At 35.5% G+C, this 72089-nt stretch overlaps 4 protein-coding genes across 5 annotated transcripts; 1 reads left to right on the plus strand and 3 right to left on the minus strand.

Annotated features, from left to right (window-relative positions):
* Window positions 1-338: 338 nt before the first annotated feature.
* Window positions 339-9165, minus strand: LOC145641947 (ABC transporter D family member 2, chloroplastic-like). 2 transcript variants are annotated; one of them, XM_081692979.1, is made up of 10 exons: window positions 8767-9165; window positions 8419-8605; window positions 6066-6133; window positions 4953-5279; window positions 4686-4850; window positions 2845-3073; window positions 2046-2293; window positions 1666-1951; window positions 1036-1304; window positions 339-809 (listed from the first exon to the last, which is right to left on the minus strand). In XM_081692979.1, exons 1-10 carry the CDS (start codon window positions 9022-9024, stop codon window positions 618-620), a joined length of 2229 nt encoding a protein of 742 aa, XP_081549105.1. In that variant the 5' UTR covers window positions 9025-9165; the 3' UTR covers window positions 339-617. The 2 variants fall into 2 exon arrangements, with proteins under 2 accessions (XP_081549105.1, XP_081549106.1); XM_081692980.1 differs by having other exon boundaries at window positions 8419-8573; window positions 8767-8898.
* Window positions 9166-11046: 1881 nt separating this feature from the next.
* LOC145641948 (glucan endo-1,3-beta-glucosidase 6-like) lies at window positions 11047-15354 on the minus strand. The gene is made up of 2 exons (XM_081692981.1): window positions 14554-15354; window positions 11047-12537 (listed from the first exon to the last, which is right to left on the minus strand). The coding sequence occupies exons 1-2, from the start codon at window positions 14904-14906 to the stop codon at window positions 11418-11420; spliced, it is 1473 nt and encodes a 490-aa protein (XP_081549107.1). The 5' UTR covers window positions 14907-15354; the 3' UTR covers window positions 11047-11417.
* An 8520-nt stretch (window positions 15355-23874) lies between these two features.
* On the minus strand, window positions 23875-34570 carry LOC145641949 (ABC transporter G family member 24-like). The gene is made up of 14 exons (XM_081692983.1): window positions 34026-34570; window positions 32098-32171; window positions 30964-31224; window positions 30182-30245; window positions 29936-30079; window positions 29763-29797; window positions 29553-29626; window positions 28312-29213; window positions 27191-27487; window positions 26342-26821; window positions 25379-25527; window positions 24740-25029; window positions 24504-24637; window positions 23875-24353 (listed from the first exon to the last, which is right to left on the minus strand). Exons 1-14 carry the CDS (start codon window positions 34244-34246, stop codon window positions 24197-24199), a joined length of 3282 nt encoding a protein of 1093 aa, XP_081549109.1. The 5' UTR covers window positions 34247-34570; the 3' UTR covers window positions 23875-24196.
* Window positions 34571-41669: 7099 nt separating this feature from the next.
* LOC145643135 (uncharacterized) lies at window positions 41670-42302 on the plus strand. Its single transcript, XM_081694294.1, has one exon. The coding sequence runs from the start codon at window positions 41670-41672 to the stop codon at window positions 42300-42302; it is 633 nt and encodes a 210-aa protein (XP_081550420.1).
* Window positions 42303-72089: the final 29787 nt, after the last annotated feature.

The raw sequence follows: 72089 nt of genomic DNA on the forward strand, positions 1-72089 counted from the left end.
GGAGGTACCAATTTAAAATAAAAGTTTAGATGGGTACTAAAATTCAATTACCCCAATATTTGAGGTACCAAAATACAAATTTTCCTAATAATAATAATAAGTAGTTGTAGTAGTAATAATAATAATAAAATTTGTTCTGCTTTGCTCGGCTCTGCTTCAATATGCTCTGCCCTGCCCTTCCCAAAAGCTCAAAAGCACAGGGCCTAAAGCTTTTAGTATATAATCTTTCCCCAACTAGGCCACATATCACGATCGATCGAGACCAAATCAAAACGACTTAACTTTTCCAAGTCCAACTAACAATTAGATCATGTATGTCAAAAGAATTTAGGAAAAAATAGGGAAAAAAAACACATATATGGAATTACCATGATTGTACTATTTACATTAAGAGACTCAAGTTTCTTTCAATTTGACTATATATGGAAAAGCAATCTGTTAGCCTTAGACAATCTAATTCAAGCATACCCAGGCGCCAATTTTTTTACGGTCCCAACTTCAAAGAGGCACCCCGCTTGCCTGTAAATCTTCCATCATGGTTTCGAGTAAAGTGGCATGGCAATATTACAAAGTCGTGTCATGTTGTCATCCAAGGAAAACCCTGAACTTCAAATCAGCTACAATCCTATTTCTGACAATCTAATCCTTGCTTCTTGATTTATAGGCTTGATGGTCCAGTTGCGTTCAGTAGATTGTGGATCCATCTTTTTTATATTCAAAACCTTGCCGTGATAGTTTATCAATGATCTTCGGTGGCCAATACTAACATAGGTTACATCAGCAGCTTCAATCAAGCGGTATAGATGATCCTGAGTAGAGACAATAACAGCATTAAGCTTAAATTTAGCAAGATATAAATATACATCAAGTTTTAAACATGATCATTGGGCAGCATTCCGCTTTCTTATCAACACTAGGTGTTGCGATGGAGAGAAAAGCAGTGATCATTGGATTCATAGAGTTTAATATTGGATAAAACTGCACATTCAGATGATAATAACTTTATGACAGAGAAGATTTGTTCCCAATGAATACCTCATTATCCTCATCCAAAGCACTGGTAGATTCATCCAGGAGGATCAGATATGGCTTAGCAAGCAGAAGACGTGCAAATGCAAGGCGCTGTTGCTCACCCAAGGAAAGAATACTCGACCATTCATAAGTTGAATCAAGACCAAACCGAGGCACTAAATAGCCAAGCCGAACATCCTCCAATACTTTTATTAAATCCTCGGTAGTAGGCTTAAGTGACCTTGTAAAAACACAGCCTGACCCCTCAGTCTGCAGCAAGAAAGGTGGGCAACCTACAGCATCATGAACAACAACTTCAATCTTATTTCTAGAGAGATATCAATACTAAGAAAGCAACCCATAATAAAACAAGAAAGTTAGCAGGAATTGTGGTCAATTTGTGCCGCAGCCAGTGCTCAAAACATTTCTTTGACAGAACAGTTTCACTGGAAATTTGACGTGGAACAGGATATGCAATCAAATTTTCATGACTACTGAAATTAAACTTGTGATCAGCATCACCATGTTCCTTCAGCCTAATATTCAGTTCAGCCGACAGATCCTATTTCTTTATATTTTTAGTAAAGGAGGAGGAGGAAGAGGAAGGGGGGGGGGGTGGGGATTTCTTCAGTTATAACACTTCTAAGTGCTTACCAGTTTGCTCAACCCCATCTAAAGTTGGAATTTCAGCCCATGTTGGATAAAGCAACTGCTGGCGCAGGGAGCCCAAAACCATATAAGGTTTCTGGGGAAGGAAAAATATACCCCTAGAAGTTCTACTCTTAAATGGATCACTTTCTTCAGCATTTTCATGTGTAGAGACAGATTGGTGATCATCCGTTTCTTTCACATAAAATGTGATTTTTCCGCTTCCAGAAGTCCAAAGACCAGCCATAGCTCTTAACAGAGAAGTCTTACCACTTCCGCTAGGCCCAGTTATCTGTAAACATAAGAATGAGCCTGTAATTAGCATATTCAAAGCTGACTACTTACAATAACAACAGAATCAAAGTAATGCCAGATTTGTTATTTACCAACAGATTATCCTTTTCGTTAATTGACAATGTTAAATCCATGAGAATTGTAGACTTTTCTGGAGTCACCAGAGTCAAATGCTCCAAATCAACCAACTTTTTACTACTTCCTTCTGTCAATGATCCATTAGAATCCAATAAAGTCTGATTTGTTGGACTCGTCACATTCTGATAGACAACATACACATTACTTGTTGAATCAGTGAGGTTTTCTGAGATGTTACTATCAAGAAGATCATCGAATTCACCTGCGCAAGTCAACAAGCCAAAATAAACCATCGCAACCACAAAGCTCATTATTTTTAGAGCAGAATTAATGTTAAAAATGACTTTAGGAATTAATGATTCAACATATCACGGGATCACTCTCTTAAAAGAATAATCAGCACGCACAGAGCTGCTGTTTGAGCTCTCCAAATACCATATCAGTGTTCACATAGTTTAAAACTTATGAGACTTTAATACAAACAGCACTAAGAAAAACGTGGTTTATACAGACTAGGAATATATGATTACAATGGTTATTTCATTTGTTGGAACATATAATGTTGCCGTCGGACATAGTATGCTGGGTAGGCAGCCAGGAGTAGAGCTGCATGGGCACTTCCCTCCCAACTCAACCATACTCTAAACTGGGTCTTGTTAATGCTGTTGTATTAAATTATTCAAGGATCATAAGATATATGAGAAGCAAATGCTAGCAACATGTGTTTATATATACAAATAAAGGCAGCTCAGTCATGAGGCTATCTGCATGCAAGTTAGCTAAGTACAGATATACATGGGAAAAAGTTGATACCTAGACGGTCAATCACAGCAGAGAAGGCACTGATGGCTTGAAATTGATAGACGATGAGGGAAACATCTCCAAGGATGTGGTTAAAAGCTGATACGGACTGATTAATGACACCAAATTCAATCTTTCCAGAAAAATACAAGGGTGCAACAACTGCTGCAGGAAGGATTTGAATGAAATACCGGTAACCACTGGTGAAGAAATCCAGGTTTCTGGAAGCTACCAACAGGCGCTGCACAGCCAAAAAAACATGAGATTAATGATGACAACAGGAGTTTTAGCTCCTAGTAAATCTACATATAGCCTTTTTACCATATGGAAGACATTTTTAAGCAATTGAAGAGAGTGTCCAATTTAGTGGAGAAGACAGCTCATCTATATGGTTCAGAAGACATTTTCTCCAGCATGAAACACATCATAATTTTAGTAGCAGAACTCCACATTGACAGCAGTGGTATCCAGACAGGCTGGTCAGTTTCATATTGATAATATAGGCAAAGTAACACAGCAAGCAGGACATGTGACAGAACTAACCACATTATCTTTTTTTTATTAGAACTTTAACCACATTATCTTTTTTTATTAGAACTTTAACCACATTATCTTGCAAAATGGAGATCTTTGCAAAATAGGGCCTCTACATGTAGAAACACAACACTTGGTAAACATAATGAAGAATGGTGAGCTAATTAGAACTTAGTATATGCAATTCCACTTTTAAGTCTTTTATAAAATTATAAAGGGATATTGTCTCGTGTAAGAGTATGCAAAAATCTTCAAGAATCTCATGTTTGAGAGATTCGCGTAAAAACTTTGAGGTCAATGTTCAATACTTAATTCCCATTCCCTTTTGGTGGTCTTCTCACCCTCACCCATTTGCTGCCTCCCATCAAAATCCAACTACAGCACAATCATCATCATCACTCTTATTCAATCTTCTCACCCTTTAATCCTCCATCTCCTTCTCAACCACAGCTATAAACCACCTCAAACACTCAGTGGACATCACTTTCTACCCCAATAACCCCATGGCAAGTTTAAAGACGATTAGATGAAAGAGAGAAATAGTCATCACGAGAGAGAGAGAGAGAGAGAGCATAAATGAATCAACGCCAAGAAAAAAGAAGCATAAATGAATCAACAACAAGAAAAAAGAACAAAGCTTTACTCTGAATTAATGACTGACTGAAAAAAGGCATAACAGAGGAGGCAAGAAGTAAAGTAAATAAAAAGCAATAGTAGCATAGCCTGACAAAACTCAAAAAAGGAAAGCAGAACTCTAATGCTAGACAATGCAAAGAAGAAATTGTGAATCTTTTCAAATGTATTATGATTTAATGCACTCTGGCCTATTATCTTACAAATTAGAAGTAATTGTCAATCTCAACCAACTTTCAATATGCATTTATGACTTATGCTAGTTATATACCAAAAAATTATTGGCATAACATATTAAATGACTGATTACTCATATTTCACTACACTATGAATAGCAAACTGAAGACCCTTCTCGACAGCTAGCTTTAACATATCTTATATTTAGGGAGCAAATGAGTTGACCAAAGTAAGGACAAGGGAAACAAATTAAAGAAAGGGCTTCTAAGACTCTAGGCGCATGTGCATCCAATCAATTCATCAGACACTAATCCTGAACTCCCTGCATATTGGTTCTGCGAGATAAAAAATTTCAGTGGTACTTCATCAAGACAAAAACTAGACACTGCAAGGTGGCAACTCACTTAAGTTTTTCTTTGAAGAGCAGAGAAGAGTAGAATTGCCATCAGAAAATACATTGCACACAAAGACCATAGACAAAAAAGATGATAAAAGATGAGAATCCTTACAGTTAAATTTTGAAAAGCACTGCTGAACCTTTGGACTAGCATTTGCAATTCATTTTCCTCACCACTATAGAAAGCAATTGATTCTGCATTTTCCCTGACACGAACAAGTCCATAACGAAAGTCTGCTTCCTTTTTCTCTTGCAAAAAGTTCAAATTCACCAGTCCCTGAAATCAAACATAATGGATCAATTAGCAATCAGAGATGAGAATTAAGCAGCAAAATAAAAGTTACAAAAATAAAAACAATTATTGAAACAGCCACATTACCTTTCCCAGAAAAATACTTATAGCTGTTCCCCCAATTGAGTATATCAGAAGAACAATAAATAGCGGAGGATAGATGCCAAATAGTATGTTACTAAATGATATTAAATCAATTGCAGCATTAAACAGTGTCAAAGAGAAGGCAAGTGCTGTTCCTGTGAATGTACTCAGATCATCAACAATCCGTTGATCTGGATTGTCAATTGTTGACTGTGACTGAATTTTGTAAAAGCTCTGGTTTTGCAAATAACGCTTCATGTAAAAGGTTGTCATCCAAGATCTCCATCTCAAAGAAAGAGTTTCTTTTGCATAATCTCTCAATACAAAAACCTGCGAAAATGAATCCTTTTATTATCAACAAAATGACATGCGACAGCTGGTAGAATTACTTAAATACAAACACAAATCATAGTTTATCTGTTCTCAGCTCAGTATAAATTGAAACTCAAAGCCCCATAAGGGGGAAAAAATCAAGAGTACAAAATGAGCCACCAACCATTAAATAAAAACTTCATTTTCCCACTGAATATGTAAGATATAACACTCTGATTTATCTTTGATATAAAGGAAGGATACTAAATAAATTTAAAAGCCCTATAGAAAGTTGAGAGTGTTCACACATACTTATTTCTCAAGGAAAAATCCATATTACCTCCATTCATATAATGCTGGAAAATTCTCTTCAACATTACAATGAAAATTTGCTTGTGTAAATAAATTACTAAGGTAGTGTCATCTTCGCTTGAATTTCACATATTTTATCTTATCCTATTAGCCCTAAACCTATCTTATCTGAACCACCGTATCTAAACTTATTAGCCCTTACATTATCTTATCTAAACTTAACAATCCTTGTTTAGGTGAGTTCATTAGCCCTTATATTACCTTATGTGAACTTATTGGCCCTTATATTATCTAAACTTGTTAGATTTAATATAAGTGAAAATATGGTGGGCAGATCAGACCTTGAATAACTTTCTTCCCTGAAAACTTCAACACTATTTCCCCCATCCCTTATACAAGCATCAGTACATTACAGCTACACACTAAACAACCAGTATAAAGAAGAAAAGACTGGCTAGACAGTACCTAAAAAAAGTTGAGCGATGTGCTCACCGGAATGCCAACAGAAAACCCGCCAAGGTAATATAATAGTTGCTTCATGAATTGGTCTTGATCTTTGTCTGGAGAATAAAATACCAAAAGATGCATCAGTAAGCCATTCAATTGTAATATAACCCGACAATCCTAAGAAAATGAAGCCGATAAAACCAATAAAAAAATTGACTTTCCCTCCGTTCTTTTTTATTCTTTACTTTTTGACTTTTATGGTCAACTTTAAGAAACTTTGACCTTAAAAACGCACTATTATAAACACCAAAACCATAACATGTGGGATCTTGTTAGCTTTGGCTTAAAATATACTTCATAATACGTATTTTAAAATTTTTATTCAAGACTGCTTAATATGTTCGTGGTCAAAGATGCGCATTGGATATTATACAATTCAAAGCATGATGAGTAAAAAGGAACTGAGGATGTAAAATAAAAATAATAATAATCATAAAAAATTGTTGCACATATTTGCATAAATATAATTTCCAAACTGTTCTACTCTAGGATTTTACGATTGATAATTCACCATCCAATCATATTTTGAATTGTCGAATCTACAACAGCTATGGTTGAACTTCTAGTTAGGCATCAAATGACTCCAACTAGAAGATCACTGCATGCTTCAAAGGAGACAATAAGGGACTCCAGTATTGAGAGATAATGCAACAATGTATACAACTCTTTATGTAGTTCGTCGAAGAGTTTGGAAGTATCTGAGCAAGCACATAAAGTTTCCTAATAGAGAAAGAGTATGGAAAATGAATTTCAGAATAAATCACTTTAGGGATTACTACAGGAGTTTATTGTACTCTCTCAAAATATAGACATAGACCTCTCCAGAGAGTGCCAGCCTCCTGCTCACCAGACAGCAAGATCATTGTTCGATCATTAATGATCTCAACTGGCAGGCTAGAAATTGATATATTCCAGCAACAAAAAACAAAGTAACCATGTACAAAGCATCTTATGGAGTAATTCATTAGAAATCAGGTGAAACCTCCTGAGTGGACGCTGGAGAATACACTCTTCAGCATGGGTATTTATTCTAAAGCTTTATCAATCTGTGAATCAATGATGTAATCAAAGTGACAGAACATCATAAAGTGCACTATAACTTAATTTATATTTGAAGGCTGTGGCCGAGATATACATTTCAACTAAAACAACTGTCAAGTCTAGTTGAAAATACTGGACTCAGTGGTAGTACAACAGGTTATGTTGACCTAAGATTTCAATGTCCTTCAATTAACTCACAACTCAATGTATTAATGCTATCTTTTTACACCGTTCTATTGATCTTACATGTGTTGACTTACATTCCCATGATGCTACCAAAGATAAATTAAGATGCTCATGAACATTCTCGATTTTCCATTAATTTACTTTTCTTGTGCCAAGAAGGCACACAAAAGATGCAATCCTTGTGATAGGCTACAAAAATATAAGTCATGAATATCCTAAATTATTAACGCGGTTGGGGGGGGGGGGGGGGGGGGGGGGGGTTGTGAAGTGAAAGAGCAATGCATGAATCCTAACAGCCCATTTGATACACAATAATTTATGGAAAGTCTCATGTCAATTTCTACAATAATGCTTTCCTATCCCCAAACATCTCTCGTCCTTCATAAATATATACTGTATTCCCTACATTCTCAAAGATGAAGACATGGACTCTCATTATCATGACACTGGTTTAGGACTTTCCCTACAATATTATACCCCTTAGAGTACATGCACTATTGCACGGTGAGGGTATTTTTTTTTTTTTTTTTTTTTTTTTTTTGGAGAAAATGGCTTACCCCTTGCATTGATTATAACAACAATATATATACACAATACAATAGGAAACCCGACTTGCTTACAACTCCTAAAAGATATACATGCCAAATATACGATATTAACATAATTAACCAAACGAAACTCTAATAGGCATTACTCCTAGGCTCCTAACACTCTTGTCACTATACATAACTTCTCCAATTTCACAATTCTTGAACACCAAGAATATATCATCTTAACCTGACTTTGAATATCCCAATGTATATGAACACAATTGTACCCATTATATTGAACATTCAGCTCTACTTGTATTTCACATTTATTAGCTATGTCCACATAAACAAATTAATTTACTAATCCACAATATTTTAGTCACCACACAAAGGCAGTGATGTATAGATGATTTTATATTATGTCTTGGGTAGCACCCCGAGACTTTAACCAACTAGGCTAGATCACATCTACATAGTTTGTTCATTAGTTGAGAGCACTACTCCACTGTTAAGAACACATCCAAATAATAGCTAAAATTAAAGAAAAATTGAAAGATAGTAGAAGAAAGTGTAATACTCACTAGCAAGAGCATTGTAGAAATCACGGCCAAGAAAACTGAAAGCAACGCTAATACCAGTAGTCCCCAAAGTCAAAGCAAAAACAGCAGCCAATTGCAATCTAGCCTGAACTTTATCTTCAGATGACCAATATGGTTTTGCCACTTTCAAAAACCTCCTATATAGTGTACCAACATCAGGCAATTTCCTCTGCAATTTCATAAAAAAAAAAAAAAAAAAAAAAAAAAAAAAAAAAAAAAAAAAACACCATTTTCACAAATAATCTCAAAACCCCACAAAAATTAAACAAAAACCCATCAATAATATGTCATAAAACAAATCCAAACAAACAACAAAAAAGAGGAACTAACAGCATCAGAAACAGGCGGAATCGAAGAAGAAGAGCACTTAATACTAGAATTCCTTTTCTGGGGTTTCAATTTAAGGAAATGGGTACAAGTAAATGGGATAAAGTAAGAAGATTTGATTGAATTTGAATTGCATGAAGAAGAAGATGATGAAGAAAGCGATGATTTTCTTCTAAAAAGCGGCATTGCAGGAGAAGTGTAAAAGTTGGAAATTGTAGTACAAGGAAAAGAGGTGAATGAAGAAGAATGAAGAGGCAACATAATGTATACAAGTATTTGGCGGTTTATGAAGAAGGGCAGTTACGCAGAGTAGAAGGTGTAACTGTGTAAGTGTGTGAGTGAAGGAGAGGAGAGAGAATGAAGATTTGTTAAGAGGTGGGATTTTGTGACTGTGCTGTGTTACGTGTGTGGCTCTTGTGCTTTACTAACACTTCACTTCTTTCTCCAATTTTCTTGTACATGAGACTTGTTTTTTTTGGCAACTCATGTAATTGTATGAATGAGATGTAATGGGGAATTTGTAGCTCTTGATAATAATCTAAATGTGATCCTGATACAAATATACTGCGCGATTGTGATGTAATGAAGTCGGTAATGGATTAGCTAATTTGTATAAAAGGCGGATTACCTTTCTTAATTTTACCATACAATTCTTATATACTCCTTAATTTCATCCAAAACCACAAATTATTTTCTCCCCGTTTTTCCAAATTGCAAATTGCAATGTTTCACACCGCCAACCCAAATCCTGCTCGATCCTTTCATTTGTACCTTTGAGGAAGATATATGAAAATTCAAAGTATATTTAGTTTTTATAATCACATTAGTAATTATGCTCATGACAAGTGATGATTATATTATTATACACAAGTGAAGGTCGGATTTTTCCAACAAAGGAAATAGAAGGACTCGATCTCTTAGTACATTAGATTTTGTTTGTCATTTTTGTATATTGCAAGTGCATTTTGTTTATTGAATGTGTGTTTTAGTTTACCATAAAACTCCTTATTTTCTCAATTAACGTTATTAACTTATTACAATGACTTAATTATATGCTTACTTATTATGTGAAAGCGCCGCCCGCCTGCTGGTCGGGCAATCCAAGTTCATAATGATAAGCAAGGCAGAAAAGAAATTCTTGAACTCCATTAAGATCTTATGAATTTATCATGGGTTACAACTAAAGGTGGGCACGGGCCGTGCCGGCACGGGCCCGGCACGACGCCAGCACGGCCCGGCACGGCACGACCACCGGCACGGCACGGCACGACGGTCCACCTGTGGGCCGTGGGCCGTGCCGTGAACAAAAAAAAATAGTTTTGGCACGGGCACGGCACGCGGCACGATGGGCGGCACGTGGGCCGGCACGCCGGCACGGCACGAGCCCGCCATATAATAAAATAATTTAATTATTTTGTATTATTAAATTATCATACCGGCTACCGTCATATAATAAAATAAGTTATTCTTCAATTTTTTGTGTTTTCGAATTATCGCACTCGTATTTTTTTTTTTTATTATATGCATTGTTGTTTTTTGCTAAATTAATAAAATTGTTTTTATTTGTTTATATAAACTTAAACATAATTATTAATTAGATAAATAATTTATATAACCTAAATTAAAATAAAGTTGTTCAAAAAATGTAAACAAATTATATTAACATTAACATAAACATAAATTAATCACATATATTAAGTTGTACTAAAAAAAATATATATATCGTTTAATTCTTTTTTTTCATTTATTAAAAAAATAAAAAATAAAAAGGGTGGCACGATTTGGCCCACGGCACGGCCCGCAAGGCACGTGGGCCATGCTGTGGGCTGGGGTGTGCCACGGCACGGCACGGCCCGCCGCGGAGCCGGCACGGCACGGCCCCCACCACGGCACGGCGAGGCACGGCCCACGGCGGCACGGCACGGTCCGTTGCCCATGTTTAGTTACAACAGTCAAGATATGGTATAATCCTCTTAATGAATACTTTACCAAAGAAGAGCTCAAAATTACTCAAACCAAAAAGATAAGAATGAATCTTATTAAGATAAAAGACAAAATGAGTTTTCAAATTGAATCTAGTGTGTTCTAGGGAAATTGGGTTGAAGTTTTATTAAGCTAATCTAATTATTTGGGATAATAAGTTGACTTGACACTGAGGTTAAGCTGCTGGCAAAATACAACCTATTGTATGCTAACATTTTATTTTATTATTCTTGTTATTACTTTGGTCTATTGTTTGTGTTTTCACCTTTGCTAATCTAACATTTAGGACTACATTTAGCATATTCCACAGCACAACCATTAAAATAAAAACAATAATGGGCAGTATTTTGAATCTCAGACTTTACAGTTTACACTTTGCACTTGCCTAAAAAAGAATGGGAGTCAAGAAATGGGGTGGTAAATACAGACATAAGAAAAAAGACTGCACTCAGGAAAAATTTTGGCAAATGTGAGAAAAAATTATGCAGCCTAGATTTCAACAAAGATGTTCATCAAACCAATGGAATATGGAAACCTACCCTGCTTTTCCCCCCAATATTACATAATTGACAGCCTACCTTAACTGTATTACATAATGAAACATCAGGAAATATTCTGATTTTTTTTTTTTTTTCAGATTTTCCGCTTCAAAAGCACCCGCAACTGAAGTCTCAGAGCCAAAACATTGTCAGAAAGAGAATGCTGATACTGAAAAAACATGATCGTATTCCGGAAACAGGAAACATTAGCTCTGACCCATTATCTGAGGGCTCAATCATGACTGGAAATCTGCAAGTATCTCGGGATGGATCTGATTTAGTGATAGCTCCTAGGCCCTCAAACTTGCATGCTTCATCATCCTGATCATTAATCTGGTAGTAACTATTGTAAGCATAAGAAATGTTCCCTCGAGCATCCAAGTCGCCACAAGTGCTTCCATATCCAAGGCTAGTACAATCAGCTCGTGCACAAGCGTAACTTACACTAGGAGCAAGCCTAGAGTCATCAAGCTTTACAGATGGTTTCAACACACACCACTGACGTTCTTCATATGTTAGACCTTTTGCCCTAACCAATGATCCCAAATTTGTAGTACCTAGGTTGAGTTGGTACTTAGGCTGCCCATCAAAAGTGAATATTCCCCAATGGCGTTCAAAGTTTCCCGGCTGAATGCTCTTCTGGTCCTCGTCTATCAAACTAAACAAGTATGCATCGATGGGTCCAGGCCTCATTGGTGACCCTTTTCCATTTGCAGTGCGAGTCATGAAGCCTTGGTTGAACCTTTGGGCATATTTGACATTAGCATTAATGTCTCCATCGGTTGGCCAACCTATTTCTCCGACTATAATGGGCATGTTACCAAACCCATTCTTTTGCAAAGCCCAGACAAGGGTGTCATAGTTAGCATCAAACATGTTGTAATAGCTTGTACCACCATCATTAAGTGGAGTTGCATTACCATCGAAGAAGGCATACTCCACAGGGAAGTTGGCGTCGGTGTAAAGACTTATGAAAGGGTAAATGTTCACAGTGAATGGTGCACCATTGTCACTTAAGAACTTGACAATTTGAACCATGTAACCATGAATATCATCTCGAAAATCACCACCAGAGGGCATGCTGCTAGGACTTGCATACACATCGGCGTTGCTGGGAACGGTAACCTTCACTTGGTTATTAAGGCCTGCCTTTACTAAGGCATTCTGAATGTTTTGAAGGGCAGGAAAGGTAGTTTTTAAAAAACTTCCATTGTAAGTTGCTAAAAAAGGCTCATTGCCAACCGCAACATACCTGCATTTAGTGAAGATAGATATAAATTAGATTAACTGATAAAGAGTAAGCTAAATAAGCCACACGCATAAACCCGTCTTCATAGTATTTTTTTCTTCAGCTAATTGAGACTCTGACACACTAACACTAATAAGTGCTCCTAAAAATGACAGTTTTTAACTGATTACTTGATTTCTATAAAGTTTTACATTACAGGGAAAAAAGAACAACATCAGAAAACCCAGCTTATAAAAATCTTGTTTGATACAGACTATATATGTATATAAACTTAAAACTACCTATAATGGTTGATAAAACGTTATAAAGTATCCTAACTCCTGTCACTGAAAGCCAATGATACAAGTTTGAAAAAGTGCTCAAAACAAAGACTAAGCACAAAAGGTTCAAACTCAATTCTTTGTCTCTATGCCTACACAATGAGCTACAATCAAGGGTTGTGCCAAAAATGACACCATCCTAAACAGCTACCTGGAAATGTCAATGTTAATATGTTTACCTGAACTTTAGCATTAACTTTTACAGAATTAACATTTGTCAACAATGAGAATTTTTTTCTTCTAAAAATTAATTATACAGTATGCAAAACACAAAAAAAAAAAAAAAAAAAAAAAAAAAAAAAAAAAAAAAAAAAAAAAAAAAAGCATAAGTGGCTTTTTCACCCGTTATTTATACTAATACAAGTTTCCATGTAAGGTTTAATTGTCAAAGATTAATTACATTTCACTAATTATAGATTTATGGATACTAATACAAGTCTCCGTCAAGCTAAAGAAGTCCAAAGAGTGTTACAGACTTAGAGCAAGATACATATAGCAAATTATGCAACAACCCAATAAACTTGCAGTGACAGGAAATCTTCAGAAATTATGAGGCGAATACACATTGGGTAACTATAGTCCAGCAACACATGCTTTGATAAAGAACAATGGTTATATTTGGACAAAACTATACAATTAACCCCAATTACAACTTCTGCTTTTACATCCCCTCCTCCCTAATATGCAATGATTACCATTTTAGGAAGTTTCACACATATTGCAACATTACCATATTTGCACTTTTTTTCCCTATCTCTCTACTCATCTTAAAATCCTTATCTCTCTCTCTCTCCCTCCCCCCCCCCCCCCCCCTTCCCTTTGTTGCAATATTAGGGCCATAGGTAAACAAAGGAAGTATTTCACAAAGCCATGAACTGATTTCCTAAAGCAAAACTCATCAAATGTTTCACCATGATAAAAGTACTATCACAAAGAGTCCTCGTCTAATGTTCTAGCTTCAAAGAGAAGGGCAAAGGTAATTTGAGCACATACAACTAAGAACTCCCAGAGGTGAAATTTACATTAACATAGGATAAAAGACATAGTTTGCATTTACTCGGTACTATACAGATATGCACAATATCATCTGCACTTGAATGTCTACCCATATATTTTACATATGCAATTCCAGTATCCTCAGGAAAAGGTCATCCTGGTTTGGAAAATTCTCGAAAATTAATCACACTTGTATGCATTCAGCATCAATACCACCAGTCAAATGAACAACAAATGGGCAAAAGAGAAGCAACTATCATGTACTCTAGTTACACAGACATGTAAGAACCAAATTTCACAATAATAAAGACTTTGATTTTTAAAAGTTCAGATAATGGCCAACCAAACGAAGTCGAAATTTTTTACTTTTTTGGACTAATAATGAGTTTAAATGTCTGGTACTACCATGTGCATGGTACATCCAGGTGTATGGCAGACATGCAATTGATGCAAGGTTCAAATAAAAGTTACTCGAGTTCAATTTACAATTAAAATAAGCTCATATAAGTGTCAATAAGTCATTATAACTTCAAATAAGATAAGTTCGGGTAAAAAGAACAAACCATTCACACTAAACCTTTTAAGCAACTAGCTTCTTCTACCAAGCCAAAACAGAACTAAAATCAAAACATATGCAAACAGAACAACATAGGATTATACATGAAGAGAGAGAAAGAGAAAGAGAAAGAGAATGAAAGTAAACCTAATATTGACTTTGTTTTTCTTGACATGTTCAGTCACATTCTCTGACACCCATTTATCAGCAGCTTTACCACTTGAAGCAAGAGTTGAAAGCATGTCATTAGGAATTCCAACCATAACTTCAATCCCAGTTTTACCAAGAGCATTTAGTGTGCTATAATCTGCATCAAAAAGCTTCACTTTTTGAATTCCATTTTCTCTCAACATTCTCACCACTACATCTGGTGGTAAAGGGTGTGAACATTGTGTGCCCCAATTAGCACCTATTCCATTCACTGTTATTACCATTGAAATCAACCAAAACAACCCAAAAATAACAGAAAAACACCCTGTATTTTGCTTGAAATATGCCATTTTGTCTTTAATTAGGAGTTTAAACAATCAATTACATAAAACCCTGAAAACAAAAGATCTAAAGATGAAAGTAAGGTGTTTTTTTGGGGTTAATTTAGTTCAAAAAACCCTAAAATGGAGATGGGTATTTCAAAAAACAGCTTGAAAACTCAAATTGAAGAATACCCATTTCATTATTTGCAAAATTTTGGGGAATATTTGTTGAATGTAAAGTGGGGTAAGAAGAAAAGATAAGAACTTGAGCTAAAAAGCAGCTTAGAAAGGCTGAAAATGTTGGTTACACAGAGAAAGCAATCAGATTGAAAAAAGTATTTGGCTTTTCAATAAATAGATAGACATGAATAAGGGGAGAAATAGAGGAGGTGAATATGAGAGGGAAAACAAGTAAAGAGAGCTAAACAAGTTAAACTGAAGCAGAATTGTCTGGAGTAGAATAGAGTAGAGTAGGAAATTTGAAGTTCATTCGAGTAAAATTTTAGGTGAGAGAATGAAAAATGAGAGACGTTGGAAAAGAATTAATTGTTGTCAACTTTTGCATTTTTTTCATTGAATGTTGGAAAATTTGTGCAATAATTTTACTGGTACTTCCTCGCAATCCTGACCCGACCTAATTGACCCGACTCGTAACCCGAAAGTTGACCCAAAAATGACCTGAACTCGAACTAACCCGACTCGAAATAGAGTTGATCCGAACATGACCCGATGACCCGAAGTGACCCGACCCGACCCAAAATGACCCGAAACCCGAAGTGACCCGACCCAATTTTAACCCAAATTGATTGAGCCGCAGTGACCCGACCCAAATTGACCCGAATCCTAAGTGAATAGGGTGAAATAGTGAATTACTTAGGGTTTGTTCTAATAGACTGAAATCAGCTAAACTGAATTGAACTAAACTGAAATAAAATGAATATTTTATAAGAGAAGGAAATTAGGAGCTAAGCTGAACTGAACTGACTGAGCTGAATTGAACTGAACTGAATTGAACTAAAAATAAACATATGAGAACAGACCCTTAGTTTAGGGCTTCTTTATTTCCTACGTAATAGGTACTCATGATTTTTTTTATTTTTTTTTTAACAATTTTACTTTATTTTTCTAACTATTTTTTTAAAGTGAATTTATTTTGGTGACCCGACACAAACTTGACCCGAATAGACCCGAACCGAATTGACTCGATCCTAATTTGACCCAACCCGAAATTAATCCGAAAATTGATCTTAAAAATCGACCTGACCCGAACAGATACGACCCGAATTGACACGACCCGAACTTGACTCGACCCGAACTTGACCCAACCCAAACTTGACCCAACCCGAACTTGACCCAAAGTACTGACCCGATTTTGACCCGAAACCCTAATCGACCCGAACGCGACCCGAACATTTTGCTGACCCGAACTTGACCCGACCCGAACCCGACCTGAATGACCTGTTTGCGAGATCTTAGTGGTACTAGATTTATGCATAATTTTTCCATATCTTTTTACATTAATATCAAATTAGAAAATATATTAAATGCTTATTTGTAATCTTAAGAGCAACATATAACACATTACCCTTAAATAAATTCGAATATAAATATATACGGTGTTTTTTTTTTTGGGGGGGGGGGGGTAAGGAAAAAAGTCTTATTAGATCGAAACCTCTCACAGATTCCCGTCCCGAGTTAACGGGTTATGGCATTAGGCCTTTTGGGGGTGGGGGGAAAAGGTAAAGGAATCCCTACCCCAAAGTGCATTAGATGGTTTTAATCAAATATTGAGATTGAGAGATGTAAACTTTCGCACTACACCAAACTTTACTTGGCGCGGAGTATTTGAAATATGTAAGACTCTATTCTTTTGAGCTGTTGTGCTAACTCATTCTGCTCTGTATTTTATAATACTTATAAAAGGAAAATTTGCAAAATTGCAACCATTTAAAACTTGTATTTTATAAATATTTTTTTAAAAAAATTGCAAATTGCAGCCTAAAAGTTGTTATAAATTATAAATTGCAACCAATTCAATTTTTTTCATCGGTTTTCGTGTCAAAAAATATTTAGTCAAGGTTTTAGGGCCATTTTAGTTTTTAAGGGTCCAAATTGATCTCGGAATTGGCAAAAAATTGAAAATTGTATAGTACGCCAAGGTGTACCATGCTCATGGTACACCTAGTGTTAAATGATGTGTTTTTAACATTTCATTTGCAAGCTATCAATTTGTTATTTAAAAAATAAATAAAAATCAATCTCTTCCACAATTCATGGGATTCAACGTGATATTCTCCATTTTTACATAACTTTCAGAATTAAATTTCACCATATTTCAATTTCGAATTAAGAGAGAATTGAATAAAGTTTATAAAGAATTTTGTAGAGAGAAAAATACAGAGCAAATTATGATAACATTGTAATTGATGGATCGAAAAAGGTAATTTGATTTTATTTGTTATGATTTTAATTTCAGGATTTTGCTAATTAGGTTGATTATATTTTGTTATTATTTTGCACAATTATTGTAAAATATCGTTGTTTTTTTTTTCAATTTTGATATTTATGAATTTGAGATCCATATGAGAAAGGTTGACGATAATGTTCTTTTATTTTGTCAAAGGTTGAAGATGATGTTCTTCATATTTTGTCAAATGTTGAAGATGGTGTTCTTTATAAATTGTAATTATGTTCATCATTATAGTTATTGAACAATTATATGAATGTTCTTTATTTTTATTCTTTATGTTCTTTGCTTCGATGTTCTTTGATTTATTCTGTATTTTTAAATAATATATCATTTATTAATTATATATATATATATATATATATATTTTAATATTAATAATCACTAACTACGTATATATTTTTAAAAATCAAGATCGTGAAGGTTGATGATGATATTTTTTTGAGATCTCCTCAATTGATGATTGTTTTTCAGATCTAAAGAACATCCGTAATATTATTAAAGAACATGATAATATTATGTAATGAACATAACTTTTATATATACCTACCACGATCCAAAGACGAAATTCAAAGAACATTTCACAATAAACAATGAACATTATGTGACGATAAAAGTACATTGCAATTACAACCAAAAAACATGGACAATTAAAATAAAATATCAAAAAATCTAGTAAAAATCATTATATGATATAATTATGGACATAAGGAAAAAGGTATTTAAAAAATAATTGTACATTACAAACAACTATAAAGTACATCATGTTTTCTAATAGAGAACATTATAAAATCACATATTTTTATTTTTATTTTTATTTTTGAAAAATTATTAAATCACATATAGAACATCACAAAAAAAATATATATACCAACCCTAAAATGAATATAGTAACTATATATATTAAAGGTGAAAAATATGAACGAAATAAAAAAAAAATTGAAAAACTAAAATTTTGAAAACGAAATTTTATAAATTTAAAATTTGAAATTTAAAAACGAAATCTTAAGTTATTTTTGGGTGAAATAATTTTAGAGAATAAAAACTATTTTTTTTTTATAAAGATAATTATATAGTAATATAAAGAGCCTCATAAAAAGTACACAGAACAATCATTAAAATATTTTGTGAGAAACTACCTTTTAAAGCATTTTTTTTTGCGAGAAACTACCTTATAAAAAAAATGTTGTAAAAAACTACCTTATAAAAGCTAAATGTTGTAAGATACTACCCTTGATCGGAAAGTGAGAGTTGACTTAATTTTTCCGCCGTTGACCTAGTCATGTGCCGGTCACGTGACGTTTAATTCATCTTTCCCCATTTTTTCCCCGAGCCTATCCATATAATACCCAAGATGAATTAAATGTCATGTGACCGGCACATGACTTGGTCAACGCCGGAAAAATTTATTCAACTCTCACTTTCCGACCAAGGATAGTATCTTACAACATTTAGCTTTTATAAGGTAGTTTTTTACAACATTTTTTTTATAAGGTAATTTCTCGCAAAAAAATTGTTTTAAAAGGTAGTTTCTTACAAAATGTCCTAAATATTATAATTAATTTTTTAAAAAAATTGGTGAAAAAATATGAATTTTTTTTTTTTTTAAAGAAAGGGAACTAAATATAGTATTTTGGATAATACATTTTGAAAATGAAATTAAAATTTTAAAATTCAAAATTCAGGTGTACCATGTGCATGGTACACCCGGGTGTAGGAACCACGCATTGCAAAAAATGAGCGACACGCAAATCGATGAAAAAATTGAATTAGGTTGCAATTTACAATTTATGTCAACTTTTGGCTGCAATTTGCAATTTTTTTTTAAGTTGCTGCAATTTGCAAAATATTAACTTTAAAAGGCTGCAATTTGCATATTTTCTTTTATAAAATATGGTTAAAAACAAAAAGTATAATCATGGAGTACCTTATTTTATACTTTTACAATCTTATTAAATTTTTATAATTTTTACTTATTATTTCCTCCGTTTTTATTTAGTTGCCCTTTGGCATGCCTATTAAAGAAAATATTAGACTAAGTAAACGGATAAATTAAATTACAAAATTTTAACACCTATAAGAAGAAAGGGATAAGTTGTTACGTTTTAAATTTCATAGCTTAATTCATTTGTTTACCTAGTTTAATCACCTCATTGATAAGCGTGATAAAAAGTGTGTTGTTAGTATAAAAAAAGGAAGTAATAATTTAAATATTATTGTTTGAAATAATGCATTAGGAAATGTAAAATTAGAGTTGCAATTTTAATGAAATAATAACATTATACTACCTCTAGTTCTTATTACTAGCAAGCTGCATCAAAGGGAATACTTTAGTTTTACAAATAATACCCCTTTGTTGCGAGTAATAAGAAACGAAGGTAGTATGTGATAAAAGTTACACAAGTTTTATATGTGGCTGGCCACACATTGTGGTCAGGGTTGCTAGTCAAGATATAGCTGATCGATCATGGGTTACTCACTCAGCTGTTATTTGATTAAGGTTACTTTGTCGGTTAAAGATTAAAAAAAAATATTAATGATGTAAAAATTAACACATAAACAATTAAAAATATATATAATAATTGCAACTTGCAAGTATTAAAAACAAGGAGGATTATTGTTTTGCTTCATAGTGACGATAATACTTGTAAATATCTAGACGGGATTCGGTAATTGATTTAATTATATTGACTAAACTAGTTAATTGATAAAGAGAATAATTAATGTCTGAAAAAAATGGAAAAAAAAGAGGCATCTTTTTTGCAGCAAATTGTTGGGACAGGAGAGAGTGAGAGAGACCAGTTGATGAACGAGAATAAGTCCTCCCCATTTGTCCTTTTGGTTGGTAACAGAGGAATCTTTTTATTACCAAGATTTTTTTTTTTTTTTATTTTTATTTTTTATTTTGTTGTCTTAAACTTTAAAAATTGTGTGGTTAGGTGATGTAAACAAAGATGTTACGACTTAAAAGTTGTGCTTTGGAGAGATTTTAAGCAAATAAGCATAGTACAGTAACTTTTTTGAACAAAGTTTAAAACTGTGGGACTACCAATATACCATGCCACTCGTGAGGGGTTAATCAATAGTCAATATTCCGTATCTAATTATCGGAAAAATTTGATTTAACACATTTTTTATTGGAATATTATTTTACTACGGAACTAGATTAGTGTCGTGCATATTGGAGCAAATAAATTTTAAAAAAAATTGTTTATTTTTTCATACCAAAATTTTTTAAAAAAATCTTGAAAAAAATAATGCATCAAATATTAAAAATAAAATTTAGAGTTCATATAAATATTGAATAATAAAAGTGCTACACAAGGAAAAAAAAAATTATATTATTATTATTAGATGGATAGACTATTTTCGAAAATTGATACTATTAATAAAATAGTTGATCAAAATTTTAATTAAATCAAATAAAAAATCATGATAACATCATTTATTGTTTTGGAGGGAAAATTTTTAATAACGATCTGATATGTGTCTAGTTTTAGGAAAGTGTAGCTTATACTCCCTCCGTTTATAAATACTTGCTCTATTTCTCATTTCTCCATGAGCGGAGTTTTAGGAGAATTTGTATAAAGTAATAGAATATGAAGGTAGTGGGGTTGGTTGAAAAATAAAAAATTGTAAGTAGTGGAGAAATTGGAGGTGAGAGAATATGAAGTGAATAAAATATGATATTTGTTGGGTCCACTAGGTGGTAGAAATGAATTAAATATTGTAAAAAATTTCCAAATAAGGAAATGGAGCAAGTATTTAAAAACGGCCGAAAAAGGAAAGTGGAACAAGTATTTAAAAACGGAGGGAGCAAATAGTAATGTAGGAGTGTATCACTAAAAACTAGGATTATTTAGGAATATTTTATCAGCTTCCTAAAAAAAATGATAATAAAAAATGAAAAAAAAAATAATAATTCTATATTTGATCCGTATAAAAATCCGGTGTTCCAATGTAATTTCAGATATCTAATTAGTTTTTTGGGAAATTCTCAATGGTAACACTATATTTCTTAATTTTCTCAGTGGTAAATTGTGAAATTTTTTATTATCCTTGGTAAACTCTAATTTGTTATAATTATCCAATGGTGATATTAATGATGTTTATATCATTATATACAATTATAAACCTAATCATGGTTAAGTTTTATAATAATTAATTAAAAAAACACCTTCTCCCCCACCACGACCCAACCACCCTTTGCCCTACCCCTCCACTGTCGGCTCCCAATCATCGGCGCCACGCCGCCACCCATTCCCTGTACCGGCGTCGTCCAGCCCACTATCCTAAAATATCAGCTCCAAATTTTTCTCTTCCCTAGTTTTACAGTAGCCCGCATCTCTTCTTTTTTTTTTGAAAAAAGTCATAAAGGACATTAAATTTCATTAAATAAAGTCATACGGCATCTACAATTGACAATTAACAATAATGAAAACGAATTTAACAAAATCAAACAAGAATTAATCGGGGAAGAGCTAAGAATCCAAATACATAAATATAACAATTCGGCACATTCTCGATTCGTTGTCTCATACAACTTTTTGAGTGGATCCGTCGTCGCTTCGCAATTTTGTGAGAAAGTTAATTCTTGTGCTGATTCCGTAACCCGAAATCGAGCCATAATCAATCGTAGCCCGCATCTCTTCTACTACACAATCAACCACCTGCACTCCCCTATTTCTCGTACCTTTGCACCACCACCCAGCTCACCCACACACTCCGCGCAGCCCCACCAGCCACCAGTAGCGCATTATAATCGTGCAGTCCTGCTTTCGATTCAGTCCGAAACCACCATTAATCAACTCCACAGAGGAGTCATTTGCCCTCGCATTCCCTCATATCTTCCACAAATCAATTACGGCCATCACCAATTGTAACCAGTTACCCGCAACAGCAGCGGTATCAAGCAACCACCATTCGACCCCTCAAAAGACCCAAATTCAGTTTAGTTTCATCACGGGGCTATTGGAGATCGATCGATTAAATTAATTTCGATTGATTACAATTAGGCCTTTGGGAGCAAATCATGGCTTAATATTTAGGAGGTGCGTAGATCAGGAGGAGGAATTGGAGTGAAAGGTTGGCCGCCGGCGAAAAGGGTGGCCGAGGAGCAGGGCTGGGGGGGGTGTCGGGGTTAGTGAAGAGAAGAAGTGGGTTTTTTTTTTTTTTTTTTTTTTTTTTTTTTTTTTTTTTTTTTATAAAAAAAATCATTTATAAAATTATTATATTGTCAAAAATTTTAATATTTAATTAGTTGAGTGTATTAAGTAAGGGCACTTTAGGAATTTTAGTTTTTATTTAAAATAAACACTAACCATGGTTAACCATTTACTAAATTTTCTCATTAATGTCACCATTGAAAATTATATCTAATTAAAGTTTACCAAAGATAATAAAAATTTTCAAAATTTACCATTGAGAAAATTAAGAAATATAGCGTTACCATTGAGAATTTCCTTAGTTTTTTTTAGTATTCCATATTTTGGATTGGATATGCGGAAAAAAAAAAAAAAAAAGAAAAAGAAAGGTTTTTGAATCGATTAAATAGCATTTTTTTCTCAAAGGTTTTATGATCTGATTTGAAAATCTGGTGATGTGATTCAAAAACCTGATGATTCGATTCAAAAATTCAAATATATAATTCGAAAATTCAGGTATCCCAAAAGTTTTCGAATCTAATACTGAATTATTAATCACCTATTTTTCAATTTGAATTTTCGATTGGATCCAAAATTGAATAGACTACTAAAAACCATGTTCTTATATTACAATGGGTAACCCGTAACCATATACCCTATGCCAAAATCATCTTCATATTTGCCTAAATAATTTCCCTTGTTTTGTTTTTTTTTTTTTCTGAACAATTTCCCTTAATTAATTTTTTTTCACTTCTCTATAGTTGTGGTTATTCTCCCAATCATCAAAATTATACAATAGTAGTTGGATATTACATATACAACTAGTTCATACAGTAGCTTCAAAAAAATCAAGAATACCTTTTGTGTCAAAAAAAAAAAAAAAAAAAAAAAAAAAAAAAAAAAAAAAAAGAAAGAAATAAAAAGGACAGGAAGTCAAGAACCCTAGAGTTTTTCTTTTCCTTTGTTTTATCAAAGAAATGGGTATTGTACTCTAAAATCTAAACAAACATGGGATGTTGTCAAGTTGGGAATTATACTCAAGCTCTATTCTCACGTAACAACCAATAAACAAGATGTTAAGTACTATGATTTATATATTTTAATCCTGTATCTAGTTGTCCACTGTTGCATTTTGGTGCTCTTCAAAAACTTTACAATTCAATCTGGCTGTATGAAAAAAAACAAAAAGTGCTCAAGATTACTTAAACAAAAATGTAACAAAATTTATTTAGCCAAAAGTTTATATAACATGTATTGTACTTCGTTTGTCCAACATAAATTGCTCATCAATAGTGTAATTTGAACTAATGATATGACAATTAATCTCGGACAAAAGAATACAATCACAAAACTGGTCAATTAACAATTGTAGAAGAATGTGTCGTATTTGAATCGTTGCTTTGCTTTTATAGCTCCTTTTACAAGTTGGCAAGGACTCAAGGAGTGGCTTTAATATCTATGTACAGACTAACATACACAATGTACCTTTTACATGTACAAAAAAAAAAAAATGTATGATACAAGTCACCTAAAGGCATAAAATCCCTAGATCAGCAAGATCCTTCTCTTCCAACTCGAGTATCTAATCGAAAGTTTGAAAGGCAGTGCAGAACCAGTTGGGTGCTGATGATGGATTTCAATATGTCTGATCTTAGGGACAAAAAATCGTGTTTGGAGTAAAAATAGAACTGACCAAAGAAATAACCTCACTTCTTTCGAATAATCAGCAGACTGATGAAAGCTATCACACGGCTAACCAAACCGAAAGCAATGAGGATTAAGATGCATTCTTTCCAAGCATGGAGATTATAACCCAATTTTACAAGAATGCCACAACGATTTATAAGCCATACTCCATAATACCTGTAAAGAAATGGAGCGGTTCAGCTCATAAACTTGCATGGCCTAAAATAAGGGACTGCACCAAGAAATAAATTTATAGACTTTATGCACTTTGTCTTTTTCATCACAAATTAGTTGTAAAAACTTGCAGAAACCACATATTTTACATACCTCCTCGCGTTTGCAATCACTAGTGCTTCCAGAGTCCACTTAGGGTAACACAGGTAGGCTATGCCTTTTAATGCCTCATTTTTCAGTGACTGACTTGCAATCAGGGTTAAGCAAACAGGGAAAAGCACTGAAAACTGCAAAAGGAAATCTAAATTTAGCAGGAAGGTTAAAGACAAACATAAATATCACAAATAATCAGTAATACAAAAAGTTATCCAAATGACCGAGTAACTTACTAGTTGGGCAGGACCAGGGTTCAGGAAGATGGCAAAAGCATAACCCATTCCCGTCACACAATAGACAAGACAGATCAAAACAGTATAATTGTCGATGAAGGTAGATCTTGGATTCGTGAAGAAGTAAAACATAGAGAGAAACACAACAGGCTTGATCACTGTATTAAAATGGTCCACAGTATCCTTTGCAAGGAAATGTGCTAAGCTGCTGATGCCAGAAGCACTCTCTCTCAAGTATTGTAACTTGTCCTGAGAGAAGGTTCTTAGTGCAGCAATTTGACATAAGAGAGCTGAAGTAAGGGAAAATTAGTTAGATCGTAATAACAAATGAATGCAACTATGAGGGTAAAACACAGTACTAGGTGCTGACAAAGAAGAAAAACTCGGGAAATAAGGCAGATTAAACACCACTCTAATTATTTTTTTCTTTACCAAACACTTCATATGATGTTCAATGGGTGAAACACAAGTCATGGAAGTCAAGAAGGTTAACTAATAATTAATCTAATGGTAGGCTTTGAAATTTTGGATAGTCAATGATGATGAATTGCTTTCAATTATCATTATAGCCTCAACCTAAGATACAAGTGCAATGTGGAATTCAAAAATATGTTAACAGTGCTTTAATTTTAAACTTACATATAGCAATGATAGTATATGTATATCCGGTTGCCCCAAAGTCTGTGTCACTGATTTTGGTAATAGCACCTAGGCAAGCTCCGGCAAGTAATAGTATAAGATAATCGGTTGCCTGTAACCTGGCTTCTCGTAGTCGCTGCTTGGTTATCCTGGAAAAAAATAAAAATAAAAAAACTTAAAACCTAAATTTCTTAATTAAATCATATACAATCACCAAAGAAATGGAGTAAAAATTAAAAGAATCATATACAAAGTGTAAGTAAAAATTAAGCTGATCATGAATTTAAAGTAGGCAGAGCCGCAGAGGCAATGGAGTTTACTGCTAGTCTGCTAATAACAAGTCTCCCTAGATTATTAAATCAAACAATATACTGCATGAATACTGCAAACTGCTAAAATAAAGCAAAGCAAACTGGGACATAAGAATAACTGGGATCACTTTGATATCTGAAAATTCTTCAATACAAAACAGATAAAGAATGCACAGCAAGAATTAATCTGAAGTCCAAACATAAACAATTCTTGGGGCATTTAGTCCTATGTGAGATTTAGAGGTACTTTAGTGGATTAAAAAGGACATATCAGGATTATAAGCATTTGAATTATAATAGATGCGTTTATCCATTGATGTTCAAAAATCAAAATATGGAGTGCACACCAGGATTGACCTTTTCTAGGGCATATAGGCACCAAATTAAAAGATTTCTTCTGGGATGCTGGCAGCAACAGCCAAATCTGGCAGAAAAGACTGACACCAATGCATATAGAAGTTTCAAAACAATTTCCTAAAAAGCTCTTACTCCTGGAAATCTAGCCAAAAGCTTACTGAACTTGCAGCTATAGTGCATAATGTCAGACAACAAGATCATACACAAATGGTGCTTATTTCACTGATAATAAATTATACATGCTAAAGATGAAGTTATGAAAGTCTAGATAGAATGATTTACGGAGGATCATCACCTGCCAAGAAAGTACTTGTATTGCCGGATTATTCCAGGGGTTCTACGATCAGCCAAGTCCTTTTGCTTGAGGAAATAGTGGTGGATGTGGTCACGTCGTTGCTCAACATTGGACCTTACATCCCGCCAAATTTCTGTGGTAAAAGACTGGAGCTCACTACCAGAACCAGTAGAATCACTTCCACTTCTCAAAGGATTTCCCAATTCAGCAGCTCTGGATTGCATATCCTCCGGCACCGTATACCCGTTGTGAAGCAACCATCTTAAAGGAAGGTCTTTATAGTTAATACTGGAACTAGGGCTTGGCTCCACCATGCCCTCCAGAATATCAATATAGTGATCCGGAGGGTTCACTCGTTCTGGAACATTAATTCCAAGCCCTCCAAAGTACTCCTCTACATTTCTTACTGATCCATGATAAACCATGAGACCACCCTTTGCAAGAAGTATCAAATCATCAAACATCTTGAATAGTGCATAGCTGAAAAAGAAAAGTAAGGAATGCAATGTCATATCAACAAAGATCAGCTTCTATGACAATCAGGCAAAGGCATAAAGCAGTTCCAATAATAACATGCAGGCTATCTCATTCACATGTTACAAGAGTACATCATATGAAAAGGAAGTTAGATTCTCATATTGAATGCCTCCACTATTACATGTATGCCTGCATGTCAAATTGCTAAATTTAGCAGTGCTCGGTCTCATATTAAACAAATAAACAAACATAAATGGAGATTCTTTGATTCTTTTATTTTTTGGAATTTCTTAACACTGTAATTCACATCAGTTTTGAACTAAAGAAACTTGGATTCTTTTCAAAAAGTCTCTTTCCATCAGGATAGCATACCTGGGCTGATGAACTACCATGCAAATGTTCACTCCTGCAAGGGCTTCATGTTTAAGTGCTTTTAGGAGTAATCTTGACGATGAACTGTCCAAACCAGAGGTTGGTTCGTCCAAAAATAGAAGGGAAGGCTCAATAACCATCTCCAGGCCAACATTTACTCGCTTTCTCTGGCCTCCAGAGATTCCTCGTTTCTCCACAGTTCCAACCAAGGAATCCCGCACCTCCTGTAGCCCCAAGTTCATAAGAACTCTTTCGACAATTAGAACTTTTTCTGCTCTTGGCAATTTAGTGGACAGTCTTCAATCAGGGGAAAAAAATAATCATCAGTGCAGAGAATAGTACCAACAAGAATCACTAACAAGAAACAGAATAAATAAGAAAATAAACTGGGAACCTGAGGTTCCTCCTTTTACAGTGAATAGTGCTTGTGCAATTGTGAGTTATAGGAACAGATAATAAATTTATTATATTTGTACACACAAGAAAAGAACATATCCATAACAAGACAGAAACATTAAATGACCTTGATGATATTATATTCTCCATCAATTTTATAAGATGACTAAGTAATAAAGTGAGATCCTGACACAATAATATGTCAAGCTTAACAAGATAAAATCACAAGCAAAGCCTAGAAAAATGCTTTTTACTGTCTCATCTCCGATCCTATTTGGAATGCTAAGTTCTCTATAATTGTTAAAAGGATATTCGTTTAGACAGTTTCTGTGGTATGAACAACAGTTCAATACCATGATAATTCGTAAATCTGGAGGTCTTATAAGGCTATCATTACTACCATCTACATCACATGCTTATTTATTTTTCTAACATGAAGTTGGATACAGGAGAGATTGAATGATGGTGTTTTTTGTTGAAAAATTGTTTTACGGCAATGCCACTGCAGCATTAACTTCGAAGTGTTAACCAACATAAATTCAATCTCAGCTTTTGGTGGATAAGATACTTGTATTATCAGAGGAATCACTACTTTCCTATTCAGAGGCAATAGGGTTTAGAATCTAGATTCTGTTACGACATGCATTCATATAATTGATATAATAATATATCACTCCAATCATTCCCTTGTACTTTTAGCCTTTGAGGAATGAAATCCAACATACCTGCACCATGCACTGAATCGAAGGTTCTCCTCTACAGTCAAGTTCCCATGTACAATATCATCTTGTGGCACAAAACCAACTATTTTCTTGTAAGAATGAATTGACTCCGGTTTGCCATTTATAAGAACTAAGCCACTCTTATAGCAACCAGTTTCTTTTCCTGCTAATGCAGACATTAATGTTGTTTTCCCTGCACCTGATGGCCCCATGACGGCAGTTATACGGCCAGGCATAGTTTTTCCAGTTAGACACTTTAAAAGACATCTTTGCTTGCTTTTCAATGTCAGAGTTAGATCTTTAAAACCAACCTCGATTAAAGGCCTTTTCTTTTGTTCATCTCCAGTAGCTAATGAAACCACTCCAGAAAAAGTTATATTTTCATACCGCCTCTCTTGAGATTTTTCTTTCTCAATTTGACCATATGCATACTTGAAAATCTGACTTTCTGTACGAATGCCTTTTTCTTTGAGAGCTTTTTCCTTTGAATTTTTTCCTTTAATCTCAAGGCTTAATCTAGCAGGATTACGAGGCCCATCTTCAGGTATATGTAAGCCTGATCGATTTACTGGTCCCTCTAAACCTGTGGATGGCTGCAAAGCGCTTGAATTACCAGCATAATTAGTTGGCAGTGGAGAAGTATCTTCTTGGACGTCAAGATCATGCAAAATCTCGAAATTTTCTGGATGATTTCTGTTTGAAAATCTTCGTGATAGATTAGCTTGTAACTTGCCTGCATGCTTTGTAGCAGCATCTTTTGCAACTTTCCACCTTGCTCGCACAAGTTCCTTCTGTTGCACACTTCTAGCAGCTCGTTCTCGGTTTCTGGCACGTCTTCGCTCTCGAATGGAAAGAATTTGGTCCGAGAAGTTGTAGATGATGAGAAGAAGAGCAACTAAAGCAATCTGCATCAGCAAGTGGAAGATTACGATTCCCATCAGTAGTTTATAAAAATGTAACATTGTAGCAGTACGGATACAGAAGAAAAAATATATTAACATGACTTGCTTTAAAAATTGTTAAATGTCGAAACAATATGAAATGGGCCTGGACAACCCGAACAAGGAGGAGGAGAATTTGGTCCACAAACAAGGCTTTGGAGCTTCCACACTAAAACCAATTGGCAATAGTAAGAGTAACTCCTCTACCTTATAAAGTGGAACTACCTCTCCTCTTTCTTCAATGTGGGACACTCACAAGCGGTTACAATGGGTTTCAACAAAAATGAAAAATAAATTTCTTACTATTAGCATAATTCCATAAGTGTGGATATTCTGTTCCTTTGAATTTTCCTTGCATGAGATCAACTTGGAGCATCCTGCATAAAAATAAGTCAGGCTTTTCTAAAGCCAGGTGTAAAGTATAATTTACAAAGTTGAATAACCTAACTTCTTCTAAAGCATGCATTTTTCAAAAACACTGAAACTGTAACTTAAGTTTGATGAGAATCTTACGTGTTTCTGATGTAGAGCCTGTCAAGCAGTAATGTCTGTAATTAGATAAAACAAGATTAACATACCATAGTGAAATATATGTTTACTATAAGGGAAGCCGAGTATATTGTGACTTGAAGCATTTAAATTAATAGCCAGAAGATGCCTTTTGAGCATTGGATATAGGAAAATACCCGTTATCACATGGTTTTTTATCAGTGGTTGTGGGACAATATGATCCTGCAGGGCAGAAAACTTCTCTACTTCTATCGACATCAGCCCATATGTTCGCTCCACCACATGTATGGTTCCTTCCTGAGGGAAGTTGATAATTGTATCTGTGAAAACCCATCTCATATTGTTAATAAAGGGCTGTAAAGTAGGATAGGTAAGGAAACTTTAAGACAGAGAGGAGGGAGGGAGGAAGAACTTGTACTTACGGTTCACATAAGCCAGTTGTTTGATTAAAGGTTGCCAACGGACAGTATGAACCCAAAGGGCAAGCTTCAAGATTGAAAATCATACATCAGGAGGAGAGGTGAATGAAAACAACTAAATTCATAATAAAATCATAAGTTCATAACATTCACAACTTTCATTCACAACTACTAATCTATTATTTTGTCAACCACATTATTCACATACGCTGGTGTCATGACTGACGTAAAGTGAAGGCAGCAGATAATAGTAAGAAAGATAAGTTTGAGCAAAGTGAACCACATTTATGTGGAGATAAAGATGATGCCACATTGAGAAAAGACAAAGTCAAACAGCAGATCAAGGTCACTAAAATTACAACAATTTTGTAGTTGTGCATTTTCTTATTGTTGTGAAGGAAGCATAGAAATTCAAGAGTAGGATAGTATTATAATATTATATAAGCAAAATCTCAGCTTAATCACAAAATAAGGATAGTATGATAATATTATATAAGCAAACCAACATCTAGCATCTTGATTATTAAGACTTGGAAGTGCAAAAGACCTCAAGCAAGTTTGATGAGGGACAAAATCAGGCCCTACAAAAAGAATGAATATCTAACAATCTAAGACTTCCCAGTAGCATAATTAGGTATTTGCATGTGATAATGTGGTTCCCCATTGGTGTGTATTGTATTGATAAAAAATTAAAATGAAGGAATAAAAACATATAATAAGATTATAGCTGAAATTAGTTTCGGCATCAGCAACTCAGGAGAAAGTGATAAAGTTGAGACACCTACGCATCATACAAGTAAGACCTTGTGGGCAAAAGAAACCCTCACAGCAACTTTTACATTCAGAAGTTCTTGCAGGTATCTCCTTGTCAGTAGTCTCCAAATCAATTTTTTGAACAGAACCAGTGCTGCAAGCCCATCCGGGCTCGCATCCAGCAACCCAGGAAGTTAGATTACAGTTCTTGTTAGCTTGAAGGCCACCACCATCAAAGAAGCTACCCAAGTAGACCCTTATCTCTGCTTCTGTGCACAATCGGGATGCAGCATCTGTATGCCAATGTAAAAATTCTAGATTACAACAATGTAAGAAAATTGGCAGTGATTAAGATGAATTATACATAGGCAACAAATTAACATAAGTAAGCTACCCAGTACCCATTACAAATTACTTCCATCACCAGCACAGCATTCTAAAAGCCTATTTGCAATTTAGCACAGCTACATGAATAAAGGACTGCTGTTATATGCCAAAGCAACTAGTGTTGTATGAGAAAATATCTGTGCCCCCTCTTCTTTATCAAACAGTACTCTCACCTCTCAAAATCAAGGGGAGATTCCATTTTGAATACGTTATGCAATACCTTGGTATCAACAAGGAGTAAACGATATCGACCATGATGCCACATTTAGTTAATTTGCATATAATTTTTTAAATGGACTAGACAAACTATGAGCTGTGTTAGAAGCTCTGAAGCTTAAGTACACTTCTAGTCTTCCAATATGATCCTTTCTTAATTTAAACAAAAGAATGAGCAACTAATAACCAAGCAAAACACATTTCCCATTTCATGCACTTAAAATCCAAGTCAGCCTATGATACTTTATACAAGAGCTTAAAAAGCACTCTTAGTGAATAATTACATTATTTACATATCCAAAATGCCAAAGTCAACCAAGTTCATTTCCTTACATAAGTGGTAGACAGTACATTCAGAAAAATAAAATAAAGTTCTGTGATTGTGTTTATTTCTTTTTATGTAGATTCAATCAACTAATCTGTCAAATTTTCAGCTCACGTCATCCAAGGATAGTTTCTGTTGTGATTCCTCCAATTTCTTTATACATCTCATCTTCTTCTCTGACTGAGATAGATTGGACAAAAGATTCACAGATAATGCACAAAAAAATGTTTAGTCATACCTTCAGTTTTTGCCATGCATGTAGTCAAAAAGTCCAAATTTGAGTAATTAAAAGCTCTATTCCAATCCAATTTCCTGTAACATGATAGTACATAAAATTACTAATAATAATCACAAAATGATTGTGGAACATGTATTATGAGCTTTCATGAGGTTTCGATATATTTTGCCCGTCAGGGCACATATGAATCATATTAATGAAGTTACTGACAATGATGGGGGTATTGTACATGCAAATACAAGTGTATCAAAAAGCAATGAAGTTAACATCTAATGAATTTATGGGATACTAATGAAGTTGTAAATGGGTTGCTGGTAATGATTTGATGAAGTTAAACAAAAAGCATTATCTGTTTTATTTAGTTGGATAGTATGTTGTTCACTATGATGGGATTGGCGTATGTGTAAGAAAAAAGCAAGAGAGAGTGTGTGGGGTAAAAGGATTTTTGTTGAAAAGACAATGTGGTGATATTGTGTAAGAAAAAAAGTGTGCCAAAAATAAATTTATAACAAACAAAAAGGACCCCAGGTTGTACTTTCTAGTAATTTTTCACCTTAAAATCAAAGTAATATTGAGTAAAAATGATTTAAGAATAATTAAAATAAGTCAAGTTTTTTTTCACTAAAGATATACTAAAACTGATATAGTTTTTTAATAAACTACCATATTAAAAGCAAATATTATCTAGAATATGCTATTAAGTAGGTCTTAATACGTAGAATGTTCGCGTGTCACGTAGACTTCCCTCATCACGCCACGTCACCAATTCAACTAATCATTGCGCCATGTCATGCACAAGGTGTTCCTAAGAACGTCCACATGTCACGTAAACTAATCATTACACCACGTCATGCACTTATAATTAAAAAAAAATACGCTCCACAAAATTTGAACACGCAACCTATAAATTTAAAACTAAGTGTTTTACCACCAAGCTAAGTTATTTTTTATGTATTTTTTTTAATACAAAATATTAATATGTCACAAATGACAATTCTTTAAGAACAATAAATTTAATTACAAAAAAATTGAGTTACAAATTACAATGTATATTAATGATCAACCCTATGTAATAACCCGGGGCATCACCCGGGCTCAAAAACTAGTTATATAATTATATACTAGTGTAGCCCGGGTGTTGCTCCAGGTTGCAATAATGAATTTAATATTTGATTATTTAGGGTGTCTTTTTTTTTTTTTTTTTTTTTAATTAGACCTTATAATTTGCAATCATATACCTTCATTTTCATGTTTATAACATGGTTAATGATTGACTTAGATGGTTAAATAAGCCTCCTATATGGCGTAGTGAAAAAAAGTCTACATGACATATAGACGTTAAGAACGCTATTTAAGGTCAAATTAGTGCAGATTGAAGGAGTATCAACATTGTCAAATACTCTGTAATTCGCTTATCCGCTTACCAACCAAGTAGTCCAAATCATAAAAGCTGTCGAATATAACTCCGAATTAAAATACAATATGCAAGTAGAGTTTATTTAGCATCGCAATTAATAGAAAAACCTCACATTTATGTACTACTCTACTATTTGCTGTTATTGGTAAAATGGAGGGAACATTAATTGCTAACCTCCTCTTTGCCCCCACGCCCCCCTCCACAAAAAAATTAACAAACCCAAAATATACAAAAGCAACACCAACTAAAAATAAAATTGGTTGTAAATTTGAAATAGTACAATAACGTACTAATTAAAAAAATGCATGACAAAATCATACATCAATTAATCGATATTAAAAAAAAAAAAAAGGATTATTTTTCTTAACATCAACTAAAAATAAAAATTGGTTATAATTGTACTACTACCTTTATTACATATTATTTGCAACGATTAGACATTTTTACTCTATACTTTATGTCAAATTCACACGTTAATCAATCGATATAAAAAAAAAGGATTATTACTTACTCATCGAGAATGCAGAAGTTAACACAGCGTTGCATCTCCAATGCAATCCTATCCGTAACATTCGCAACTCCGCTTCTCAACTGCAATCGAAGCTCATCTTCATTTACATTATTCTGAACTTGAGCTTGAGCTTCAACTTGTATCGCCGCCATTGATATCACTACCACAACCAACACCGCCATCGTCAGAACTAACCAACATTTTTCAGCTCCGACACTCATAATAATACAATAATAACTTCAATTAATCCACAAATTAAGCTCAAACTTCAATTAATTCAACAAATTAAGCTCAAACTTGAAAATATTTTGCAGAAAATTGGAATTAGAGGTGAATCTGAAATGGTAAAAAAAAGAAGAAATTAGGAGAGAGAAAATGGTGATGGAAAGCGGCCTATGAATCAATGGAATCAACAAAAACATGAGGTTGAAATTTGGATTAAAATAATAGAGTGAAAATTGAAAGGGTTGAACAGTTGACCCGGTTAATGGTCCCTTTAAATATATGAACAAAATCAAGTTACACGTTAATTAGCACGAGTCAAGAAAGATACGGGAGCATTAACGTAATTGTAATTGGCTGCTCAAATTTTAAATATGTTTCGTCTATTACACGGCTTTTTTTTTTTTTTGAAGTGGTAAACACTGTAGGTTGAAGGACAACATTGTTCTTATTTGAACGACCTTTTTTATTCTCGTACAATTTTTTGTTTTAATAAGGATAAGGACTGGGGAGTTCCAAAATCCAAACCCAGTTCATCATCTTGTTACGGTCGTACAGGTAGGAGTGAAACTAAACATGGGTATCATGCCGTCGCGGGCCGTGCCTGGGTGGGCTCGTGCCGTGTCGGCTTCTCAGCAGGCCGTGTCAAATTTTGGCATACCCGGCCTACTGCCTGGCGGGCCGTGTCGTGCAGCGGGCCATGTCGTGCAGGTCGGGCCAACCCGATTTTTTTTTTTTTACTTGTGTATATGTTATGTATATGTTATGAAGTAACTTGTGTGAATGCCACACAATTATTGGTCTTTTGGTCATCACCATTAAATGCTTGGCAATATTTTTCCAAACCTATTAACCTACGTGTGACTTATGTATAGCTAGAAGTAGTAGCATGTTTCTTCTACTATAAATATCCGAGGAAATGCATTTGCAAATTCACCATTCTCATTCATCTGTATTGTGATAATATTCAGATAGTGAAATACCTCTTTTGCTCTCTATATATCTATATACTCCGTATAATCATAACACGACGTTATCAACACCATCTTCGATCAGGTATACTTATACCGATTACTGATTCCCTATTTTAAAAAGTTGTTCAATTTCTTTCACAAAATATATTTTGAGGAGTATGCTCTATAGTTGCCCATACGAGATCCTCTATACCAGAAACTCACAATATATTTCTCTACAAAATTACTCTACATAATCAATGGCAGAACATCATGGGGGCCAAAGGGGGCCTTGGTCCCCCTCAACTATAATGCTACACATTAGAAAGTACAGCATATTATAGTAGGATATGTATGTGTGGTCTCCCTCAACAATTTAAAAAAAAATTAATTAAACTAAAGTTTCCTAAAAGACACCGTGTACTACTACTTGTATATGAAATGTAGTGGGGCCTTTTGTTGTCCTATTAATAAAATTAATAAAATAAAATAATAAAAATAAAGAAAGTTGACTACTACCTTTCCTAATCTCATTATACGAGATATCCAACTACAAGTAGCTTCTTGTATAAGCTAAACATAATAATAATTAAAAAAAAAAACAAAACAAAGGGTGGAAAACAGAAATCGCTTTTCTAATGTAAAACAAAAAAACCCAAAAGTTTCAGTTAGGCCTTCATCAGTTCATCTACTTGCGGCGACTCTTCCTCTTCTCTTCAATTGTTCAATTTCAACATTATTCAAGCTATTTCAGGTAAATTGATTGTGAACTTTTTTTTTCCCCTTATTTCTGATGTTGAATTTAATGTTAATTGCACAATTATAATCATATATATTGAGGTTATGTTAATTTTAAGAGTTGAAATTCTAGGTTTTAATTTTTATTAAAAATTGCAAGAAATTTGATTTTGCTTATTTACTGAATTATTGTAATTTTCTTTCATTTAGATTTGAAGAATGGTAACAAAGAGGACTATTACATCTTATTTTGCTCCCAAAAAAAGAGAGAGAATTATAGATTGTATCCTCTTGTTGATAGGTTAATTCGCCTTGTATTAACTCTCCCTGCATCCACCGCAACAACTGAGAGAGCTTTTTCAGCAATGAAGATTGTGAAAACAAACCTTCGAAGTAAAATGGAAGACAATTTTTTGAGGGACTACTTGGTGGTGTATATTGAAAAGGAGATCGCAGAGACACTTAGTGAAGATTCCATCATTGATACCTTTTACATGATGAAAGAGAGGCGAGCACAGCTCAAATGAAGTTTATAAAGGTATGTTTATATGCGGAATTTTTCAAAAGTTTATTGTTAAGTATATTCCTTTAATTTTGCTATAATTTCTTAGAAGTTTAAGTGTGGAAACTTTTTGAGAATATTGGTTGTAATTATAATATGATTTCGGTATTATTAGTATTTGTTCTTCTTTGGTCCCCGCCTTGTTTATATCCTGGTTCCGCCCCTGTACATAATTAGCCATGTTGATAAAATTGAGGATATCAATACATACTATATTTATGATACTTAGTTTGTTTGTTCCCATGCATGGCTGTAGAAAGTACGTACAATTACTTTTACATGTGAAATATTTGTAGCATACATGTTAATGGATTAAATTTTCATGGTCACACAAAATGATGCAGCCTTTATATTTATTTAATTTTGAATTACACATTTTAATGTTTCGTTTAGTTTTCGAACCCTTGACCACTTGAATAGATTAGGGTTCTCGGACCAATACGACTTGCATCTCAGTGTGATACTTATTTACGTTTATAAATATTAGCAAAATTTGTAAATTACCACCCAAAAAGGGTCCTAATTTGAAATTACCACCCATTAAAACTTTTATTTTAAATAACCACCCATTAAATTAAAACAATTTTCATATTACCACCTTTTTATGTTTTCCGGTGGAATTTCCGATTGTGGGCCCCACCTTATTAACTTCCCTCCTTTTTTTTTTCTTCTTTTCTTCGACCTAACATTCTCACTGTTACATTAAACTCTAAAAACTTCATCTCTCCTCAATTCCTTCACTTAATTCTTCCAAAATCATCAATTTTTTCCCTCTTTCTTCCTTTAATTCTCTATCAAATTCTCAACTACCCATTTAGGATTGAATCAAAACCCTAACTCTACTTTTTTCTGCAAATTGAATGCTTTGGTTGTACTTTCATGTACTGTTGATTGCGCCATCTCAAAGTGTTCTCTGGGACAAAAAGCATATAGTTGAAGCTCCTGTCAATTGCTAATGTCAATGGCGACTCCTCCATTTCTGCAAAACATAATCCAAAACAAAAAAGAAAAAGAACAAGCTTACAACTTCATGCAACTATGAATCATTCAATTCTTTCAATCGGAAAACACCACACATAAGATACAATTATTCAACATAGTAAACAATCATTCAACAAATTTGGACAACATCAACTCCAATTAGCAGAATTCTAACAAAATCGCACAATTAATTGCAAACAGATAGCCTAATTGCAAAAAAAACCCCAATTTAATTGACTCATGAACCCTAATTCCTAAATTGGCGAAAAAACCCTAAATTATGAAGTAGTGGAATCATACCTTTGATGCAAATTGAGTGTACGATCTTCAGTAGATAACTTCTTCTCACAGTAGCAGTTGAAATTTGAGGAATTTTGAATGAAATTTGGGGCAAATTTTGTGACTTGAAGTTGTACAATTTTTAAACAACAGAAATCGGGGGGGGGGGGGGGGAGAGTCAAAATAGTGAAATTAGCCGTTTATAGTCGTTATGTGGGGCCCTTAAACGGAATTTCCACCGAAAATCCAAAAAAGGTGGTAATCTGAAAATTGTTCAAATTTAATGGGTGGTAATTTAGAATAAATTTTTTAATGGGTGGTAATATCAAAACATGACCTCTTTTTGGGTGGTAATTTACAAATTTTCCTAAATATTAATACTAATTTTACTATTCTATTAGAATGTTGTGTGATATTTTTACAGTTGTGTAAAACTGCAATGGATAATTCACCCCTATAAAAGCGGATTACACCCCCCTTATTTCACCATACAATTCTTATCCCCTCTTCACTTTCACTCAAATTATTTCCTCTTCCTCCTTCATTCACTCATTCCCGGCCACCACACCATGTTTCCCGCCGACAACCGACAACCTCCCCACCCCTTTACCTTTGAGAAGATTTAAGAAAATTATAGCTATACTTAGTTTTAACTATGGCTCTAGTGGTTATAATAAATGTTCCTTTTGTCTTATCATTAATGTATGTCATTAATATTATTGTTATTGTTATTGTTATTGTTATTACTATTGTTGTTATTGTTGTCGGTGAGGTAGTAATAGTAGGAACAATGATACACATACATTGAATGTATGTGGTCCCAACATACATTACCAATTAAAAATCGATAACTCATTATTAGAGCATGAATATCAAAGAGGATATATGTCCTCTTGTATGGTACTTTTGCTGATTTGGAGTAATCCTCTTTGATGTTAGGTAGTATAGAGAATCCTCAAGGGGAAGAGGATTCTCATTCATCCTCATCTGGTGAAGGATTATTCACCTCGTCCTTTGTGCCAAAGAGGATGGAGCAAATCAGCCAAAACCCACCGTTTGAGCAATTTTAATGGACAAACGGCGACGTTTAGCTGATTAAAAAAAAAAGAAACTGAAAACTTACTGACATATGACAGAAACTTCAAAGTAGCAAAAACAAGGGCAACGGCTAGAATTTCAATTTGGCCTCCAATTGCTTGACAAGTGTCAACCTTTTATTTGTTTATTTTTAACAAAATTTTACTACCTCAAAATATGTATAATGGTAATTAGTGAAAAACGGTAACTTATTTTAAAAAACTGATTTCACCAACGGCTTTATTATTTTTTTTTTCTCTATAAAATGAACCTAATTTTGGCCATTTTTTATGCACTTTAATTTTTTACCTTTTTTCACTCCTTCCTCTTTTTCCTCTCTTTTTATAATTTTCTTATGTAATGGATGAAAATAATCATAATTATGGAAGAAGTAATAATTTTCCAAATTCTCAATACAATTCAAACACTCCCCCTTTTGATCCAAATATATTCAATAATCCACAATTTCAAGCTGCTTTGCAATGGTTTGGTAGCCACCAAAGACCTATAAACCCGAATTATACATCCCAAATTCCTCACCAATTTCATGGGGGTTCATCTTCACAAAATGTCCCATTATTTCCCATGTCTCAACATTTTACCCAACCCATGGATCAATCTCCGGGAGTAAATGTTAGTAGCACTGCTTCTCCAACAGAAGATGTGCGGGAAGCACAACATCTAGAAGATCTCGATGATGATGTTGTTGACATTACTGGAGAAGACCCCAGTGATAAAAAAAAGCTAGTGCATGGAGTATAACTGAGGATAAGGCGCTTGTTTCAGGCTACATCAATGCCGGTGGGAATGTTACCATGAATACGAAATGAACTAAAGCCGGTTTATGGGCTGCAATTGGGAAGTTATACGAAGAGGCACGAGTAGAGAACCTTGAAGAGATAAATGCACGGACCATTAAGTCCATGCAACAACGTTGGGATTTTATCAACAGATGGGTTTCAAAATGGGTTATGGCGTACAGTTACATCCTACGACACCCGAAAAGTGGAAACTCAGGCGGAGATGCTGTCCAACGTGCCCATGAGTATTATGCAAAACTCAATCATGGAAAGCACTTTACTTTGATGCATTGTTTTGAAACAATGCAAAATTTTCCTAAATGAGACCCACATATGGTCCAACAACTTCCTTTGGAGAGCGAGGGAAGTGGGAAACGATCCGAACCAGAATCACCAAGTGTGGGTGCTGGAAGAAAGCGGCCTATGGGTATAAAAAAATCAAAGAGTGTAGCTGCAGAAGGTAGTAATTCTTCCACATCGATAAACCTTGAAGCTTTCAACACAACTCTTGACGAAACTAGTGATAAGCGGCTTGATCAAGGAGAACGAATGATCGACTTGATAAGTAAAAGGAGCGAAGATAGGAAAAAGCTAAAGGAGGAGGAGATGAAATTCAACATGTTACGTTCATTGATGGAAAAACCCGTCCTCGATGAATTTGAAGTTGAAATGTACAAGAAGCTTAGAGAGGAGTTTAGTAACAGGTTTTTTTAGAGATATTAGTTAAGTACTAGTTATTTTTTTATGTATTAAGTATTTAATCTTTTAGTTTTTGTATCAAGAGTTTATCTTTCATCTAACAACATTATGTTTAAGATTTGTTGTAGTACTTTAGATGTAATCGTACGTAGTAGTAATTTTAATCGTTTGTATTTTTATTTGATATTAGATGTTGTAATCTTATGTGTGAGTAATAATATTATGTTTCTATTAGAAAAAAAAGCATGTAATTTTCTATCTTATCTACCAAAAATCTTATCCCTCTGCTAAAAATCTTATCTTATGTGAAAAAATCTCATTTTATCTGTCAAAAAATCTTATCTTATCTGCCACAAAATCTGACCTTATCTACCAAAAATCTTATCCCTCTGCTAAAAATCTTATCCTCTGCTAAACAATCTCATTTTATCTGCTAAAAATCTTATCCATTGTTTAAAAAATCTTATCTTCTGGTAAAAATCTTATCTTACCAGATTGCAAATTATTTTTTGTAACTTTTATCTCAATTGCCTATAAATTGACCTATTTCACTTACAACACTTCTACTATCACAACTACAACTACATAATAATATTTTTAAAATGAGTAGTAATTCAAATTCTTCCACTTCTAGTGATGAAATCTATGACTACATGTTGCTTGATTTTATTGAGGAAAATCGGCAACAACAAATCATAGAAGACGCATTGAGATATGTGGTTAACACCACCATGAAACAACAACAAGAAGATGTTCCACGTCAGAGAAAACGAAGGGAAGTTATACCACGTAATCGTGAAGCAGCACATGATCAGTCGGTTGCTGACTATTTCAGCGAACAACCATTGTATGGTGATGATAAGTTTCGACGTAGGTTTCGCATGCGAAAACCTCTATTTATGAAGATAGTGAACCAACTAAGTGAAACTGATCGATTCTTCCAGCAACATCCAGATGCTAGTATGCGTTTGGGTGCTTCTCCAATACAAAAGTGCACAGCGGCTATAAGAATGTTAGCATATGGCTGCGCAGCTGATCAAGTTGACGAGTACCTCAAGCTTGGGGCAACTACGGGTAGACATTGTATCACACACTTTGTTGACGGAGTGATTCATGAATTCTCAGCAGAATACTTGAGGAAACCAACCCCTGAAGATATGAATCGCCTTCTAAGAGAAGGAGAGGAAAGAGGTTTTCCTGGTATGTTGGGAAGTATCGACTGCATGCATTGGGAGTGGAAAAATTGTCCAGCGGGGTGGAAAGGGATGTATCAAGGGCGATAAAAAACGGCGACGGTTATCTTAGAAGATGTTGCATCTTGTGATTTGTGGATATGGCATGCCTTTTTTGGAACACCTGGATCCTGCAACGATGTAAATGTCCTTCAACGTTCACCCGTCTTGACGACATTTTAAATGGTCGTGCTCCACAAATTCAGTTCACCGTGAATGGAAATACTTACAATCAGGGGTATTATCTCACAGATGGGATCTATCCAAAATGGGCAACATTTATAGATGCAATAACTGCACTGCAAACCCCTAAACAACGATTGTTTACTACCAAACAAGAGAGTATTAGAAAAGATGAAGAACGTGCATTTGGAGTGTTGCAAGCTCGATTTGCCATTATAAGACGTCCTGCTTTGGCATGGAGTGTCGAAATGTTGTGGAAAATTGTTATGGCGTGTATTATCATGCACAATATGATCGTGGAAGATGAGCGCAAAAGTTATCTTAACTATTGGGATCCTAATGAGTTTGCTACTGAACAACCCGAGTATTTAGCAGGAACTTCAAACCGAAGAGCAACGACTTTCACCGTAACCCCGCGCTACCAAAATCCCAATCTTACCACATTAATGGCAACACCAGAAAATCTCCACGATAAACAAACTCATATGTCACTTAAACAAGATTTGGTAGAACATTTGTGGGCAAGATTTGGGCATACTAGTAATCGGTAAGAAAAAGGAGGATATTCACTTATTTGTCTTTAATTTCTTGTATTTGTTGTACTTTAGTGTATCAATTAGTGTTTTTATTCCTAATTCCATGTGTTATTGTATCAAAATATTGGTAAAGTATGGTAATTTTTATTATGTATGATAATTATGGAATACTAATTATTATTATTATTATTATTATTATTAATGTTGATGTTATTATTATTATTAGATCTTATCAATAACAAATAATGAATAATAATATGGTGTGGCCATATTTATAGTATAAAATATATCAAGAGGATAGCCTTTGATGTGGGAAAAATAAATGGAAGAGAGGAAAGAGATAGTGGAAAATGAGGTGGATGAAAGAGAGTGTGAGGTGTCAAAATAGGGCAAGGAGAGAGAATGAATGAGAGGATAAAACCATCCTCTCCAATATTCATGCTCTTAGCTAAAAAAATGAGAGGGAAAAGTTTTTGGTTTTTGGCACCATTTAGCGTAAGAAGGTGGGACAAATTTCAGTGGCGCCAAATAAAATTTGTTGTTACTAAAAAAATATTTTATGTTACTAAAATATACAATTTTGTTATTGAGAAAATAGCATCCTAGTCAACGTCATTAATGAAGAGAGATGTTTATTATAAGAATCGAATAATACTTTATTTGACGATATTTTACAAACTACAAAAAAAATTATTATAAAAATAACCAATGAAATTATTTTTTAAAGATCTTTTTATAGACATCCATATTGATATATTTTCAAAAAATTTATAAAGTTGGACAATATTAACCTTACTATGTTTGTTAAATTTTTTAAAGAAGTGTTAGTAATTTGTCATTATTGTTACTACAAAAATTTCAAACATACTAAAAAAGTACAAATTATATTTTATTACATATAAGGAACTATAAAATTAAGGTGTTAGATACAATTATACAATTATCAAGTGTTGTACAGATTAATTCATACATTGGAGGGTTTTTAATCACAAAAGCTAAGGTTACACACAAATTATTATCACTTATTGCTAAATATTCCCATGTGTTTATAACTTATCTTTTTATTTGTGTTACTAAATAAGTTGGTTTAATTCTAATTTACTCATATTATGTGTCAAAAAAAAATTACTCATATTAAATATGTGGGAAAAGACTAGTTTGCTAATAGTATCAAAGAATACAAAAGTGTTAATAAAAACAAGTAGTGTTAGATACAAAGTCTTAATAAAATAAATAAAAAGTGTTATTAAAAAAAAGGATGCTTTTTTTTTTTTTTTAAAAAAAAAAAAAAGAAAAAAGAAAAAAAAAGGATGAATTATATGCATGTAAACATCAAAATTGAAACATTATTGAGGCCTTTGAGAGTTACAATCTAAGGGCCTGTTCTCATACGTTGAAATTCAGCTCAGTTCAGTTCAGTTTATGTCTAATGATATTGCTAATGATATAAAGCCAAATTTCATTCTTGTAAGCTCTTATTACAACGACGTTAATAATAATAATAATAATAATAATAATAATAATAATAATAATAATAATAATAATAATAATAATAATAATAATAATAATAATAATAATAATAATAATAATAATAATAATAATAATAATAATAATAATAATAATAATAATAATAATAATAATAATAATAATAATAATATTGATACAATTCATTGTTCAAATGGTTCTATTTTTTTGATACACATTTCTACTGTTAAACTCATTGAGAAAATTAGAGTACTACACAGCTTAAACTAATTTTCATAATCGATTAGTTCTTCGTCTTCTTCTTGTCCACCAAGCTCCTCCATTACCTCATCATTCCTCTGAACTGACTCCCATATCTGATCAGTTATTTCTTGTCGTACAATATCCATAGTTGCTTTTCTGTTAGGATCGTACATAGTATGATCTTCTCTTCGCTCCATGACTTCAACGTGGTGCGTGAATGGAATCCCTAGTTCATGTAAACGAATAAAATTGTGTAGAGTAAAACAAGCAACGATTATTTGCAACTGAAAACGTAATTGCATTTGCGACATCAATTTAGGTTGTAGAACCTTCCACCTATTTATCAGAATCGCAAAAATCCGCTCAATTACATTTCGACAAGACGAGTGTAGGTAATTGAAATGCTCAAACATTCCTTGTGGATGACCTGTTCTCTTGAAATCAGGTAAATGATACCTCAAATCACGTCCTGTATGCGGACTCAAGTACCCGAGTGTATTAGGATACGCTAAATCGACTACATAATATTTTCCTGTGCAATAATCATAATTAGGGATGGCAATGGATCTGGACCCGACCCGGATCCGTGGATCCAGATCCGTTTTTCACGGATCTGGGTCTTCAAATTTTGGACCCGACGGATTCGGGTCGGATCTGGGTCCTGCTGACAAAAACGGATATGGATCTGGGTCTGGGCCCTAGACCCGGATCCAGATCCGTGGACCCGTTTTTTTTATTTTTCCTATTAAAAAAAACTAAAATTGTTTGTTTCTTTATTAAAAATGTTGATAATGTTAGTAATGATAAAGATTAACCCTTTCAAGAGATGAATTTTGGATGCTCATATTATATACATCATCGTTGTTTTTTCACTAGCTCATATGTAACATCGTATTTTTTTTGTTGTTTTTAATTTTAATTCAAAATATGAGTGTATAAGTTGGTTAATTTGGGGTTCAACTTAATATCCAACAATGTAAGTTTGAAATAAAATTTTTGACCCGAACATTACATTTTTTGCAAAAAATAGGCAAAATATATTGGACCCGTTTTGGACCCGGATACGGACCCGGATCTGTTGGACCCGACGGATCCGGATCCGGGTCTTCATTTTCTAGACCCGACGGATCCGGGTCGGATCTGGATCCTACATACAAAAAGGGATCTGGATCCGGGTCCATCTAGACCCGGTCCAGATCCGACCCGTTGCCATCCCTAATCATAATGTTAGTTAACGAAACTAATGGATTTTCCCATTTTATTCATCAAAATGTCATTTAGTTTGTACCAGGCAGTGGATGAGGGAATCCCATTCTTGCTTCTCCTAAACTTCGGTTCCAAACGGTGCTATCATTTCGTTTCAACTTTTTATTTATTTATTTATTATTTTTTTTTAAAAAAAAAAACTGTTAAAATGGGTTAGATACATGTAATAAAGAGAGTGCAATTGTGACTTTTAAGAAAGGAAGTTTACAGAAACATTAATAATGAAAAGTTAAGTTGAACAAATCAACTAATTGACTTCACACAAGACTACTATTTTCAATATGGTGTATTAAAACAATAAAGAGAGTGTTGGCTCTGTTTAGTTTCGGTCCAACCATTTTTTTTTTATTTTTGAAAAAAAATTTAAACAACAAAGTGGTTTGTGTTCTTTTGTCATAATACTATTTTATTTTTAAATTAAATAATATATGTGTTTAAAATGTTTTGGGGTTTCATGTTTATAATATATTTTCCATAAATATTATAATTATAAAGTATATTTTTCATAAATATTTTAATATGTACATATGTATATACACATATGTATAGTAATAAATAATCAATAAAGAATCAAAGATCACTAATCCGTTGTTAAAAATCACTAATTACTAATTTCAGTTCAGTTCAGTTTAGTTCAGTTTAGTTTAGTTCAGTTCATTTCAGCTGATTTCAGTCAATGAGAACAGGCCTTAAGTGTAGTAGATTTACTTTATAGATTTGAAGATTTAAATAAAATAATTAAGAGTTTAAATCGAATCATGATTGGTTACGCACAATATAATTATTGTCACTTATTGCTAAATATCCCATGTGTTTACGACATATTTTTTTTAATATTAGGTTATTATTTTTCTTTTTTTTTTTTAAAAAAAAAAGTGTTATATATGAATAAAATATATTCTTTTGAATACTATATTTTCATTTTTTGTTACCGTATAATTATGTGATTTAAGGAAACTATACTAAAAAAAACTGTAGTGATTAAGGATGAGATACAAACCCGGTACCAAATTTAATGTGTAACAATTTATGAGAAACATGTTAGTAATCAACATTGTGAGATATTATGATATTCACCATGTAAACATTTAGCAAACAAAATATATTACTCTTCATTGCATCGTCGGTAACTAATCATAAACTTATATATAGTTTTCACATCAATTGTTAATATTGATGTAAAACTCGATTACTATATATTTATTTATTCAACTTTATTTCTTATGACTTTTCAGTGACTGTGTCTATTCACATCATCCATAATTTTAAAATTTTGTTGCCTCTTTATCTCAACATGAAAAAAATTTAAACAAAAATCATTACACGTGATCAATATAATGTTACCTTATTTCCTATGACGATTATTATGTTTTATTAAGTTAAATTACTAAGGGTAAATTGTTAACTTGAAAGTTATAACTATGGCCTATGTATAGTATTCAAAGTTTGAAAAATTATTGAGAATTATATTCAATATATCAATTTATTACTAATAATTATATGTTCACAATTTTTTTTAAGTTTTGTTGTTACTACAAAAGTGTATTTGTAAAATATAACTTACTCATCATAAGATTTAGAATACAATAATTGTTACCATATTTGTAAATATCACTTCGAGGGTAAGGACAAATAAAATTTGAATAAAAGATAACTCATGTTCTTGTAAGGGATCGAACTTGGAGACAATATTTCATCGGTGCAAATTTAGGTCCATCGTTAGTAATCAAGATTGCAAGATAAACATCGACATTTGTAGGATATCTATTGTTGATAATAAGTAGTGCTACGTCTCTTATATTTGATCACCAAACATAACTGCTTGTGTTACTAGCTAAACAATCTGCTTGTGTTACCAAATAAATTAGTAAGTTAAAGTGTTTAATATTATCGGGATCTTTTTGCCGACCTTTTATCTTTTTCAGCCATTGTTGAGGTCATTCGGCTCTCCATTTTTTTTTAAAGAATACGACTTTAACCACTTTTGTTACTTTAATAATTATTGTATTTGTACACAATTCCAAATTCAATAGAAAATAGGAAGAAGAACAAGTAGGTTACAAACTTCAATAGAAAAAGGAGAAGAACACTAATTTCAATTGTTGTAGATGATTAAATGATGAAGATTAACTCAATTAAACCACAAACTGAATTACACATTATCTTCTGGATTTGACTTTTTACGATTTTTTTTCATCTTCCATGGCAGCCATTGTAGTTCATGGTGTTGACTGTTGAAGATGAACAAGGTTTTATTATTATTTATTTTTTTTTTCTAAAATAAAATGTTGTCATGTAAAATAACTAATACACGGTTACGATCGGTGTGATCTTATAGATTAGACAAATATATTATACAACAATATGTATGTATGTGGGAAGGTAAAGACAAACAAAACAAAATAAAAAATTTCAAGGCTAAGTATTTCTTTGCATTTTTACCCAAAAGTCAAAGAACCGTAAAAATATGCAAAGAAACACTAATCCAATTAGAAGAGGGTTATCTTTTCTTCAAAGAGTCATCAGACTCATCACGATTGTAGTGTGAGTGTATATATATATATATATATGTATATATATATATAATATATAATTGAGATCATGTGAGAACCAAGGTGAATAATAGGAACTAAGAACCAATCTCAGCCATTGATCACACTCAATCCGATGGCTCACGTTTCACCCGCATTCATTAATGGCATTTTCGTAATTTAGCGGTTTTTGTAACTTTTTTCCAGTTTTTTTTTAACTTTTAAGCCAATTTCATTTACTTTATGACTGATTTCATTTACTTTTACTAACTTTTTATTTACTTTTTAGAAATAAAACTGGAAAATACTTTGCAAAGTTGAAATATTACGAAAATGTCATTAATGACACGGGAAGTATGTCAGCCATCCAATTAATATGATTTAAGGGCCTAGATTAGTTCCTAGCTCTTATTATAGTCTTGGTTCTCATTATAATTTGGTCCTATAAATAAAAGCTAAGATATGTAAATGATTGTGCATGGTTAAAGAAAGATACGGATATATAGTATAATTTAGCAACTAGAAATAGTCAATTTATGTTGAAATTATTATCAATGGAGTATATATATATATATATATATATATATATATATATATATATATATATATATATATATATATATATATATTCATGAATATGTATGTAATCATATAAATGAATAGTTAAGTAATTATAAGCAAACTGAAGAACAGTTGATAAAAACAGTACATCAAGGTTCACAAACAAGTTTTTTGGGCATTTAAGGCCACTAAACATTAATCTGGTTTGTCTAGTATGCGTCCAAAAACACTAATTCAATAATGTATTTAATTTTTTTAAAAAAATAAAATTTACATTGGAAATGATAAAAAAATGAAATTCAAAGTTTAAACTAGAAATTTATTTGAAATTCAAATAAAAATTTCATATATAGTGGATTTTTGGGCCCATTTTATTAACTAATAAAATGTTGACATGTCACAATGTATGTGGGAGCTACATACATTCAATGTATGTGACATTCAATGTATGTGTAACTTTTTTCCATTCTATTAAGATAATTGCATCCACACCGTTGATTGGAGTACACAGTTTCTAGAGAATTCTTGTAAACACATGTCAAAAATCTAATTAGGTATTTAAAGAGTCAAACAATTCTGATTGGTTAATATATGTGCTAGTAGATTGCTGACATGGCAAATCTTCCAATCAAAATTTATTATATAAGATTTAATTATAGCCAATTCTCGTAGATAAAACAAGAAAAAAAAAACATTAATTATAAAGTTGCAATCAAAATTTTAAATTATAAAGGATTCCTCCTTTTCTTGTTTTTAGTGATTAATCAACAAAGTGAAGAGAGTGTTCATTACGAACGTCAAATTTTTTTTTTGTCATTTTCCATATAATTAATAATTTCTCTACTCTTAAGAATATTACAGTACATCTTCTTTCACTACCCTTAATTCCCCTAATATATAAGGAATGAGCACTTGTGTTGATGAGATGAAAAGAGTATGTACACATAGAGTAATACACTTCTTTTATATTATAAGCTAACACATTATGCGTATTTTTTTTTGACAATATTATGAATAAATAAAAAATTATAAAAATTTGATACACATTGAAATTTGAAACTAAGCAAACATAAGACAATACAACTAAGAGGATTGTAAGAAAAGCATTAAAGGTAAAAATTTGTAAATTAAAAACAGATATAGTAGCCAAAGTAGTGGGCATATATTGTAAAATCGAAGGGAGCTTTTGTAGATTAATACAGTTTACATACTTTACTAATACAGTCTAAGTAATGATTTGATTCCAAAATAAAGAAAATTAAGTCTTGGATAGATGAGATGAAGAAATAATCAATGTAGGCCGGTAAAAATTATTGCATCTATAATTTTTTCTCAAACATTCCCTCAATTTGTGGAAAGTCACAAAGATTATAAATATTAGAAGAAAAAAAAGTTGAGGGCCAAAAATACATTCGAAATATCTATGTTCCTTAATTTTCGAAAGTTGTATTCACTTTTATCATATACTTCATATTTATATATTATGCTTTTTTGTTTTTAATTATCTACTACCTCATTTTGTAAGGCCATGTCACCCAAGTAAATGCTTGTACTTTCTATCTCTTCTATCTGATCTATAAAGTAAATCTATATACATGAGTGATCTATCTCATTTTCATCTTTCCTTATTTTGATAATTTATAATAGCAATAGCTTATCTAGTATAAGCATATTCATCTTGACACACAAAGTGTTAAATATCTACAAAAATACTGTGTATATTGTATAGTTGCCTCACACTCGTAAGATAAATTAACTTGGTCAAGAGCGCTTTGAAAAAGCTTCCTTTGTATCCCTTTTTTTCCATATGATTTTGTATAACCAATATCTTATATATATGTAGTTGAAAATTTCTATCATTACTATTATTTACATATCTAATTAAATTATGCTTAAATTTAACATGTTTGTGTAACCTTAATATATGAATATTCGTGCAATAACTGCTATTTGTTATTTTATGATACATGTATTATTATATATAAAGGTTTATATAATATAGGATATATCTAAACAATCATAGATTTGTGTATCAGCATATGCAATATTAAGTTTATATATTAATTTGACTATAAGTGAGACAAATATATGATAATTATCATACATAAGTAAGAAAAAAATCAACTATAAATTATATATATATATATATATATATATATATATATATATATATATATATATACACACACACACACAGTAAGAACCCGTCCTTATATAAGAACCCTTTATTATGTAAGAAAACCTAATGTTCCAAACTTTTTCCTATGTTCTAATTTTTTTTTCTGCTTATGTTCTAAAGTTTTTTTCTATATTCTAAAATTTTTCTACTTATGCTCCAAATTTTTTCCAATATTCTAAATTGTTTTTTAGATTATATTCTAAATTTGTTCCTATAATCTAAATTATTATTTTTTTTAGCTTATGTTATACTTGCAACAACAGGCATTTAACTATTTTCAGTTGGTTATGACAAAAGTTATGGCCCCATAGTGCAAAAAAATTGTTCAACTACCAAATGTACTACCAAATATACACATCATTAGTAAAAAAAATTAGGCTGTCAACTACAAAATACTACTCTAAATCAGATCACAGTGCATTGACATCTTTGACCTTCTTGCTCCTCATTACATGAAGCTTGGACCTGGTTTGAATTTTGACTTTGGATGGTGTAGTTGCTGGCACTGGTGTAGGATGACTGATCTGAGGCTCTTCTTGCTTCTAGTGACAGGTTGACTTGGAATAGGCACTGTTCTTGCAAGCTGACTTGACACAACTACTTTTTGTTGCAGCTTGACTTGACCCAGCCTCTATTGCAGCCTGACTTGACCCATCTGCTCCTATTGCAGCCTGACTCCCAGTTGCTGCTGTTGTTGCAGGATGATATTGTGGCAACTTCAGTGCAGCCTGCAATTACAGTATGAATAGAATTAAAATCAAAGCAACTAAATACAAACAAGTGCATGTGAAAATACCTGTCTGCAAAATATACATGTCTTGCTGCTCTTTCTTCACTTTTCTTCCTTTGTTCCTTAAGCCAAGGAATCTGCAACTGTGGCCTACCACCCTTTGGGTTTGTTGCAGGTGGGTTGGGCTGTTCTAGTGCTGCTTGTTGCTTGCATGTTTTGGCAAAGTGGCCAAAACCACCATAGTTCTTGCACTACTTCTTCACCTTTGGTTTCTTTCCCTCAGGTGCTGCAGAAGTCCTCTCCCTTTGTTCTAGCTTTCTTTTTTCGGCACAGGTGGCAAAGGCTGTCTTAGCCTCACCTTTTCCTAATGTTTAGGGCCAGGCATTGGCTGGATGGGGTTCTCATATGTAGCCAAGTATGTCACCCTATAGTAATGTAGGTGCACATACATCTCAGGATCATCCCTTTTGTCCAATATGCATGTAAATTCATGGACACAGGGTATCCCTGTCAACTCCCATCTAAAACAAGTGCATGTTCTGTGTTGCAGGTCCACAATGCACTGATCATCCTTGTACTTGACTTCATAAGTCTCACCCCTTGAAGCTTGATACTCACATGTCCTGGCATACTTCTCTAACCCATCTAAAACAGCTTGTTCACAAATGGGCTTAGTAAACCTTCCTAAGAACTTGCTGCCTCCCACTTATCATTACTCCTCTTCATCATATATCTTCTTAGCTACTCCATTTGAGTGAGTATATCTGGCATCTTTGATCACTGCATTAAATGTCTCACACATGTTGTTTAACAACATGTTAGACTTGCAATTTGTAGAGAATGCATACCTTGACCAGTGATAGGGGACAATGTTAGACATCAACTGATATGCTTCTTCATCCAGGAAATTGATGCTACTGATATGCTTCTTCATCCAGGAAATTGATGCTCTCCATAGCAATCTCAAACTCAAATTTATAGAAGCCACACACATGACAATCATTCAATTCACAAGTGACATAATATATAGACATGCCAATCATTCAACTCAAAATAGAAACACATGGCCAAGTTCACAACTAGTTAAGCAAAAAACACACAAGTACATCCAACCACATACAAGCTCACCTAAAATACATACAAGTTCACCAAAAAACACACAAGTTCAGCCAAGTTTAGTTGCTCACCAGAGTGCTTGCCCTAGCAGCAACCCAGAATAGTTCCTTGAAAGTTGCACCATGGAATTTCAGTTTGAAATTCGCCCAAATATGTCTTACATAGAACTCGAGCTCAGCTTTGGGGGCCACAACTTCAAATGCTTCTAGCAGACCCTACACACAAGCCATAAACAAACAAGTTAGTGTCCTAAAATTTGAAAATAGAGCAAAGAGATGAGAAGAGATATTATTAACTTACTTTTTGCCTGTCATACATAAAAGTCAACCCAAATCCTTGCTCAAACACACAAAGTGCTTTCAGCAAACTCTCAAGAAACCAGCACCAGTGTAGGGAATATTTCAAGCCATCCCACACTTGAGCCCCACTGTGGTCATACACTTAAGCATGGTGGCGTCCAAAGGGAAGGAAGATAGAGTAAAAGAGTCGCCAACAATTTTTAGGAACTTGTAAACCGTTCACAGGGTGAAGGTTACACCCCTTAACGATCCAGGAGATCGTTAACTCCAATAAGTCTGGAACTGTGGTACCTGGTTTTTAGTGGACAAAGACTAGTCTACAAAGGTTCCGCTTAAGTGTCTGATAAGACTTATAAACAAAACTTATAGTCGCCACCTTATTTTTATCCGAATGAGGACGGATTTTAAAACAATCAATTTTAAGAAATAAAACTAAAAAAAAAATAAAATCAATTGTTAGCTCCATAAAGATAAATAAGGCACAGGGTTTGGGGATTAGGTTAAGAGAATTGAACGTCTAGAACTTGTCTTCCCTTCCGTTCTAAGGAACGGGCTCTTACTATTGCGTTGTTAAAAGTCTAGTTTTAAGACATATTAATCACACAAAAAATTATATAATAATTAATATAAGGTAGGTTTGAGCACCAAAGTTGCATTACGTACCATTCATAGTGAGATTTTGAATTCACTCACGGATCAAAACCTTTGTAGTTTGGACAGATGCCATGTTTTAAATGACCAATTCCATTGGGTTTTAATTTGGGTAGTTGACATAAACGTCATTTTTGTAAGTGGGATTTTGGTGATCTTTAACGAATCCACTCATAAAAGTAAAATGAACCACCTTGGTTGAGGAAAATCACCCCGATTAGTGATTACCAATAATGTATTTTGAACAAGATAATTAAACAAATGCGTCCCTATTGACGACTTTTAAGTGGGTCAAGGTAGTTTTAAGGGTTATGTGTTTAGACTTAATGGAATTGACCAAATAAAACACGACACCTGTCAAGGCCTTACATCCAAATAAAAGGGAACAATAAACTATTTAATCATATACGATTGTCAATTAATCCATCGGGTAATTATAATGGGACATAAGCTTATTTTATGGAGATGGATATTTGTTACAACCTTATACAACTAAATAATCAATCTTAACCTCATGTTTGGAAATGAGGCCATAACCTTATATTAACTATCATTAATTATTAGAAATAAGAAAAAACAAAGTTGTGATTCATCCTTGTGTCACAAAAGGGTTTGAAATAAAAAGGTTCACAAAATTATTAAAAAAAAATAATGTTTGTTAAAACTTTTATTTCTGAAGTCATCTTTAAAATAAGATTAAAGTTTCTTAAAATAACGCTTAGAATTAAAGCTTGTTCAAACTCTTATTTCTAAAATCATCTCTAGAATAAAATTAAGACATCTAAATTAAAAATCCATAAGTTAAGAAGTATATATAATATAGTGTAATATAGGGTTCATACCACCATTAGTTCCTTAGAAAAAAATTAATACAATTTTAAAAAGCAATTTCATCTCTTTGATAGCTTGAACTAAAAAAATCATTAAAAATCATAGAAAAATCGAAAAAATTATTGTGAGATACGGTTGGAAAGCTCTTGAAAAGTTCTATCACTTGAGATAAGGAAATGGAACTGATTCTGGTCGTAAGGGTTGTTTCACAGGCCATCTTTGGGTCATGGTAAGTAATTCTTTACTCTTGAACAACCTTTGCTTAAACTCTTAATTCCTTAGGTCTTTAAGCTCACTTTAAGAAATAAATCATTCTTTAAAATATACATTAGGCAGTCACATGAATGTATTAACCTTTCATATTTAAAATGCGATAGAAAGAGATGCAATGCAAAATGCAATTAACCCCCCTCTTTGTAACCTATCACCTCATCAACAGGCTTGGCTTTCTAATGTGGAGTAATGAAAGATGTAGGGATAATTTAGCACCTAATATCGTCATTACCCCTATTGGTAACATCACATGAAAACAAACACATTAGTTAGTGTAGGGAATATTTAAAACATTATTCCAAACTTGAACCCCACTGTAATCATACACTAAAGTACGGTGACGTCTAAAGGGAAGGAAACAAGAGCAAAAGAGTCGCCAACAAGTTTTAGGAACTTGTAAACCGTTCACAGGGTGAAGGTTACACCCCTTAACGATCCAGAAGATTGTTAACTCTAATAGATCTAGAACCAAGACTGGAAGTTGGGGGATGAAGGTACAAATCCAATCTAAAAGAGAAAGAACTTGCCCTAATAATGGGCTCTACTTTATTCTTCTCGTATTCATATGCGCTTTCTGACTAACATGCAATCATTAGGTTTACCCTAAACTTGTTTATCTATGTTGGTTGAATATTAATGCACAAATAAAACTATTATTGGCGATCAATTGAATTATAATCATATTAACCTAAACAAGATTATTAATTAACTTATTAAGCGTGATTACAAGTACGAATTCCCTTTAAATATGCAAAAAGGCGTGATCAAGCAATAACAATAAATATATACATCAAGCAACATAATAACCATCATAATCATAATGAAAATAACAATCATGATAATAATAGCAATCATAATTAAAATAATCATGTTAAAGCATAATAATAGCAAGATCCTAGACATGATACTAACAAGATTAATAACAAACCCTAGTGTAGGGAATAAATTTCAAGCGTTAACCCCTATCTTGAACCCCACTGGGATCATACACTAAAGTACGGTGGCGTCCAAAAGGGAAGAAGATAGAGCAAAAGAGTCGCCAACAAGTTTTAGGAACTTGTAAACCGTTCACAGGGTGAAGGTTACACCCCTTAACGATCCAAGAGATTGTCAACTCCATAAGGTCTTGAACCAAATAAGGGTTCGGGGATGAAGGTACAAATCCAACCTAAAAGAGATTGAATCTGCCCTAATAATAGACCTCTACTTTATTCTGATCGTATTCATGTGCGCTTTTCGATTAACATACAATCAATAGGATTAACCCTAAACCTGTTTATCTATGTTGGTTGAATATAATGCATAAATAAAACTATTATTGGCGATCACTTGAATTTATAATCAAATTAACCCTAAACAAGATTATCAATTATCTTATTAAGCGTAATTACAAATACAAATTCCCTTTAAACATGCATAAAAGGTGTGATCAAGCAATAAATAAAATATATAAAGCAACATAATAATAATTAAAACAATAATCATAATCATAATTACAATTATAATAATCATAATTATAGTAATAATAAAATTATAATCATAAATCATAATTAAAATAATCATATCAACGTTAAAGCATAATAGTAGCAAGATCCTAGGCATGATACTAACAAGATTAATAACAAACCCTAGCATTTCACTAAACAATAAAAATCAAATCTTTAACCCTAACATGATACTAACAATCATAAATATTTAGGAAGAACATAGGAAGCATCGTAACAATCATATTTAATATTAAAATTACCCTAGACATGGTACTAGGAATATCATAATAACAATTTAAACATGATTTCTACATCATAACATCAATAAAAATCATTAAAGCACTTACTTTGATGCCTCGTACCTCTTTCTAATAACAAAATACACACGTTAGCAACTTCAATGAAAATAATAAAACAACAATTAAATTAAATAATTGAAAGAGAGATTTGAGACCAAACCCTCAGAAATTAAACCTTTCACGTCTAGGGCGAAGACAACTTTGAATATGGCTAGGTGTTTCTAGATCTAATGAATGCGGAATTTTGTATGTAAAAACTAGTTTAGAAAAAGAGAGAAAGAAAGATGGTGAATGATTAAAGAGAATGAGAGAATTGATGAATGCGAATGAAAACTGGTTGTAGGTGAATGAAAACGGAGTTTTTACGACGTTATTTATAAAGAAAATCAGCCAAAAAGATAAAATATCAAAACAGAGCATTGGCGCACCTAAAACAGAGCTGGTGCCAACGCTGGGTTATTGGCGCCAGGCGCCAACATTAGCGCCAGGCGCCAATGCTTGGCGTTAGGCGCTAGCCCTGTTTTTGACGCGTTTTCTAAAATCAGATAAATTTTGCCGTACAGAAGGATAAAATTGTATCTTTTCCTCAAAAATGTTCTTTGATTTTAATTAAAACTCTAAAAAGTCAACAAAAGTCAATTTATCAATGCTAATTGAATTAGGAATGAAAAGAACCTTCTAGAAGAATCTAGAAGACTAAAACCATTCCTAATCGCATTAGGAATGGTAAATCATATTAGGCCCTCCCCTAGATCATTGGGCCGCATATAAGGCTCAAACCGGGTCTAGTTTGGTAAATTGGCCATAACTTCCTCAATATTCATCGGAATTGGGCTTATAATATATTGTTGGGAAGCTCTTGTCAAGCCCCATGCAACTACACTACTATTGGACCCATGTCATGGACTAAACAAACTGGATTGGCTGTTTTCTTAAAATAAGTTTTCAAAAACAGAGAGAAGAGAAAAGAAATTAAAACTATCCGCAACACTAAACTTTCCACACTTTCACTTCATTCGATTATGATTCGACGCGAAAGGTACTCATTACTGGGTTTGGTTTTGGGGAGACACAAATGGGTGTCTACACCTAGCATGTCACTAAACAATAAAGATCAAAGCTTTAGCCCTAACATGATACTAACATGCTATTAAGAAAGAAAATAGTAAGCATCATAGAAATCATAATTGATTTAAGAAACTTATTCTTTACCCTAAACATCATACTAAGAAAAGCATTCTAACATGATACTAGGAATCAAAATAACAACCTAAACATGATTTCTATATCATAATATCAATTAAAACAAGTAAAGTACTTAATTAGATGCCTCGTATCTCTTTCTAATAACAAAATACACACATTAGTAACTTCAAGGAAAATAATTAAATAAACAATTAAATTAAATAATTAAAATAGAAATTTGGGACCAAACCCTCAAAAATATCAAACCTTTCACGTCTAGGGCGTAGTAGAGGTGATCAATGGGCGGGCCAAGGTCAAAAAAAATTTCCCATTTCTCGGGCCTGGTTGGGTCGGGCCAAGCTTCGGGCCGGAAAACGTGCCCAAACCCGCCCAAACTAGTCGGGCCATACGGGCTTTTCGGGCCGGGCCAAAAAAACAACTAAAAAAGCAAAAAATCCATTCCCAAACCCGTCTAAACTTTTTTTAAAATTGGGCCGGGCCGGGCCCGACCCGATTTCGGGCCGGAAAATTCTGCCCAAAACCCGCCCAAAATCGGGCCAGGCTAGGGGGGCGGGCTCAGTGTGATCAGCTCTAGGGCGAAGGCAACTTCGAACTTGGCTAGGTGTGTCTAGTGCTAATGTATGAGGAATTGTGTTTGTAAAAGGCTAGGCTAGAAAGAAAGAGAGAAAGAATAAGCTTTAGCTTAAAAAGAGAGAAAGAATTAGAGAATTCTAGTTGAGAATTGATGATTGAAAACGGAGGTCCAGGGACCCTATTTATAAGAAAATAGTCCGGAATCGATAAAGACGATCAGAGTTCGAAAAGAAATAAAACACGGCTCTGTCGCCAACGACAGGACCTGTCGCCAGGTGACAGGGACAAACCTGTCGTTTGGCGCTGCAAGACAGTTTTTGCGGATTTTTTTTTTATCATATCTTTTTATCCAGAAGTCCAAGTCATATAATATGTCGTTGGAAAGCTCTTGAAGTCTACTTTCCAACCCAATTAGAATCAGATTAAAATCTTTTGTATATAAAAGATATGGCCGAAATAGTGGAAGGGTATCAATTTTGGATAGAGTTTCGTATTCCATTTATATCTTTTTCGTTATAGCTCGGAATTAATATTATAGTATATCATTGGAAAGATAATTTCAAGATCTATCCAACCATATAAGAGTTGGATAAAAATTATGAGTCACAAAAATAATATCTGAATATATTTCATTTTGTACAAAATAAGGATTCTCAAAAGAAGTAGTTTTATTCCATTTCAAACTCTGTGAAACATAATTATCAATCCTAACTCCATTAGGATTTAAGAGAAAATTCTAAAGTATTTTAGAAGACTATAATCAATCCTAAGAGCTTTAGGAATGATAATTAATAATAGGCCCTCCTCTAGATCATTGGGTCGTATGTAAGAACCAAACCGGGCCCAATTTAGTATTTTGGCCATAATTTCCTCATTATTCATCGAAATTGGGCTTATAATATATTGTTGGAAAGCTCTTTTTGATCCCTATCCAACTACACCATTATTGGACCCTTATCATGGACCAAATTAAACTAGAATGCACATTTTTCATAAATAGGGTAAGAAAAAAATATTTTCAAAAACAGAAAGAAGATATATTTTAATTAAAACATCCTCATTACTAGACTTTTCACACTTTCACCTCGTTCGATAACAAATGACATGAAAGGTATTCATCACTGGGTTTGTGTAGACACCCAAATGTGTCTCCCCAAAACCAAACCCAGTGATGAATACCTTTCATGTCATTTGATTATAGAACAAAGCGAAAGTGTGAAAAGTCTTTAGTGATGAGGATGTTTTTATTAAAATATCTCTTCTTTCTGTTTTTGAAAATATTTCTTTTCTTACCTTATTTTTGAAAAACGTGCATTCAAGTTTAATTTGGTCCATGATATGGGTCTAATAATAGTGTAGTTGTATGGGGTTTGAAAAGACCTTTCCAACGATATATTATAAGCCCAATTCCGATAAATAATGAGGAAGTTATGGCCAAAATACTAAACTGGGCCCGATTTGGTTTTTATATGCGACCCAATGATCTAGAGGAGGGCCTATTATTAATTATCATTCCTAAAGCTATTAGGATTGATTATAGTCTTCTAGAATACTCTAGAAGGTTCTTTTAAATCCTAATGGAGTTAGGATTGATAATTATGTTTTAAAGAGTTTGAAATTGAATAAAACTACTCCTTTTTAGAATCCTTGTTTTGTACGAAGTGGAATATATTCAGATTTTATTTTTGTGCCTCATAATATTATCCAAATTTTATATGGTTGGATATATCTTGAAATTATCTTTCCAATGATATATTATAATATTAAATCCGAGCTATAACGAAAAAGATATGAATGGAATATGAAACTTTATTCAAAACTGACACCCTTCCACTATTTCGGCCATATCTTTTTATCTACAAAAGATTTTAATCTGATTTTAATTGGGTTGGAAAGTAGACTTCAAGAGCTTTCCAACGACATATTTGTTCCAGGTGTGGATCCAAGGGTTCTGCTGGGTGAGCTGGGTCCCGTCAACCACCTACACAAGGCCGCACACGTAAACTGCCCTCGGGGGTGGTTCGAGGAACCCCCCACCGAAGCTTAAGTTAGAGAGTGTTTAGAGAGAGAAAGATTACTTAGAAAGATTTAGAGAGTGTAATAACTTTTTTGTCTCACCTCTTTTCCGTTGTACTTTACCCTCTATTTATAGGCGTACTATCTCCTTCGTGGAGAGTTTAGCCTGGTCAGCCCTGCGGGCTGACTCTGCCGGCTTGATGAGCCTTCCTTTAGTTGCTTATTCGGCGGTGAGTGTGCACCCTGGGGGTTGGGCGATAGTTCAATGGGAGCTATCCTATACAACTAGCCCCTCAAGAGGTGGTATGAGGTCACTCATGCCGACTCTAGCCTGTAAGAACGTTCTTCTCAACTAAGCCCAGATGGAAGGAATAGCTCAGTAGGAGCTATCCCCTACAACTAGCCCCTCAAGAGATGGCGTGAGGTTCTTTCATGCCAGCTGTTCTGAGCGTGTATCCTTATCGACCCTGACTCAACGGGTCGTCTGACTGAAATAACCTGCACACTCCTAGCCCCTCAAGTCTCTAAGGTGTTGAGGCGCCCTGGAGACTTGGGAGGTCAGGCATTGCTATTGCTCAGTCCGTTGCCCTATTGCTTGTATGGTGACATTGGTTCCAGACTTAAGAAATGACGAGCTTGCAGAGAGGATTTTCGATCACTCTCGCTGAAGTCTGAGAAATTACGAGCTTGTAGAGAGGATTTTCGATCACTCCCGCTAAAGTCTGAGAAATGACGAGCTTGCAGAGAGGATTTTCGATCACTCCCGCTGAAGAAATGACGAGCTTGCAGAGAGGATTTTCGATCACTCCCGCTGAAGTCTGAGAAATGACGAGCTTGCAGAGAGGATTTTCGATCACTCCCGCTGAAGTCTGAGAAATGACGAGCTTGCAGAGAGGATTTTCGATCAGTCCCGCTGAAGTCTGAGAAATGACGAGCTTGCAGAGAGGATTTTCGATCACTCCCGCTGAAGTTTGAGAAATGACGAGCTTGCAGAGAGGATTTTCGATCACTCCCGCTGAAGCCTGAGAAATGACGAGCTTGCAGAGAGGATTTTCGATCACTCCCGCTGAAGTGCTCTCTTCTCAATTTTTTTTGAGGCGGGAATCGCATTTGCATGAGTGAGACACTTATTGGCAATCCGGGCTGTCATTTTGATTTTACTGAAGTGACATGGCGGTTTGGCTTTGCCTTGTGTCTAACTGCCCATTTACTCCATATTAATTTCACTGTCCCCCTCTTTCACTTATTTCTTTTACGCCTCCAATATTTTCATCTTCCCTCTTCGTTACTTTGGCATTTTGAAATTTTCGCTCTTTGCTCTTCCTCTGTCAAGCGTCTCTGATCCTCCATTGTTGTGGTAAGTTCTTGCTTCTTCGTCTTTATTTTTGTCCTGACTTTTGCTTTACTTGCTTTTTCTCCTTTAATTCTTGCTCTTTTGTTAACTTTTTCCTTCTTTGTTCTTCTTAATTGCAGATTCGGACTTTTGTCTTGCTTGGGCTTTTATCTCCGCCATTGTTGTTGTACTCTGTTGCTTCTGCAACTTTTTTCCTTAAAGGTACTTACTTTGTACCTTTTGTTGTTTGTATTTTCCCAATTTTGCTTCTTTTTACTTTTTTTTCGCAAGATTGTGCCTTTTGATTCTTCCCAATTGTCGCTATTCCCATTTCTTCTCTTTTGTTGTTGTATTTGCATTCTTGGCTTTTTTCTACTTATTCCTTCATTGTTTCTAAACTGGTTCTTTGATTTTCTCGTGCCCCATTGCTTTTTCCTTCCTTTGCGGGCCTGTATTCCTTTGTAGATTTCATAATGTCTGACGCCTCTGATAGTCAGAATATGAGTGAGCCTCAAACGGCCACAAGATCGGATTCCTCCTCTTCCCGATCTTCTTTTTCAGGTGAGCGTCCTGCGCACACTTCTTCTATTTCTCCTACTCCTTTACAAACTGTTATGCCTCCTGACCTTCCCCCCGCTGCAAGTGGGATGGGTACTGCTGCGTCTGGGTCAGGCAGTAGTCGTCCCGCTGAGGGTAGTGCATTTCGCCCTTTTCAGCGTAGACCCCGTCCTGATTTCTTTTATCCTTAGTGCTTACGCTGGATGGGATTCCCTTATCCCATCTTACTCGCCTGAGGTTGCGCGCAATGCGCCATAAAATGTTGGCTGATGCTGTTAAGGCCAATCCCCCTGATGTGTCTCTTGTTAGCCCCATTCCCCATGTTTAGCCTTTAAATAGTTTTGCTTGGCTTGATGACATGGCTGACATGCATCGGTTTGATCATTATGTAGTGCGCAGTGGGAATACTAGGACTCCATCACCTTCTCCTTCCCCAGCAGTTCAATCAAGTAGAATGGCTGAGTCTCCTGGTGACCGCTCATACTTCGACTGTCAGCCCACTTATGTTGTTGAGCCCGTAGAGGAGGGCAAGACTGAATTCTTCCTTGATGACAAGTGTTATGGGCCTAAGAACTGTGTGCTGGATTCCAGTTGGCGTAAGGACGCTGAGAGACTGGGCCTGGCTGCTGTTGGGCAGAAGTTTTACGGTTTTGGGGAGGGCTACGAGCTGGTTCTGCCTGCTAATGGTGCGAAGTTATCAGCCGCTCCTGCAGGTCATATTGCTGTGTTTGCCTCGCAGCTAGACTTAGGCTTGAGGTTCCCCTTGGACCCTACCTTAGAGAAGCTGCTACGTGCTTTTAACATCTGCATATCTCTGGTGCACCCTGCCTCCCTTCATACCCTGATTTGTCTAATGTGGTTTTTTAGGTTTCGAAGGTACCCTGAGTCTCTACATTTGTTCAAGTCTCTCATGAGCCTGAAAAGATCAGCCTCTGGGACTGAGTCAGGGTGGTACTATGTCGCTCCCAAAGAGAGTAGAGTCTTGTCCTACCCAAAACTTGGGCGTTTCAGGGACTGGACTGGCAAGTTCTTCTGGGTGAGGGTTCCTTCCAATTTTGCTGCTCCGCGCAACTTTAGAGAGATTTGCACCAACATGGCTGGGGTCACAGTTTCTCCCTCTGAACCTGCTCGTGAGACAGAAGCTTTTGAGGCTCTGCAAGGAGCGGGGACAGGTGACTCCAAGTTTCCCAAGGTCTGGCTGCCCAACTCTATTTACATCGTGGGTAATGAGCAGATTTCTGCCATGCGTTTGTGCCGTACACATGAGTCTGGTAAGCTCTTTCTGCCTTCTCCCTTTTTTCTGTTTTCTGTCTTTTCTTCTTCTTTTTTTTTTTGCTCTTGCCTCCCTGCCTTATTTGACTTTTTGTCATTTTGTGTTTTTAGGCTATGACAAGTTGGACAAACGCATGCTCGGGCTGGCCGATAATTGGAAGGACCCTTTGACTGCCACTCCTGAGAACCCTCCTCAGCTCTTTGATACGCTGGAGGTGTTTGCGGGTTCCCTGAAGGGCGAGGTGCGTTTGGCTCCTGATGAGCTGCGGGTTGTTGTTGGCACCGTGGCTACTGGCGAGCGTGCTGGGTCCAGCCGCGCTGAGCCTGAGCCTTCGTCTTCTACTGTTGGGAGTAGGCGTGATACTCGCCCTGCTCCTCGAAAGGTGGCTTCAGATTCTGAGGCGTTAGTGGCGCCTACTGCTTCCCCTTAGAAGCAGTCTGTCGCGGCTTCCGGCAGGGTGGCACCTCAGACTTCTGCTGCCAAAAGGCAACGTGAACAAGTTTCTGAAGAACCAAAGGTTACTGCCGATGATTTTGCTGACAATGTTCTCCAGTTTCCCTCTGAGGGGATTGAGACCACTGCTGCGGGTGAAAAACCCGTTTCCTCTGCTGAGCATGTTCTTCTCTTTCCTACTTCTACTGATGATACTGCTGCTGCGAAGGGCACTGCAGTTCCTTCTGTTGCAGCTACTGATTTTCAGCTCCCTGATGAATCTGTCATGGAGCTTCCAAGGATTCCGCCGCGTCCCTACGGGCTGAGGGGGCGGCTCTGAAGCGCTACCCGGGGTGGGCTCTCCCGAGCTGTGGGCTCTCTCCAGCAGGATCGTCCAGTGATTGACCTGGAGGACGATCCTATGTCTTCTGCCCCTGCTAGGGATGAGCCAGAGGCGAAAAAGGCTCGCACTTCTCCTGGCCCAGACCCTCTTGCTTCCACGTCTGCCAACACTGGACTTCCAGGTGGGAACGTTGGTGGGGGAGACACTTAGAACTCTAGTGAGCTTAACCGCTGCGTTCATCAGTTCTTGGGTGATGCCTTTGAGAATCCTCTTTTCGCGTCCTCACTCTCTGCTGAAGGGACTTTTCGCCCTACTGGGGCTATTGAGTTTGCTGAGGTCCCTATTGACATTCATCTTCGCCCAATACTCTGTCCTTCTGGAGCTGAGAACGCTCCCTTTTGGCCTTTGATGAATGTGAGGGCTGATGAGTCTTTATTTGTAGACAACCCTCAGAAGGGTGGTACTCTAGGATACCGCCTTACTCAGGGGGTTCGTCTCCCTGCGGATTCTACGCGCAGCTCAGTCAGCCTTCCAGCAGCTACTGCTTGCCATGATTTGCAGAAGGTTAGTCTCTGCTTTTGGCTTTTCTTTTTCTTGTTTCATCTTTTCTCTGCTTGTTTTGTTGCTGCTGTCTTGTTTTACTTATTATTATACTTTATTTTTTTTTATTGTTAACTTCTTTTGTTAACTCCCACTTTGGCTGACTCTTCTTTTCTGCTTTTCTCGCAGCTTGTTATGTTTGTGGGGGATTTGTCCAATGCCTTGCTGTCAGTGGAGAAGGAATATCAGAACCAGGGTATAACTCTTTCCCAGAAGACTCTGGAGGTTCAGCAGGCTCAAGTTGAGAGGGATGCTATGGCCAATGAGGTGACTCCGATGAGGGAGAAGACGGATGCCTTGCAGCTCTAATTGGGAGAATTTCAGCTCACTCAGACCAAGCTGAAGGACTGCGAGGAGCAGTTGGGGACTTCTCAGGCCAGGGTGAAGACGTTAGAGGCGAAGGTGGCAGATTTACAGGCTGCGCATGCTGTTGCGCTGGAGGCTGCTAGGAGAGAGGCTCTCAAGTCTTTTGCGCTCTCTCATGTTTTTGCTAAGCTCCTGGCTGATCGCCATGATGGAGGATGGGAAGCTGCGGCTCGATGCGTTAGCAGCTTGTATGGTGAGGATGAAGAGCAGCAGGCTCGCTTTAATGCCTTCTGGGCTAAGGTTGAAGCTGCAGGTGAGGCTGGTTTGTTCGATCTTCCCGCTGATCACCCTCGCGCTGCTGGCTGCAAGATCCCCAACCAGGCCGTGCTGAACTTGGAGGTGCCTCTCTGCCCTGACATTGCTGCAGCTATTGGAGTGGAGTCTCTGACTGATGATCAATAAAGGTTATGGCGGTTGTCACCTTCCTGCTCAAGTGGTTCCTCTAAGTTTCCCTCACCCACATCTATTGTAACTAGGTAGTTTTTGTTACTATCTTTGGGGTGTATAGCTGCCAAAGATTATGTTTCTCTGTGTATTTTCAGAATACATTTTCTTTCGTTGCTGGGTCTGTCCAGCTTAACTTGAATTTGTGATCTTCTAACTTTACCCGCTGAGTGTTTCCTTGTCCTGGTGGATGAGGGCTCAGCTTTATTTGTTCTGTGACTGACCTGCTGAATGTTTACTCTGCCTTGGTGGCCAGGGGTTCAGCCTTATAATGTATGTTCCTTATGATCTCCTCTTGCTGCTTTTCTTGCTGTTTACTTCATTGTTTGCATGCTTGCTCTTTATTACGTTTGGTGGGGCCTCGTAGGTTGGGCCTTCCTGTCTTTTTAATTTAGCTGCCTAGCGCTTTTCTGTTTCTTTTGCGCTTTTCTGTGCTTCAGCAGGGACTTTGTTACATTTTGTCCTTCCTGCTTTATCTGCTTCAAGTGTTTGCGCGTTGTGTACTTCACTTGGCTTTGACCAAAGGCTTCGTCTGCGTGCTGGTTGACATATTTGATTGAGCGTTATTTGACTTATCCTTGCTGAGACTTGTTTGTGTCGATAAGCTTTTTGCTTATTTCGTCTGTGTCATCAGCTTGCTTTGCTATGACTTATTTGTGTCGTTCAGCTTATCTATGCTGCGACTTGTTTATGTCGTTCAGCTTGTTTATGCTGCGACTTATTTATGTCATTCAGCTTGTTTATGCTGCGACTTATTTATGTCATTCATCCTGTTTACTGTCTGCTTACTTCTTTTTGTAAGGGCTTACTGCTTGGCTGTCTTCTCCTTTCCTCTCCCCCTCGAAGAGATGGGCTGAATGGGACTAAGAGAACCTTAGTGTTGCCCATGTAGCTCATCTTCTTCTTTTCCTCTCTTCTCCCCTGCTCAAGCTGAACGTGTCAGGCTCCCCCTTATGCGTCCCCGAGGTGGTGCCCTGTTTTGCTTTTTGCAGGTGAAGTGAGGTTTTAAGGAGGGATGCTTTCACTTTGTCATTTTGCGCTAGAGTGCTTCTTGCCTCTAACACTTTATTATTATTCTTGTTTGATTTCTGCATTTTAGTATATGATGCTTGGGCATACTATATTAAACAAATTTATGCAACATACTCCTCACGCAGAGGCTTGTATTTCATTGAATAAAAATGGCTCAAATGCCTTAGTTAACATAACATGGACTGAATAAAGGTTTATCGACTTGAAACAGCCATGTTTCAGGCTATTTAAACAAAATATTTCTTTAACACATCAGCATTGAAACTGTTTCTTAAGACCTGACCTTCTTGATCTGCAAGGAGGAACGCGCCTAGTCCAACCTGCTCGTGGATGATGAAAGGGCCTTCCCAGTTTGCTGACAGCTTTCCATGCTGATTTCCTTTTCCAACTGTTGTTGTCCTCCTGAGGACTAAGTCTCCCGGCAGGAGCTCCCTGTGCTTGACCCTTTTGTTGAAATCTTTTGAGATCCTGCTCTTTTGGGCGGCCAGCTTAAGGGCTACTTTTAGCCTTACTTCTGGCAGGAAGTCTAGCTCTTCCAGCATGCGCTTTACATTTCCTTGCTGCTCATAGTGTTGTATCCTCAGGCTGGGGATTTGCACTTCCACAGGGACAACTGCATCAACCCCGTAGGCCAGGGTGAAAGGGCTTTTACCGGTTGACTCCTTCTCAGTGGTCCTATTTGCCCACAAGACCTCTGGGACTAAGTCTGCCCACAGGCCCTTGTACTCCTCCAGCTTCTTCTGTAGGGCTGTCAGGATCAACTTGTTTGTTGCTTCTGCTTGGCCATTGCTCTGCGGGTGGCAGACTGAGGCACTTGCATACTTGGTGCCCATATCCCCCAGGTAGTCCTTTATGGTGTCACAGTCAAATTGGCACCCATGATCAAAGACTATGCACTGTGGCACCCCGAATCTAGTGATGATGCTCTTCCATATAAATGTTCTAACCTGGGTTGCCTTTATGTACTTGGTGGGCTCAACTTCTATCCACTTTGTAAAGTAATCTATTGCCACAATGAGATACTTCCTGCCCGCTAACCTAGTGGTGAAAGGTCCCAATATGTCCATTCCCCACTGAGCGAACGAGATCGGGCTGAGGATTAGAGTCAGATCGTTTGCTGGCTGATTTATGACTGGTGAATATTTTTGACACTTGTCGCATTTTTTAACATATGCTAGTGTGTCTTGCGTGAGAGTTGGCCAATATGCCCCTCTTCTAAGGACCTCTACTCCCAATGCTTTCCCGCCGATATGGTTGGTACATATTCCGGAGTGGGCTTCTTCCATAATGTCCTCCTGCTCCCATTCTGGAATACACCTCAGCAGTGGCTTTGAGAAGCCTTTCTTGTTGAGCTCTCCATTCATCACTACATATCAATTTGCGTCTTTCTTCACCTTTTTAGCCTGTACTTCATCATCGGGCAGCGATCCATGAAGTTTGTACGCCAAGATGTCTGAGAACCAGGCTCTCTAACTCCCAACGCAGTTTACCTGCTCCTTTTCAGCGATGCTGCTTTCCTCTAACACTTCGACCGTCACTGTTCTTGTGAGGCTTTGTAAGGTGGAGCTGGCTAACTTAGATAAGGCGTCAGCCTGAGAGTTTCCTGCTCTGGGGACCAAGTCTATCTGGAAATGGACTAGCTGGGCTGCCAGTTCTTTCACTTTGGTTACATATTTCATCATAGTGGCTTCTGAAAGTGCAGCTGGTACTCAAGAAGGGGGGGTTGAATTGAGTACAGGGCAGTGTTAGGAATTATTGGATTTTCTTCTATTTATGTAAGGGGACCAGGTGATGAACTGGTCCTGCAGCGGAAACAGAAAATACAATAAATAATCAACACAAAGATTTAACGAGGTTCGGCTCAACTCTGAGCCTACGTCCTCCACTACCCTAATTACTTTTATTAATCAACTCTGAAAAACAAAAGCAATTACAAATGATCACACTCGTGATCCCCACACCTAACTCTAGGTGTCACTTCGCACTTGAACTCACAAGCACTTGCACTCACACTCGTAAATGCTACCCAATCACTAACCTCTTAGTGATTCAATACAAACCCTTTGTTTCCCTCTAAATGCTTCCACTCAAAGCTTACAAGAGATAATTACAAAACAATTCTTACTGTGTGCATAAATAGTTTGTAAGAGATGAACTAACTATTTCCCTTAGAGTGTATTTCGAGCTTTCAAAGATAGAGAATTTTTTTCAGAAAAGCTCACTCGAAATTCTGATCGAGTTTATGCTTTTATAAGGTTGGGAGATAAAATCTTTCGTGATCTTTTCAGATCATAACTTAGGTAAATAGAATATCTTTTATTTTGTAAATAAGAGATATTCTAAGATATTATTCTACTTTCCATAAATGGGTAGAATAATATATTCTAAGTTATATGCGAAATAATTCATCTCCAACTTTGCATAAACTGAATCAATTAGTTTAGTAAATATTTTCTAAGGATAGGAAATATATATTCCAGAAAATATTTACTGAACTAATGTCCAGGTTCATGAAACAAGCTACGAGGCAGCTGTTTCCTGACCTGTTAATGTCCTAGGGATCAGGTCAACTTTTCCTGATCTCTACAACACTAAATACTCTAAGTAAGGGATACAAATAGCTCACGTACAATCATCCATGCACACTTAACATTATAAAGACTACAAAGATCAACTATCCTAATCTAAGAGACTTCATAATCTTCAAGTCTTGACGGCCTTCCTTGATAGATCATTCTGATACAGATTTCTTGAATGCTTTGATTCAAAAGGACTTCATATTGCCTCAAGTACTTGGGATAGCTGTTCCTGTTCAAAATGTCAGTTGATATAATATAACACCAACAAGAACCAGCTAGTCAGCTGTTTGTCATCACTCAAAACCTTAAGTGACTCAACAGCTTCCCTTATCTCATACGTCCCCTGCAGTTGGCTGGCAACGAGCTGAGAATCAGTTTGCAGGTGTACTTTGCGGGCTCCGGCTGCGAGGCTCATACGCAGGCCTACCAGCGTCGCCTCGTACTCTGCTTCATTATTAGACGCTTTGAACTTGAACTTGATGGCATACTCAAATACGTTTCCTTCTGGAGACGTCATTATGACTCCTGCCCTACTCCCCGTTTGGGCTGAGGATCCATCCACTTCCACCTTCCAGACCCCAATGTCATCCTCTTTCTCCTCATAAGAGGCTTCCACTATGAAGTCTGCTAAAGCTTGTGCCTTGATGGCTGCTCTAGGCTTGACCTCGAATTCATACTCAGAAAGCTCGATTGCCCACTTTAAGAGTCTACCCGATGCATCCATCTTTTGTAATGCTTTCTCCAGCGGGTGGTTTGTGAGGACCTCTATTATATGCGCATCAAAATATGGTTTTAGCTTTCTTGCTGATGTGACCACTGCGAAGGTTAGCTTCTCTACCAGGGGGTATCTTTGCTCTTCCTCGGTCAGCACGTGGCTCACGAAATATATCGGTCTTTGTTGCTTCTGTCTTTCTACCAGCAGAACGGCTGCGATTGTCTGTATTGACGCTGAGATGTACAACTGCAGTTTTTCCCTCAGCTCCGGGCTGATCATTGTTGGGAGCTTAGTTAGATGCTCCTTGCAAAGGCTTCTTTCTCCTTAGTCCCCCACTTGAATTCTCTATTTCCTTTCAATAGCTGATAGAATGGCAAGGCTTTGTCTGCTGACTTGCTGATGAATCTGGTCAGTGCGGCCATTCTGCCTATCAACCGCATGATATCTTTGATGCTCTTAGGCTCGGGCAGACTGAGGACTGCTTTGACCTTTTCTGGGTTGGCATCTATTCCTCTCCCGCTGATCAGAAAACCCAAGAACTTTCCCGAGCTCACTCCAAAGTCACATTTCTTCGGGTTGAGCTTGATTTTATACTTGTTCAGGGTGGCAAATGTTTCCTCCAGATCCATGATATGCCCAGCCTGCGTGATGCTCTTAACAATTGAGTCGTCAACGTATACTTCCACATTTCTTCCCTTCTGGTGAAGGAACACTCTATCCATTGCCTTCTGAAAAGTTGCTCCAGTGTTCTTCAGCCCGAAGGGCATAGCTATGTAATTATACACTCCCCCTTCGGTAATGAATGCATTTTTCTGCCTGTCTGGCTCGTACAGGCTGATCTGATGGTACCCTGAGAAGGCGTCCATGAAGCTTAGCAGGGCGTGCCCGCTGGTTGAGTCTACCAGTTGATCTATCCGTGGCAGTGGGTAACAGCCCTTCGGGCAGGCCTTATTAAGATCCGTGAAATCAACACACATTCTCCATTGGCCATTTGCCTTCTTCACCATGACCACGTTGGCTAACCATTTTGGATAGTCACAGGGTTCAATAAATCCTGCTTCCAAGAGTTTTTCCACCTCTTCCTGGATTGCCTGGTTTTTCTCCGTGGAGAAGCTTCGCTTTTTCTACCTGACTGGCCTAATATCCTCCTTCACATTTAGCCTATGCACCATGACTGCTGGGTCAATTTCGGGCATCTCATCTGCGGAAAATGCAAAAATGTCTTTATTCTTTCTCAGCAGCTCTATGAGGTGCACCCCTACTCCTGGATAAATGTCTTTCCCAATTTTCACCGTCCTCGAGGGATCACCTTCTGTGAGCTCGACTGTGACATGCTCCCCGCTGGGAAGTGGTCTGGCCATTTCTTCTCTTGTAGGCTCGAAGTTTTCCATTGCCAACTTCTGTTTATCTTTTTCCCTGTGATACTCTTCACGCTTCCTTTTCCTCGATTTCCTCTCAGGTTGCTCAGGGAGCCTTCTCTCGGAACCGGACTTCTGTCTGGTTTTGGCAGGCTGCTTTAAGGCAGTTACGTAACATTGTTGGGCTGTCTTCTGGATTCCCCTGAGCTTTGCTGACCGACCCTCATTAGTTGTGTAAGCCATGGCCAGGTGGTAAGTGGATACCACCCCGCCTATCTTGTGGATGAACGGTCTTCCCATGATTACATTGTAGGGTGAAGGGGAGTTTATCACGAGAAATTCTGCTCGGACATCACGCCTTCTTGACCTCTCTCCTACCCGGACTGAGAGTTCGATTATGCCTTCTGGGTAAGCCCCGAGCCATTAAACCCGGTGACCTTGTAGTTTACTCTCTTCAGGTCTTTTCTGTCCAACTTCGGCTCATTGAACGCACTGATGTATATGATGTTGGCTGAGCTGCCTTCGTCTATCAGTATTCTATCCACCTCCCAGTTTTCAATTCTCATTGTCACCACCAGCGGGTCATTATGAGGGTAAATTATGCTCTTCTGGTCATACTCGTCAAACGTGGCTCGTGGCTGCGGGGGAAGAGGTGGCCATCTACGCTTATCATTGTCGTCTATTTGATGTATCATTGCCCGCAGGTCAGCCCGCGCTCTATTAACTGCCCCCCCCCCATGTACTGGACCCCCGCTGATCACGTACACCCTGCCCTCTAGCTTGCCATCTCTATCCTTGTCTCTAGCTGGGCCTCTATGACCTCCTCTACGGTCAGCTCGGCCCGCACTATCCTCCTCCCTTCTTCTGGGAGGGTCATCACGATGCTTAAATTGACTCAAGTATCCTCTCCTGACTAAGTCCTCTATGTTGTCCTTCAAGTGCGTGCATTCTTCAGTGGTGTGGCCATAGTCCCTGTGAAAGTCACACCACTTACTGGTATCACGACTCCTGTTTACCATCCTT

Source organism: Chenopodium album, chromosome 8 (assembly GCF_948465745.1).
Source record: "Chenopodium album chromosome 8, dcCheAlbu1.1, whole genome shotgun sequence".
In the NCBI taxonomy this organism is placed as follows: Eukaryota; Viridiplantae; Streptophyta; class Magnoliopsida; order Caryophyllales; family Amaranthaceae; genus Chenopodium; species Chenopodium album.

Bases quoted from the DNA above. Each gene is read 5' to 3' on its own strand.
- LOC145641947 (XM_081692979.1), bottom strand. From the start codon at position 9,024: ATGTTGCCTCTTCATTCTTCTTCATTCACCTCTTTTCCTTGTACTACA. The intron at 4,851-4,952 runs GTAATGTGGCTG...GTTTGATTTCAG, and splicing joins TAAGTATTTTTCTGGGAAAG to GGACTGGTGAATTTGAACTT. The intron at 2,294-2,844 runs GTATCAACTTTT...TGACTTGCGCAG, and splicing joins TGCTGTGATTGACCGTCTAG to GTGAATTCGATGATCTTCTT.
- LOC145641948 (XM_081692981.1), bottom strand. From the start codon at position 14,906: ATGGCATATTTCAAGCAAAATACAGGGTGTTTTTCTGTTATTTTTGGG. The intron at 12,538-14,553 runs GTTTACTTTCAT...CACTAAATGCAG, and splicing joins AAAAACAAAGTCAATATTAG to GTATGTTGCGGTTGGCAATG.
- LOC145641949 (XM_081692983.1), bottom strand. From the start codon at position 34,246: ATGAGTGTCGGAGCTGAAAAATGTTGGTTAGTTCTGACGATGGCGGTG. The intron at 27,488-28,311 runs GTATGTTGGATT...CCCTGATTGAAG, and splicing joins CGATTCAGTGCATGGTGCAG to ACTGTCCACTAAATTGCCAA. The intron at 24,354-24,503 runs GTATGTAAAATA...ATTTCTTTACAG, and splicing joins GTGATTGCAAACGCGAGGAG to GTATTATGGAGTATGGCTTA.
- LOC145643135 (XM_081694294.1), top strand. From the start codon at position 41,670: ATGGCATGCCTTTTTTGGAACACCTGGATCCTGCAACGATGTAAATGT.